Below are 72,089 nucleotides of genomic sequence, written 5' to 3' on the forward strand. Positions count from 1 at the left end.
TCATTTCTGTCAACAGAGATGATGTGGCCTAAGAACGTAACTGATGATTTGCCCATAGTCTGACTTCCACAGATTGACTGTAATATCCTGGCGTGAGCATGTATCCAGCTTTGCATTCATAGTACTGTCTTGTTTATGCGAATAAATTTATCATCGAGATATGTTGTGATTCTTTCTTTTAAATCAATGGAAGAATAGTATTCAAGCAGCGAACAAACGCTGCTGATGATATGGTAAGGCCAAAAGGTTATTTGCAGAATTTTAAACACTTACTGAAATATAAGAAGGCAGTGTATTTACAAGAATTGGGGTGAAGCTCTACTGCCAAAATCCCGACATAAAATAAAATACTATTACTTTATGAAAATTCTGTAGCAATTCAAAAATTCTCTAGCTATGTCAGTAAACTGTTTTGAATCTAACTCAAGCCTCAGCCCTCAGTGATCCGTTTTTTTTGGGGGGTGTGTGGGGGGGGGGGGGGGTATGTTGAATGGGCTGATAAACGGACTTGCAGCTGGTTCAACAATGCTTTCTGTGAGCATGGATTCTAATTCTTGTTTCACTTTGTCTCTAGGTGTGAAAGATAAGGAGTCATGTTTTGAAACAAAAGTCTTATAAGGCTTTACTTGGAATTCATACACATATCCTCACATAGTACGCGGTACTGTTGTCTGTCACCATCTGTCGCTGCTTCATAATTGTCTACCTTGGCTTGGATTGCCTGCGAAACGTCCAAATTTGATTCTTCATCTGCATTTTCGGTAGCAATAGACATGTCAGCGAAAAATGATGAATACTATTGTGTATTATATGTGTATGGAGTACACTCTAATCTGTTAATTTTCTGTTCCTCCATTTAAATGCTCTGTTGAAGCAGTAACGCCGATTCCACTTAATTGTTACGTAGTAGAATATAAGAGGCTTTACAGTCAAAAATCGCTTTATGTTCTGTCAAGAAATCTATACTAAGCTTAATTTAAGTGGTTAAAAACGGGATTACCCAAACATCCGCATAAGATGTGTGGCCAGAAACAGAAAATTTTAGGAATGTCTGTAGTTTTACATCTACCACTTTTCCAGAAACTGCTCCTCTAACTTTAGTCTTTTGTAATGGGAATGTAGATGAAAAATTATTCGCATTCCAATTGTTAAATTCTGCATCACTAATCACTGTAACTGGACATCCAGAGTCAATAACTGGGGTGAATTTATGTGAATCAATTTGTATGTTGATAATGGGATTGTACACATTTTTTGTGGCTGTTCTTTTTCCTCCAATAAAATGTCTCTTATGTGTTCCAAAGTGATAAAGAGCTCTGTTACTGGGTTCATATAGTCCGTAGATGACGTTTTGCTGTGGACACATGCAGTACGCTGAGCTTCTAGTCAGTGTTTTTCAGGAGGATGGAAGCGATTATTTGGTTCATTTAATACACAGCGTTGTTGCTGTCCATAACTATCATTTTGCTTGTTGTCATTGCGGTTATTGTGTCTGTAATTCTGATTTTGGTTGTGTTGTTTGTTGCCGTACCTTCTGCTGTATGGTACGTGACGGATGGAATGTAACTCATTATTTCCATTAACTTAATGGTTTCCCTGGTTATTATTATTGTAATTCTGCTGTGATCTGTAATTTTTCTGGGACAAATTGTGATTGCTGTTGTCATGGTGCTGAAATGTTGGTTGCTGTCAGTAAAATTTTGGTTTTGTTGCTGACTATGCTGAGGCTGCCAGTTAAAATTGTTTCGCCTTTTGTAATTATTCTGATACCGCTGACTATTGCTCTATCGGTCTGTTATTAAATGATTTGTTATAACCTTCAGTCCTCTTGACATTGTACCCTCTGTTGTTTTGAGTGAAATTTTTGCTAACGAAAAATAGTTATATTGCTGGATTTCAAGCAATTGAAGTTTGTCGAGGAATGCATTAATACTTTTTGCTCTCGTATGAGTAAAGAAACACGTAGTGAACGAGGAAGTTTTCAGATACAAAGCTGAATGAGAGCTGATTCATTGCATGATTCTGTTAAATGCAGGTTCTGTTGCACCATGTACCCAAACGATTGGGTAATTGCGAATTCCGAATATTCAAAGTTGGGTAGGCTGATTAATCGATCTTTGACAACTCACTGAGTCATTTCCGAACAATACGCCGCTAAAAATGCGTTCTGGAATTCTTCAACAGAATAGCCTTGTCTGGCTACTAGGCGATTTCGCATCGAGGGTTCACCTTCTAGAAAGCTACAAATTAACCCTAATTTGTGAGTTAATGGCCAAGTTGGAGGTAGAGAAAAAGGGACCAGCTGGATGTAGTCTAATAACCGTAAGTCAGTATTTTTTTTTTAATTTGAATTTTCGCACACAAGGAAAATGTTTGAAGTCGAATCCGTCGTGTCTTTGAGAATTTTGTAGATCGTTTCTACTGCAAAACGTTTATAACTGTCGCTGTTCTGTTTCAAAGTCCCTGATTCTTCTCATTCTGTCTAATTTTTTCGTGTGTACAATCAACTGATTATCAATTAAAAGCATCTGGATAATCCCAAGTGTTTTGTTCATATGACGTAGGTTTTGCAATGCTGGCCAAATTACTTGTAAATCTGTTGATCTCCTGTTCGTTTATGTTGTTCACTGTTTGCTGGACGTGCTGAAAACGCTGTAATAAAAAAAACTTCCTGTTTGTGTAGAAGGTGTTGGAAGTGTTTCTGCAGAGTCTGCGTTGAGCTCTAATTGGTCAACTTTCTGAGAAATGTCTTTTATTTGTGCTGTTAGAGACTGCAATTGTGTACTAGTGTGACTGTGACTTTATTAACAATTTGTGATTCCAGCTGATTGATCTGTTCCAAATGTTTGAGGTTTTTGCGTTTTAGTCTTTCAACAGCAACTCTGGGAACTACTTTATATATTTTCTTGCGAAGTAAATCTTTCCCTTACTGCATTATTTCCGTCAGTGTGGTTTGTAAGCTGATTCTTAAGGGTTTCACTGTACTTTCGTAATTTGTGGTCAGTTTGACTTGATAGCTGACCACCTAGAATTTTGTTAATTTCTTTCTGTTTTTGTCAACGGGTGTCCCTGACATTTTATTACTTTTCTGTTGCTGAGTCGCTAGAATGTTATTAATTTCCTACTGTTTTTTGTCATGATATGTAGCCAAAATTTTGTTGTTTTCTGGGAGAAAAAACTGAACCATAGTCCCAAGATCATTGGTCTGTAAATATGTGCCGTTAATCGTTGTATGATGAGTGGATTGTTCATTAGTTTTATCATTGTCGACTTCTGTTGTCACCTGACTTTGCAATGTCTGTGTTGTGGTCGATTCCGCCTGTTTGGAATCTAAAACTTGTGAAGTTGAAGTTGGAGCATCATTGACGAGAGAAATATTGAGAATTGCAAACAGAATGCTATGCGAATTTGATCCCATTTTTCAGCAAGACATTGCACGACCACATGTAGCTGCATGAACACGTGCATTCTTGGTGTCACAGGCTGCCAGCCTTTGGCCCTGGCACGCAGATAACCCACTTGTCACCAATCGAAAACGTGTGGGATATGGTGAAACAACGGGCGCAGTGCTGTGACCCAATACCAACAATCACAGATGAACTTTGGAACCAGGTGACTGCAGCATAGATGGCTATACCACAGCACGCCTTCATGCCTTATGCACATCGATGCCATCACCCTTGGAACAAATTAACAGGGTTCACAGCGGATCCTGTGCCTACTAGCAATAGGACAAGTGCTAAACCGAGGTGACTGAAATGGTAATCATTTCTGCGGAATATATTAATATACACGTCCTGTGTATATCAAAGTCCTATTTCTAATAGTTCAAGGAGCTCTAGTTCTGTTTTTTTCTGAACTTGAGTATATGTGAACTTTATTTCAGTGCTAAGTGTTGTTCGTAATAACTTTAGGTATCCGACCTTGTCATTGTTCTCCGTCATTGTCGCCTACTTAGGGCCCTACTCCTTTTCATTCAATGAATAACGATGTCTCATTGTTTAAATAGCTAAAGGGAACGTAATAAAATACTACCAAGGGCTGAACGTCCAAACGCAGTGAAACATGTACTTTTGTTTTATTTGCAACTGACAAGTGAAAAACACTAATTTTCAATGATGTAGTTTTGAAATTACTTTAATAGTTCTTTAATAATGATTTATTAAACAAAGTTTACGCGCTGTTTCACGCCAATAGGGTTTAAATTTCCAAAAATTCTGGACACATTTTTTAATTTCTGCCCAAGAAACCTATTACCAATTTTCGTAGAGCTAGCTTAAAAATTAATAGCGACATATTTTCAGAACAAATTTAAACACTAATTACACCCTCTTAGTGATGAAATATCGGAAAATCTCTTCCTAAGCAATGCCTACGGTATAAAAGCAACACACACTGGAAATTTCAAGTTTCTCTTCTTAATTTTGTGGAGTGAGTCAGTGAATGAATTAGTGAGTGAGGCCGTTAGTCATTCAGTAGAGCGACATTGCCTTTTAAAAACTAATGCCAGAACATAATGGCCGCCTGAACAATAGCCACTATACCCAATTTTGGCAATGATAACAGTGGCGCAGCGTCGTGACGTGGAAGCAATGAGGCCTTGGTCGACCGTTGGAGGGCACCACATTTGCAAGTACAAGTCACCTACTTCCAGTAAATTTTGGGAGGAAAGGGATGAGATCTCTGACGTCACGTTCCATCACACCATAGATGTGTTCCATCGGGTTCAGATCTGTCGAGTTGGGAGGCCAAGACATCGACTGGAACTTTGTTCCTCGAATCATTCGATGATACTCCTGGCCTTGTGACATAGCCCAGTATCTTCTAGAAAAAAAGATACTGCCACCGAGAAATATGTTCGTCATGAATGAGTGTACGTGGTCGGCACCCAGTGTAAGATACTCCTTGGCCGTCGTTGTGCTTTGCAAGAGTTCCAGTGAACCCATGGATGTCCTCGTGACTCTGCCCCAGAGTATAATGGAGGCGCTGCCAGCTTGTCTCAACCTGCAGTACAGGTGTCAAGGAGGTGTTCCCCTGGAAGACGACTGATTCGCGCCGTCTCATCGGTATGGTGAAGACAGTATCGAGATTCACCAGACCATGCAACGCTCTGCTACAGCACCAGGCTCCAGTGCAGATGGTCACTTGCCCATTTCAGTAGTAGTTGCCGATCTCGTGATGTTAACATTGGCACATGCGTGGTTCGTCGGATGCGGAGGCACGTCGTCAGGAGTGTTCTGTGCACTAAATATTCAGAGACACTTTTGCTCTTCCTACACTACCGGACATTAAAATTGCTACACCACCAAGATGACGTGCTACAGACGCGAAATTCAACCGACAGGAAGAAGATGCTGTGGTATGCAACTGATTAACTTTTCAAAGCAATCACACAAGGTTGGCTCCGGTGACGACACCTACAACTTGCTGACATGAGGAAAGTTTCCAACCGATCTCTCATACACAAACAGCAGTTGACTGGCGTTGCCTGGTGGAACATTATTGTGATGCCTCGTGTATGGAGGTGAAATGAGTACCATCACGTTTCCGATTGTTTCGGATCGTAGTGTATCGCGATCGTGGTTTATCGTATCGGGACACTGATGCTCGCGTTGGACGAGTTTCAATGACTGTTAGCAGAATATGGAATCGGTGGGATCAGGAAGGTAATACGGAACGCCGTGCCGGATTCCAACGGCCTTGTATCACTAGCACTCGAGATGACAGGCATCTGATCCGCATGGCTGTAACGGATTGTGCAGCCACGGCTCGATCCCTCAGTCAACCGATGGGGACTTATGCAAGACAACAACCATCTGGACGAACAGTCTGAAGACGTTTGCAGCAGCATGGACTATCAGCTCGGAGAACATGGCTGCGGTTACCCTTGACGCTGCATCACAGACAGGAGCGCCTGCGATGGTCTACTCAACGACGAACCTGGGTGCAGAAATAGCAAAACGTCATTTTTTCGGATGAATCCAGGTTCTGTTCACAGATTCATGATGGTCGTATCCGTGGTTGACGACATCGCGGTGAACGCACATTGGAAACGTGTATTCGTCATCGCCAAACTAGCGTATCACCCAACGTGATAGTATGGGGTGTCATTGGTTACACGTCTGGGTTATCTCTTGTTCGTATTGACCGCACTTTGAGCAGTGTACGTTACATTTCAGATGTGTAACGACCCGTGGCCCTACGATTTCTGCGAAACCGTACATTTCAGCAGGATAATGCACTACCGCATGTTGCGGGTCCTGTACGGGCCTTTATGGATACACAAAATGTTCGACTGCTGCCTTGGCCAGCACATTCTCCAGATCTCTCGCCAATTGAAAACGTCTGGTCAATTGTGGCCGAGCAACTGGCTCGTCACGATACGCCAATCACTACTCTTGATGAACTGTGGTATCGTGTTGACGCTGCATGGGCAGCTGTACCTGTACACGCCATCCAAGCTCTGTTTTGCTCAATGTCCAGGCGTATCAAGGCCGTTATTACTGCCATAGGTGGTTGTTCTGGCTACTGATTTCTCAGGATCTATTCACCCAAATTGCGTGAAAATGTAATCACATGTCAGTGCTACTATAATATATTTGTCCAATGAATACCAGTTTATCATCTACATTTCTTCTTGGTGTAGCAATTTTAATGGCCAGTAGTGTAACTTTAAACTGTGATATTAGTTCCGCCACAGTTCGCCGCCGGTCCGGTTTAGCAGTCTTCCCAAACTACGACGTGAGACATCTGTAGCGGGTAGCAGCCCAATCCCACGACGTCTGGACGTGGTTTCGCCTTGGTTTCGCCACTCCTAGAACATCGAACAAGTCGTGCAGTTTCTAAAATGCTCGTATTGAGCCTCGGTGCCATCACAAACTTCCCTTTGTCAAATTCAAATAGATCGTGCGCCTCCTCTATTCTAGAAATTGACAGCACGCTCTCTGATACAACACGGACCTTGCTTGTGTCTGACTGGCAGTCTTTCCAGTCCAGGTGACGCTACTACCGCCTGGAAGAGTTCATATCGATAGAAGGTCGGCGGTCTTAATGTTCTCGCTGATGAGTGTAGAAATTAACCGATTAGTGAGGTGTGGAGGCTACAAGAAGAAGTGTGTGTGGGTGTGTGTGTGTGTAGAGGGAGAGAGTAAAATTTGTGGAGGGATACTAAGAAAGTGCACATACAGCAAACACGTGCAGCTGGAAGTAGATATCTGGGGTTATGCAGAGATAAAAAGGCTTGCACAGAATAGAATAAGATGGAGAGTTGCATCAAACTGAAGAGCACTTGCCGCTTTCAATGCGCCACGGCGCTCTGCGTCGCGACTAGCAGCCGGCGCCGTACCGCCGCCGGCGTCCACGCCTCTAGCTCACGCGGACGCCTCCCCCCCCCCCCCCCCCCCCCCCCCCCCGGTTGCGCTCTCTCGCGCCCTCTGGCAGCAGCAGCGGCAGCATCAGGCCGCTGATCGCCCAGCCCATTACGCAGCGCGCCATTAACGGCATACGCTTTCCGCAAGCGGCCAACTTGCCGGAGCGCGCGGTACCTGTTGGAGCGTTATCGACGTCGCCGCCCACGAGCACTTTGGCAAACAGCGGGCGCGCACGCGACGCCGCCCCCCTGCCGCCCCAGCTAACCCCAGCCGGCTGCTGCGCCACTGATTTATCGCGCCCACCGGAAATGTTGCCACTGCCCTTCCCCCCAGCCCCACACCCTCTCCCTCCACCAATGACACGCACTGTCGCCGGTGGCTCAGTGAAAGAATGGGTTCGCTGTACGTCCCCGAAACGTAGATAAAAAAAAAAAAGAAATACGTGTCTGTCTTGTCTATGATTATTCACTACTTTGCCACCCGGAACGAGCAAGGTGATACTGAAACGACAATAACGTTCTCGCATTTGGGCGAATTAGCTTCGAGCCACAGTCTGACCTGCCCCGAATATTAGATTCCGTCACTGGGGTATGTACATGAAAATATGTAAAACCGTTGCTGCTAGTGGTAACGTAATGACTAGATCAGTTGGCTAGGGGGTCCTGGCATATAAATTTCTCAGTTCACTTGCCGCGTCAGATCCGGATAAAATCTCAAGATTCCGATGATACCTTCTCCGTCAGGGACTAACTCTATCTACAACTCTCAAGGTTCCCTCATTTGTATCCACAAAACGGCATCCGATTTCAACTGGACCAGTTGATATGTATAATTTATAATCGGAAAGAAATACCACCAGCTTTCCAGATGAATATCAAATACACAATCGCTAGTTGGAGAAGCAGTCATTAAAACAAAGCTGATTTTCGTTGCGGCGACACCTTTTCACAGAATTGCAATCACCAAATGTCTTTGTAAATAGGCTGTTTAGGTTTTTATGTTGGTAACGCCACGTAGCGCTCTGCATGAAAATCACTGACTGTGCTGTGTGCAGTCTGTGGCTGATTTGCATTGTTGGAATATTTGCTATTGTAGTGTTAGGCAATTGGATGTGAACAGCGCGTAGCGTTGCGCAGTTGGAGGTGAGCCACCAGCAGTGGTGGATGTGGGGATAGAGATGGCAGAGTTTTGAGAGCGGACGATCTGGACGTTTGTCCGTCAGAAAAAGGAAATTTGTAAGACTGGATGTCACGAACTGATATATAGGGTGTCCCAGGTATCGTGTCCACCCAAAATATCTCTGGAATAATAACAGCTATTGGAAAACGGCTGTCACCGGTATCAATGTAGGGCTGGAGCCAATGAATGTACATATTTGGAAACATTCTAAAACGAAAGCATATGTGTTTTTTAACACAAACTTAGGTTTTTTTTAAATGGACCTCCTAAATGTTTTCTTCAGCAATCCATAGCATGACAAAGCACATACACAATGGCGTTGATTGCATCGCAATATTCCCATTACATCCCGAGATATTAAGACGCGAAGTTGACGCTTGAAACACCCGACATGTGCTGCAAGAGCACGACCTGAGGCTCAGGCGTGAAGCCCATGCTGTCCGTAATCGCGATGTGATTTACATGCGTAATCACACTTCCATACTTATCAAGAGGTCCGGAACGAATAATATGGTCTGCTGCCATCCTGCATCAACGTAGTACATTCCGGCAGGTATTTATCCCATAGGTTAGGGGTGATGCGGTTCTATAACATATCTGTGTCCGCAACGTTAGTCACAAAGTTAACTTCGCCTATCGTTAATCCTTTACTAAAAAGGTAATGCCGTTCAACGTTTAAGCTTTACTTTATTGTAGATCTAGCGCAAGTGACAGTTAATCATTCACTCGTACTAGTAAAATTCACGTTGATGGTTTTAGTGAAACGGGCAAGTGGACTACAAGTTTTACCGTTGTTTCCGACCTGTTGATAAGTATGGAGGTGTGATTACACATGTCACTCACATCGTGATTACGGGCAGCATGGGATTCACGTCTGAGCCTAAGGACGTGCGCAGGCAGCGCATGTCGGGTGTTTGAAGCGTCAGCTTCGCGTCTCAATATCTCGGGATGTAATGGGAATATTGCAATGCAATGAACTCCATTGAGTATGTGCTTTGTCATGCTATGGATTGCTAAAGAAAAAATATAGGTCAATTTAAAAAAAACATAAGTTTGTGTTAAAAAACACATATACTTTCGTTTTAGAATGTTTCCAAATATGTACATTCATGGGCCCCAGCCCTTAACTGATACCGGTGAAAGTCGTTTTCCAATAGCTGTTATTGTTCCAGAGATATTTTGGGTGGACAAGATAGTTGGGACACCCTGTATATATAATGACTTTAGAAGACTATTCATGTAAATAAATTTCTCCATCAAGATCTTTCATTTGGTAACCCTGCCTATCAGTATTTAGTGCCTTCAGTAGTTAGAATCTTTTATTTAGCTGGAATTATTGGCGCTCGCTGTAGTTCGAGTAATGAAGATTTTTGTGAGGAAAGTGATTCATGAAAGGTATAGATTATTGTTAGTCAAGGCCATTCGTTTGTAGGGGTTATTGAAAGTCAGATTGCGTTGAGCTAAGAATAGTGTGTGTCAGTTTAATGTTGATCATAATAAGTAAAGAGAGACATGTCTGAGTACGTTCAGTTTTGCTCAGCTGTTTGAAAATCAAATAACGTAGAGATTTTCCAGCACTGTCATTTATTAATTTTTCTAAGGGGATGTTTCATATGAGTAGAATCCAGAATCATGATGAACTGAGGGGGAAAGAAATACCACCAGCTTTCCAGATGAATATCAAATACACAATCCCGAGTTGGAGAAGCAGTCTTTAAGACAAAGCTGATTTTCGTTGCGGCAACACATTTTCACACAATTTCGATCACCAAATGTCAATATTCTATTGACGAACACCTACACAAGCAGAAATGATTATCTTAATAAAATAAAATAGAAGATCAGAGCTCACACAGAAAGATTTAAGTATTCATCTTCCGCACGCTGTTCGAGAATGAAACAGTAGGGAAAAGATGTGAAAGTAGTTCGATGAAGCCTCTGGCAGGTACTGGAATGTGAATTGCAGAGTAGTCATGTACATTGAGATACTGATGCAGACAGCAAGGGCGTACTCACGAGAGAATTATCAATGTTTCTGACAAGAATATTACACATAACGGCCGCAAAGAGCTCTGTTAGACTAAGATCATTTCAGCTGAAGAAATGGTGAAGCCGCCAGAGAGCCGTTGTGCTTGATAATGGAAGTGGAATCTTAAGAAAATGAAGATACATTGACGTCTTCTTACGATATGTCGATGTAGAGAAAGTGAATCAAATAAACGAGCTCCTCGTCCAGGTCATGAAGTTCCTAGGGATGTCAATCGCCGCCGTGTCTGCTTTGTGGCTTCACGTAGATGCGGTACGGAGGGGCATGTCGCCAGCATGCCACTCTCCCGGCCGTCTTTACTTTTCAGACAGTGAAGCCACTACTTTTCAGCGAGCCAGTTGATCAATTGGCATCACGGGGCTGAGTGCATCCCGTACGAGTCCGCCCACCAACTAAAATTCCTTAGCAGTACCAGGAAACGAATCCGGGTCCTCTGCATGGCAGCCATCTAGACTGACGCTTCCATTAAGGAGGCAGACTACAAAAGTACTTCACAAAGTAAACAGGTGCAAGATGTTCGAAATTCTTAGGAGAACCAGCTCAAAACTTGTAGGTACAAACGTATAAAAGAGAACACGTACAGAAACTTCACAAAAGTTTGGGAACACCGCGAGAAATTCACGCTTGAACAAAAACGCAAATGCTAACGAAGCCTATAACCAGCGCTGTAGTAACTGACGACGAACGGCACCTGTGCTACGTTCTCAACAAGATGCCAATGTAAATCGTGCTCAGGAGAGCGTTCCGTGTAGTTGTGAGCTGAATATGTCAGAGCTACGTGAATTCGAACATGGGCAAATTGTTGGTGTTCTTATGGTGGTTATTTCAGTAACCAAGAGAGCCCAAGAGTTTGATGTATCAACAGCCACCGTATTGAATATTTATACCGCATACAGGGAGAAGGAAGGACTTCATGATGTAAGTGACAACGAGGACGAAAGTTTTTGAGACAGATGGTCACTGAAGAGAATTCTTGCCAAATACAAAAGTTACTGTAAAACTAAATTTTGCACTCGCTATCCTTGTCAGCACCAAAACTACTGGAAACGAGTTGCAAAAGCAGGGAATTGCAGTCCGTACTGGGGTTCCAGAGCTACTCATACGCAATGTAAATGCCTGTAAAATGAAAGAGAGGCGGAGAATCCGTAAATTGTGGGCTACGGAGCAATGGGACAAATTTATTTGGACGGAAGAGTCTTCTTCCAAACCGAAACCAGCTTCTCATCGAGGTTAGGTCCCAAGGATGAAACATGTTAGGTGTTTCAGCGACGATTTTGGCAGCCAAATGGGTGGAGGTGCCCACGAGAAAAATGTGGAATAACCAACTAAAGGACAACGTCCTACGATTTGGGACGTGGAATGTCAGAAGCTTGAACGTGATAGGGAAGCTGTAAGATCTCAAAAGGGAATGCAGAGGCCCAATCTTGATATTGTAGTAACCTTTGTTATGAATAGGGAGGTAGGGCAAGAGAGTGTGTTACTGTGAACAGCTCAGTGGTAGGGTAGTTCTTATGAGAATCGACAGCAAACTAACGCCCATGACGATAGTTCACGTATACTTGCCGACGTCGTAAGGTAAAGACCAAGAAATAGAGAAAGTATATGAGGATATTGAAAGGGTAATACAGTACCTAAAGGAAGATGAAAATCTAACAAATATCGAGGACGGGAATACAGTTATAGGGGAAGGAATAGGTTACAGGAGAACAAGGGCTTGGCATAAGGAATGAGACAGGAGAAAGTCATATTGAGGTCCGTAATAAATTTCAGCTAGTAATAGAGAGTACTTGGTTCAACAATAACAAGGTGAGGATATATATTCGGAAAAGGACGGATGATACGGGAAGAATTCAGTTAGATTACATCATGGTCACATGGTCAGACAGGTATTCCGAAATCAGATACTGGATTGAGGGACGTACCCCGGAGCAGATGTAGACTAAGATCATTATGTAACGGTTATGAATATTAGGCTGGAGTTTATGAGATTATTCAGGAAGAATCAACACGCAAGAAAGTGGGATACAGAAGCAGTAAGGCTCTAGATACAGCAACAAGGAATAGCTTAGGCCTACTAAGTACAATTGAAGAGGAATGCAAATCTCTAAAAAGGGCAATCACAGATGCTGGAAAGAGAAACGTAGATAAAATAAGGTAGCTGTGAACAAACCATGGATATCACAAGAGATACTTCATTTCATCGATGAAAGAAGGAAGCACAAAAATCTTTAGAGAAATTCGGGAATACAGAAATACTAGCCACTTACGAATGAAATAAGTGGGATGTGCAGGGAAACTAAGGCGAAACAGCAACATGAAAAATCTGAAGAAATCGAAAATGTGACGATTGTTTGAAAGACAGACTCAGCATACGGTAAAGCAAAGGTGGTAACATTAAGAGTGCAATTGGATTCCCACTGTTTAATACAAAGAAGAGCGGGGATAGGTGGAAAAAGTACATTGAAGGCCTCTATGAGGGGGAAGATTTGTCTAGTGAGCTAGATGAAGAAACAGGAATCGATTTAGAAGAAATGTTGGATGCAGTATTAGAATCAGAAATTAGGGAAGCTTTTGACAACTTAAAATCAAATAAGGCAAAAGGTACACATAACACTTCATCAGAATTTCTAAATTCGTTGGTGGAAGTGGCAACAAAACGACTATTCACGTTGGTGTGTACAATGTGTGAATCTAGCCACATACAATCTGACTTTTGAAAAAATATCATCCACACCATTCCGAAGATAGTAAGAGCTGACAAGTGAGAGAATAAAGGAACAATCAGATTAACAGCTAATGCATCCAAGTTTCTAAAGAGAATAATATACAGTAGAATGGAAAAGGAGTTTGGGGATGCCTTAGATGAAGGTCAGTCTGGTTTAGGAAAGGTAAAATCATGAGAGAGGCAGTTCTGCCGTTGCGGTTCATAACGGAAGCATGACTAAACAAATATCAAGACACGTTCGTAGGATTTGTCGACCTGTAAAGGCATTCGACCCCTCATAAATCTACTAGTTTCGAACGTAGGCCTTTGTTGGAGGAAATTCTAATACAGAAATTCTGGAACGCTGGGAATCCGGAATACAGGACTATCGAAGCATTGCTTGTATGGTGCTGCAAAAGGATGTTGAAAATTAAGGTGGAGTGATGAAGCAAGAAATCGGCGAGGAAAGGAGTGTGTGGAAAGTAGTGGCAAGAAGGGGGACGGAAAAATAGAACGTGTGTTAAAATATTATGAAATAACACGTCGAACAAATAATGGAGTATGTCAGTTTCCAGTGCTACATGTTGGTAGGTCGCATCACAATAGCCAGAAGTCCGATAAGGAAAATAATAAGTTAACACATGGCTACATGCCATGAGCGCTGCTATTGCCAGAGTCATCCCGTGGACGTTGCTTCTCCCGTTACAGATGCATTGTGTTGTGAACTACGAGAGGAAGAAATCCCAGTATCCTGATTTCTAGACAAGTATTTTTTTTCTCTCATTGGATTTGTTTTCTTGTGCTCTTGAATAGGTCGTCGCGTTTTAACAGCTGTTATTATTTGAGGTCTAAATAACAACTGAATCGATCGGTCAAGAAAGAAGCGATGTCACTTTTTTCTTATTCTTAAGGAGAGACAGTCTTATTGTTAAACCATTCAGAAGAATGTATTCAAATTTTCCACTTCGTTGCACACTAATAATAAATACTGTGAATGAAATAATTTCATATATTCTAAAAAGAAACTCAGAAAAAAAGATGAAATATTGCAACATAGTTTCTTTCCTCACTTGACAAAGGAATTTAGGAATTTTCCTGTGAATAACACGTTAAAGTTAAAGTTAGATGTAGTGGGAATTAGTGTAGTTCTGTGGCAGGAGGAGCAAGACTTTTGGTTAGGTGAATAAAGGGTTATAAATACAAAATCAAATAGGGGTAATGCAGGAGTAGGTTTAATAATGAACAGGAAAATAGAAATGCGGGTAATCTACTTAAAACAGCATAGTACACGCATTATTGTGGTCATGATAGATACGAGGCCCACGCCTACCACAGTAGTACAAATTTATAAGCCAACTAGCTCTGCAGATGACGAAGATATTGATGAAAAGTATGATGAGATAAAAGAAATTATTCAGATAGTGAATAGAGACGAAAATTTAATAGTTATGGGTAACTTTAACTCGAAAGAAGGGAAAGGAAGAGAAGGAAACGTAATAGGTGAATATGGAGTGGGATTAAGGAATGAAAGTGGAATCCGCCTAGTAGAATTTTGCACAGAGCATAAATTAATCACAGCTAACACTTGGTTCAACGATCATAAAAGAAGGTTATATACATTGAAGAAGCCTGGAGGTACTGGAAGGTCTCAGATAGATTATATAATAGTAAAACAGAGATTCAGGAACAAGGTATTAAATTGTAAGACATTTCCAATGGCAGATGTGGACTCTGACAACAATTTATTGATTATGAACTGTAGATTAAAACTGAAGAAACTACAAGGAGGGGGAATTTGAGGAGTTGGGACCTGGATACATTGAAAGAACCAGAGGCTGTAGAGAGCTTCAGGGAAAGTATTAGGGAACCATTGACAATAAAGGGGGATAGAAATACACTAGAAGAAGAATGAGTAGCTTTGAGAGATGAAATAGTGAAGGTAGCAGAGGAACAAGTAAGTAAAAAGACGAGGGCTAATAGAAATCCTTGGGTAACAGAAGAGATATTGATTTTAATTGATGAAAGGAGAAAATATAAACACGCAGTAAATGAAGCAGGCGAAAAGTAATACAAAGGTCTCAAAAATGGGATCGACAGGAAGTGCAAAATGGCTAAGCAGCGATGGCTAGTGGACAAATGTAAGGATGTAGAGGCGCATATCACTAGCTGTAAGACAGATACTGCCTACAGGAAAATTAAAGAGACCTTTGCTGAAAAGAGAAACACTTGACTGAATATCAACTGGAAATCCAGTTCGAAGCAAAGAAGGGAAAGCAGAAAGATGGAAGGAGTATATAGAGGGTCAATACAAGGGCGATGATCTTGAGGACAGAATTATAGAAATGGATGAGAATGTAGATGAAGATGAAATAGGAGATATGATGCTGCGTGAAGAGTTTGACAGAGCACTGAAAGACCTAAGTCGAAACAAGGCCCAGGGAATAGACAACATTGCATTAGAAATACTGACAGCCTTGGGAGAGCCAGTCCTGAGAAAACTTTACCATCTTGTGAGCAAGAGGTATGAGACAGGCGAAATACCCTCAGACTTCAAGAAGAATATAATAATTCCAATCCCAAAGAAAGCAGGTGTTGATAGATGTGAAAATTACCGAACTATCAGTTTAATAAGTCACAGCTACAAAATACTAACACGGATTCTTTACAGACGAATGGAAAAACTGGTAGTAGCCGACCTCGGGGAAGATGACTTTGGATTCCGTAGAAATATTGGAATACGTGAGGCAATACTGACCCTACGACGTATCTGAGGAAATAGATTAAGGAAAGGCAAAGTTATGTTTCTAGAATTTGTAGACATAGGGAAAGGTTTTGACAACGTTGACTTAAATACTCGGTCAAAATCTGAAGGTGGCAGGGGTAAAATACAGGGAGCGAAAGGCTATTTACAATTTGTACAGAAACCAGATGGCAGTTATAATAGTCGAGGGGCATCAAAGCGAAGCAGCGGTTGGGAAGGGAGCGCGACAGGGTTGTAGTCTCTCCCCGATGTTATTCAATCTGTATATTGAGCAGGCAGTGAAGCAAAGAATAGAAAAATTCGGAGTAGTAATTAAAATCCATCGACAAGAAATAAAAACTTTGAGGTTCGCCGATGACGTTGTAATTCTGTCAGAGACACCAAAGTTCCAGGAAGAGCAGCTGAACGGAAGGGACAGTGTCCTCAAAGGCCGAACATCAACAAACGCGAAACGGGGATAATGGAATGTAGTCGAATTAAATCGGGTGATGCTCAGGGAATTAAATGAGGAAGTGAGACACTTAAAGTAATTAATGAGTTTTGCTATTTTAAGAGCAAAATAAGTGATATAAAATGTAGACTGGCAACGGAAACGTTTCTGAAGAAGGGAAATTTGTTAACAATGAGTATAAAGTGTCAGGAAGTCGTTTCTAAAAGTATTTGTGTGGAGTGTAGCCTTGTATGGAAGTGAAACGTGGACAGTAAATAGTTTAAACTATAAGAGAATAAAAGCTTTCGAAATGTGGTGCTACAGAAGATTGCTGAAGATTGGATGGGTAGATCACATAACTAATGAGAAACTACTGAACAGAATTGGAGAGGAGTTTGTGGCGCAACTTGACTAGAAGAAGGGATCAGTTGACAGGACATATTTTGGGACATCAAGGGATCAATAATTTAGTATTGGAGGGGATAAATCGCAGAGGGAGACGAAGAGATGAATACACTAAACATATTCAGAAGGATGTAGGTGGCACTACGTACTGGGAGATGAAGAAGCTTTCACAGGATAGAATAGCATGGAGAGCTGCGTCAAACCACTCTCTGGACTGAAGACTACAACAACAACACGTTCAAAATTACATATTTCTGGTCTAGATCTAAAATTTATTGGTTAACTAAAGGAAAATATTCTTAAACTCAAGGAATAACAGTTAATTAATGAAATTCATCGTTCTGGATAATTCGTATCACAATGAGTCACCGGATGTTGCCGGCCATTTCAGTCTCTCCTTACAAAAGCATTCAGCGTATTGTCCGTAGATGTATTTACCCAGTTTCTGAATATCGTCGATTTTCCTGTTATTCTTTCTAACCTTTCTTCCATTGCACAGCCTTTCCAACATAATTCGAAACGAAGGAAATTTAGTTTTTCCCTGCTTAAAGAGGTGACTTGCACAGTTATTTATGTAATAGTAGGCAGTCAAGCAGAAAAATTTGTTTTCCTTTCCGAGTTAGCCCGATACATGGCGATTCCCTAGTCTGTACATTTCTGTGTGGAACAACAAAGCCACATGGGTCACAATCCATTATGTTTTCACTTTACATCGTATTTACGGTAATTTGAACTATGTCGTTCGTTGTGATTTCAACATATACTTTGGGTGTGTAAATCCGATCACGTGCCGGTACTTCTTTTTCTTCAATGTTCGAAACACGCGATCACTAGGGAGAAATGAGTGATCTATTTGGGGAAACCTGTGAAGGAATTTTTACTAATTTTTAATTATATGACAGTGCAATGACATCCTTATTATGGTGCTATTTTTATTTTTACCATGTGTTTCTTCAGGGAACAAGAGTACTTCTGTAACATCCTTCGATGTATAGTTTACAATATAGTGAAACAATATAGGGCTCAGTTTTTTTAATATACCTACAGAAGTGACTACTGCGGCAGTTGTGCATATCCTATTCAAGTTATGCAATATGCAGTAGTAAGCCACATATACGTGGACTTCTTAGCTTAACCTCTAGTTCTTCACGTTTGTTAAGTGCATCTTTCAATTTCGGGACAACCGAAAGAAAATTTGAAATTTTCACGATAATGTTTCCAATAAAAATATTGCGCTAGTGAGATTCTTCGGGTAGGTAAGATCTCATGTCGATATTATCAAATTTATTACATTTTTAGAAATTCTGGTAAGGCAGGGCCGGCCCTTTGAGGCTGAGCGGTTCTAGGCGCATCAGTCTGGAACCGCGCGACCACTACGGTCGCAGGTTCGAATCCTGCCTCTGGCATGGGTGCGTGTGACGTCCTTAGGTTAGTTAAGTTTAAGTAATCCTAAGTTCTCGGGGGCTGATGACCTCAGATGTTAAGTTCCATAGTGCTCAGAGCCATTTGAACCATTTTCTGGTAGGGCCCCTATTCCTCGCTTATCCATTGTAACTCGAACTTTAACAATTAACTGGCGTATACGAAATACACATTTCCGTGATAATGCATGGAGACTGATGAGAAAAGTACGGTTACAGTGAGTAACTATTCTACCAATTGATACAGCATAGTACGCAAAGGTATGTTGCTTCTTGATGCAATCCATTTCTGCGACAACTTTTCTTGGCCTTCTTTTCCAGTGACATCTACAAAAACTAACCGTTGTTGATAGCTATCCTGACTTCTTTAGTTGCCAATATTTAATATCGTTACAGGTACGTTGGAACATTCCATCATGCATTTGGAATGAAATAATCGTAAAGCATAGAGCAAGTGCTTTGGATTTTATATTACATTGAGTGGGTAAATGACAGTACTACTAAGTTACCTGCAGCCAGAGTACATTTTCTGGGCAATGCTTTCCCACTATAGTCATTATACAGCCCGCGACCTCTTCCCTCCTAATTCACTTCCTGTTGTGCTCACTACCATTTCGTCTGGGAGACATTTCGAAATACGGCACTGAAAAATTTCTAGCAATCATCAACAATAACAATGTCGCTTCGAGCAGTTAGTGCCAGTTTACTGGTGTGTTACACCTGCCGTGGGCTACATATTCATTGACAATAAGATCTCTTGGCGGTGCGTGACGAACGGCAGAGAAAGGAGCTAAGTCACCGACTTGATTACTTTCTCCTCATTACGTAAGAAAACGACTTCGTGTTTCTTCCACAGGGAGATGTTGAAAATAGTTAGTTTCATGACAGTAAGGAGTAACTTCGTCTTTTATAATTTATTTAGTAAACACTGTTGTGCTCGCAAGTGAGTTCCTACTTTTTATTTTAATGACCGGTTACTACAGAGATCGTCATCAGATGTACATTCCTAGGTGAAAGAAGGAATCGATGGCTTGGAGCTGTCACAGAGATCAGTCATTTTACATAAAGAATTAAAAATGGCCAAAAAGTTACTGAGTTACGTGCTCCGCCGACCGGTTCGGCTATATTCCACTGCTGAATTTCTTCATAAAGTCTGGTGGAACAGTGAGGTTTGGGGCAACTTATCGTCGTATCTTGGCTTGTTGACACAGAAATTATGATTTATGCGAACGTAGCCTCACTCACGCTTCTCTAACTCATACTCGCCGTCTTTTGTGCCTAGGTATGTGCTACCACATTCGTTTAAATTAGTTCCACGGGCATCACTGAAGGAAATCAGAAAGAACAAAGCATTATCTTCAGATGTCGTGATTGATCCCCTATCCTACCACCATAGACGTATCCTTAGGACACAAAAATCAAGGTGAACTGTTACATCAGAAGGTATTCTGTCTTTCCAACAGCATGCTACCGTAGAGGCGAAATGAGGCATACAGTGATTTTCACAGACACCCATATAGAAGCGGCACTGTCAGTAGAAAGATCTATAAGAGAGTAACATTTAGTAGTCTTGTTTTGGGGCCGAAAAACATAAGCACTTCACGTTTTTAGGAACAAGTAGAGCAAATTAGAATCTGATACAACAAAATTGAAGCTCCAAGATAGATAAGGCATCAGTCACATGAAAACACCAAAATTTTACAGGGATACATAAGCCTTTTACTAGATTTAACTAAAGCTTCCCAAGTACAGTTTTCAGTCAGAAACGACCTCCAGGTAGAGGCCTTCCGACGATCATCTACCAGTTAAGTGCACACGCAGTATGTCGTCCGACTCATCAGCAAAATCCGAAATAACTTCTTCATAGCAGCACCAGTATACACTTGCAAATGATTGGCCGGCCAAAGCGGCCGGGGGGTACTAGGAAATTCAGTCCGGGACAGCGCGACCGCTACGGTCCCAGGTTAGAATCCTGCCTCGGGCATGGATGTGTTTGATGTTAGGGTTAAATAGTTCTAAGTTCTATGGGACTGATGGCCTCAGATATTAAGTCCCGTAGTGCTCAGAGACATTTGAACCATTTTTTGCAAAATATTGTCAGTTTTCCATAGCTGAGATTAGCTTTATAGATTATTGTTGACCACTAAATTGTAACATCAACCAGTAACACTAGAGGGTCTCCAGCTTACATCCAATTTCTAGGATGCTTGCTTAAACGTTACCGCGGTTTTGTTCTTTTTTTGTTTAACTGATCTTGAAAGTGGTCGAGTATAGTTAAAAGATTGTTCGTTTCTGAATGTATTTGGTGATATATTTTGCTCAAGTTCTGAGTGCTACTTTTCAAAAACCAGCGTAAACTTTAGCGTCATTTTGAAGATTTACGTTTAACGAAATTACTAGAAATGTGAGGGATGGGAGTTCTATGTTTCTAAGATCATACAATAAATGTTACTTCACTTTTCTTCTTTCCTTCGTATTCTTTCTGCTATCTGAGCTTGTAGTAATAATTCGTAAGTATAAACCATCTGTATTTGCCAGTTTAAATAGATTATTTTTATATTTCTCTCTATAATTATTTAAAAGCGTTTATCATCCCATCGCCTTGATGTAGAAAAGAACTTCTATTGTCTCCTAGATTCATAATCTGCCACCACCAATAAACTCTAGAAGTACGTTAAATTTGGAGGCCTTTCAACCGATCATTCGTGTGGTGATGAATCAGGGTCCATCGATTCCTATTCTACGACCCAAAAGGACCAGAAATGGATCGTTATACGTTGTCTGTGCGCTGTCTCGGACCACGTGGAGGTGGTGAAAGTTGGAGGAGATCGTTCTTTGGTTTTATCTGTTAATGTCCTTTAAGACGAGATGTCTACTCTACAATGAATGCTTTTGGCTGATATTCAGTACCCTTATAGACATACTAATTCACATTCATTTTTATTCAGTTTTTTGTTAAATTATGAATTGCGTCTCTTTCCTAGCTTTCATGTAAGCGGTGTCACCTGGAAGCGGAGCCATCTACCGTTTCATCTTCCCCACCTCACCAGTTGTGGGATGGCGAGGAGTTTTAATTGCTAAAGTTGTTGTAATACGCCGTCTTTCTCCTGTGAGCCTGGCAACTAATTTTGTGGTCAGCCAGAAAGCGGAAGGAAACATACTGACCTTAGTTTACAGTCTGCACGGCAACATTCTGGTCCATAAAAGTTTCTAGTCTCCTTCTACTTAGCGGCAGCAGGATATGATTTTAAATGAAACTATAATGTTCTGTTTAATACTTACAACGAGTAAAGGTTCTCACGTACAATTTCCAACTGAAAGTAGATCTTTCCATTTTAACGGCACAACTAACAATTCAGAGGCAACCTCTACAGTACGTTACTACCAGATTGCCTTTCGCATTAACGAGTAATCCTCAAATGAATGTTTGCAATAAATGTTCAAAATTAATGGTCACCATCAAAGTGGAAATAACAGTTACTACTTCCCACAAGGATTTAGAATTCTCTCGGATGCCACAAAATCAGTTATTCTGGCGAATCCTAAGCCATCCAGGACGGTGTACAGTCCTCGCGAGTTCACTATCCGTTTTTACCGCAAACAAGCGATCCGTCACAGTCCGGCTCTGACTTCATCCCAGGCAGAGCGCGATCCGACGTGTAAGAGACGTGGATCTTAACAGTGGCTAAGTGCGAAGTGAACCTTATCGCTGCCTCTCGGACTGTATTTGTATAAGTGCCGGTTCGGACGACCGAAGGCATACTGCCGCAGTCTCTTGAGCGACCGCTTTCTCGGACGCATAATCTTTAATATCAGAGTGATGAATTGATTCAGAAACATCTTTATTCTTACATGTATTCAGATACGTTTTTTGAAAGCACAGAAAAATTTTCAGCTCAATTGTATGACAACTTTGCCTTTTAGAATTTTTATACTGGAACTGACGGTAGATCGTTACCTCTGAACCATACCTTTACTAGACCACATATCGACTGTTATTAATACTACAACTCTATGACTTAATAGATCTCTATTAATTGGTAGGTTTTATCGTCTACCTTGACCAAAATTCTCCAGTCTTAAAATTACAGGTACTTAATCGACTACAAATGGGTACATTTTGATTACAAAATTAGTTTTTACTTAATTACTCAAAAACTATGAGGTAGCTTAACGTGGTGTCTCAATTATGATTTTTAGGGTGAACCGAAGCATAAACAAAATTTTTACGTTTCTAAGTCCAATATTTAGCGCTTTTGATTTTTTCTAAAAAGTTTGATTCAGGTGTTAATTTTTGTTCTATGGTTTTGAAACTTGTACCACTTATTTATGAGTTCTAAAGGCACATTCTGACCCAATTCTGGCTCTCTAGCTTTATTATTTAACGCCACTTACTTTTCTCTTAAAACGGCAATTTTACGTCAACAATGAAGCCTAGGTACGTAAAACTTGATATTTGTAAAATTATTACACTAAATTATATTCTAACAAAGTTCTTCAATGTACATTTTGATTTTTAATTTCATTCTTAGTTGTGGCGTTATACTTGCAGTGTACGCGCAGAAGCGTTAAGGTGATGTGGCGCTACTAGCAGTGAACTGGGCAAAGTATCTTACACACTATACAGACCTTCTTTTGCTTTATCACTACCTATTTATTTTTGTGAAAAAAGATATTATTGAACAAAATTAAATATCCAAAGAAACAAGCGATGTAATTATTTAGTTTATCTCCATTAAACAAAATTGATTTTTAGAAATTTCCTTATTACTACACATACAAAATAATCATGCTTCTATACACTTAGAAAATACGACACAAAAGACTTTTACAAGATCATTTACAAAATTAACATCGAAACATTACATAACTTTTTCAATAGTTACAAAATATTATTATTATTTGTTTTCATTCTTAAATTTTTCAGTTCTTACTGGACAAGAAACATATATAAAATTTTCACTTTTACAGTACTCACATTTTTCACTACAATCGTAGGCACTAAGACAGGTGTCTGTACTGCACATTTCCCTACTGATCAGAAATGTGCCTGAGAATCAGACAACATAGCCTAAACTTATGTTCTCAACTTTCATCTGAGAGAGGAGAAATCACAATTTTACAATCTATATTCTGGCAATAGTTCTAATAATTGTCAGAAGGAAAATTATCAATAAGTTATATCTGAGAAACCGATTCATTTTACTTCATAATTTACCAAAATCACAAACTTTGAATTCAAGTCTTCGTTTTACCTAAATGATTTATTTTATGTAGTCAAGTTACTTTTATATACTTAAATAGAGATCTTTTGACAATTTTGCATGGTATTTTATTACGTGGGGTGATGCTTTAACTTAGAAGGTTGAGTAATCTTGGCATGTTTCCCTTTAATTTGGCTCAACTGTAATATTGATTAGTATATTACAGAATTCACTGATCTGGCCTTGTAACACTTACCAAGATGGCCTTGCTATGCTGGCACTGCGAACGGCTGAAAGCGAGGGGAAATTACAGCCATAATTCTTCCCGAGGGCATTCAGCTTTACTGTATGGTTAAATGATGATGGCGTCCTCTTGGGTAAAATATTCCGGAGGTAAAATAGTCCCGATTCGGATCTCCGTGCGGGGACTACGCAAGAGGACGACGTCATCAGGAGAAAGAAACTGGCGTTCTGCGGATCGGAGCGTGGAATGTCAGATCCCTTAATCGGGAAAGTAGTTTAGAAAACTTAAAAAGAGAAATGGATAGGTTAAAGTTAGATATAGTGGGAATTAGTGAAGTTCGATGCAGGAGGAACAAGACTTTTGGTCCGGTAAATACAGGGTTATAAATACAAAATCAAATAGGGGTGAAGCAGGAGTAGTTTTAATAATGAATAAAAATAGAAGTGCGGGTAACCTACTTCAAACAGCATAGTGAACGCATTATTGTGGCCATGATAGACACGAAGCCCACACCTACTACAGTAGTACAAGTTTATATGCCAACAGCTCTGCAGATGATGAAGAAATTGATGAAATGTATGATGAGATAAAAGAAATTATTCAGGTAGTGAACGGAGAAGAAAATTTAATAGTCATGGGTGAATGGGATTCGAGAGTAGGAAAAGGGAGAGAAGTAAACACAATAGGTTCATAAGGATTGGGGGTACGAAATGAAAGAGGAAGCCGTCTGGTAGAATTTTGCACAGAGCATAACTTAATCATAGCTAGCACTTCATTAAAGATTCATAAAACAAAGTTGTACACATGGTAGAATCCTGGAAATACTAGAAGGTATCAGATAGATTATATAATGGTAAGACAGAGATTTAGGGACCAGATATTAAATTATAAGACGTTTCCAGATGCAGATGTGAACTCTGACCACAATCTATATGTTATGAACTGTAGACCGAAACTGCAGAAACGTGGGAATTTAAGGAGATGGGACCTGGACAAACTGATTAAACCAGTGGTTGTACAGACTTTCAGGGACGAAAGAAATACAGTAGAAGAAGAATGGGTAGTTCTGTGGGATGAAGTAGTGAAGACAGCAGAGGATCAATAGGTAAGAAGACGAGGGTTAATAGAAATTACATATTATTATAAGAATTCGAGTCCCAAAGAAAGCAGGTGTTGACAAATGTGAAAATTAGCGAACTATCAGTTTAATAAGTCACAGCTGCAAAATACTAACGCGAATTCTGTTTATACGAATGGAAAACTAGTAGAAGCCGACCTTCGGGAAGATCAGTTTGGATTCCGTACAAACGTTGGAACACGTGAGACGATACTGACCCTACGACTTATCTTTGAAGAAAGATTAAGGAAAGGCAAAACTACGTTTCCAGCATTTGTAGAGTTAGATAAAGCTTTTGGCAATGTTGACTGGAATACTATCTTTCAATTTCTGAATGTGGAGGGGGGGGGGGGCGGTAAAATACAGGGAGCGAAAGGCTATTTACAATTTGTACAGAAACCAGAGTCGAGGAACATGAAAGGGAAGCAGTGGTTGGGAAGGGATTGAGACAGGTTTGTAGCCTCTCCCCGATGTTATTCAATCTGTATATTGAGCAATCAGTAAAGGAAACAAAAGAAATATTCGGAGTAGGTATTAAAATCCATGAAGAAGAAATAAAAGCTTTGAGGTTCGTCGATGACATTGTATTTCTGTCAGAGACAGCAAAAGACTTGGAAGAGAAGTTGAACGGAATTGTCAGTGTCTTCAAAGGAGGCTATAAGATGAACATCAACAAAAGCAAACGAGGGTAATGGAAAGTAGTCAAATTAGGTCGGGTGATGCTGAGGAAATTAGATTGAGAAATGAGAAACTTAAAGTAGTAAAGGAGTGTTGCTATTTGGGGAGCAAGATAACTGATGATGGTCGAAGTAGGGAGAATATAAAATGTAGGCTGGTAACGGCAAGGAGAGAGTTTCTGAAGAAGAGAAATTTGTGAACATCGAGTATAGATTTAAGTGTCGGGAAGTCGTTTCTGAAAGTACTTGTATGGAGTGTAGCCATGTATGGAAGTGAAACATGGACGATAAGTAGTTTGGAAAAGAAGAGAATAGAAGCGTTCGAAATGTGGTGCTACAGAAGAATGCTGAACGTTAGATGGGTAGCTCACATAACTAATGAGGCGGTATTGAATAGAATTGGGGAGAAGAGGAGGTTATCGCACAACTTGACAAGAAGAAGGGACCGGTTGGTAGGACATGTTCCGAGGCATCAAGGCGCAACAAATTTAGTATTGAAGGGCAGCGTGGAGGGTAAAAATCGTAGAGGGAGACCACGAGATGAATACACTAAGCAGATTCAGGAGGACGTAGGTTGTAGTAAGTTGTTGGAGATGAAGGAGCTTCCACAGGATAGAGTAGCATGGAGAGCTGCATCAAAGCAGTCTCAGGACTGAAAACAACAGCAACAGCAACAACATATTTTAGAATACATTTGCTCAACAGCACTTTCTTTCCCTTGCTGTATGCTTTATTAAAAAGTGTTGTTATTTTCAGCATATCAATTTTTCTGATCTGCATATCCCTACATTTGTAGTATTCTGTTGTCTGTTTTTACCAAATAGACCTACCATCTGCCTTAAGCAGGGTTAAGCGTTTTCCACCTTTTTATGAGATGTGAGGGAAATTATTCATTAATTCTCCATCATTTATTTATATATCTCAGTCTGCTTACTTAGTTTCTCCATTTTCAACTGATTTATACTTCGCCACTTCTTTCTCTCTATTTCTCTTTGTCAACTTGCTGACCTCGTTATTTATTTATATGGTTCAAATGATTCTGAGCACTGTGGGACATAACATCTGAGGTCATCCGTCTCCTAGAACTTAGAACTAATTAAACCTAACTAACCGAAGGGCAGCACACACATCCATGCCCGAGACAGGATTCGAAACTACGACCATAGGGTCGCGCGGTTTCAGGCTGAAGCGCCTAGAGCCGCATGCCCTCTCAGGCCACCTATTTATTTATATAATTTGTGTGATCCTCACACTACTTCCGCATCTCCCTCCCATTAATATTGAAACGCTATTTCCTGCCTCTAGGGGTACTACATTCTTATCCTTACTCCCACTGAAATTATTACTCGATGGTGATTCTGGTAGATCAGATTTAAGCATTCGTAGCTTCAATAATTTCTCGTAATGCGAAGTGTCTCTCTACTTCCTGCAAAATGTCATTCAATGACAAAATAATATATAATGCAGAGAATAAAGGCAAAGCAGTCTGGGATGTAGTAAAAAAGCAAATGGGGCGAGGCAAACTAACGCAGAATAACAAACTGCCAATGGGGAGGGGGGGAATAAGGTAATAAATGATCCATAACACCTATCGAACTATGTAAAGGAACATTTTTCAAGTATTGCAGAGAAGTTACAGCAAAAATTTACCAAAACAAATATAACAGCGATAATAATGTTGCACTAAATACAATGATGTTACTTCCAACCACGGAGAATGAAGTCAACAAAACTGTTAAAAAACTAAAAAATGAAAAATCAGTAGGCTTGGGTGAAGTACCATTGAATGTACTAAAACAATGTGTAATGAAAATACAAGGGCCCTTAACAAATTTAGTAACTGAATATTCACATCACGGCATTTCCAGACCAGTTACAACAGGCAAGAGTTGTACCTTTGCTTAAGAAATGTAATGTACGAGACTTAGAAAATTACGACCCATTCCCCTGTTGTCACCATTCTCAAAAATAATAGAAGCAATTACGAAAGACAGATTAATTATATATCTGAATAAATACAATCTTTTAAGCGAATCACTGTTTGGTTTCAGAAGTGGTCAAAATACGTAGTTTGCCATAGTAGAATTCAAAAAAGTTGTACTTGATACTCTTGTTAGGACTAATACCATTCCTGATGTACATCAGTGACTTTCCCAGTAGTGTTACTCATGGTGAAAAAATTCTCTTTGCTGATGACAGAAATATTATAGTCATTGAGAAAGCAAGAGGACTCCTTGCTGAGAAAGAAAATGAAACTCTCAATGAAGTTTATGATTGCTCAATAAGCAATAAAGTGATATTGAACATAAAGAAAACTGATACCATGAATTTCAGTTTCAAGAGGAAAAATGACAATGTTAAATTAAATGTTGATGGCACAACTACAGACAGTGTAACAAATGTAAAATTTGTAGGAATGAATATTGATTCTCAGTTGAAGTGGTGTGAACACACAGAGGTACTTGCAAACGGAATGTCATCAGCATGTTATGCCCTTAGAATAGTATACTCAACGTGTAACACGCAGTGTCCTTTAGTTACATATTATTCATATGTACACTCAGTTTTTAGTTATGGCATTCTTTTTTGGGGAACAAATGCACAAAATATGAACACAATTTTCCAACTCCAGAAAAGAGCCATAAGAATAATAACCAAAAATACTCGTCTAGCTCATTGTAAAGATCTGTTCAAAACACATGATTTCAACTGCTCCATGTGAATACATTTACCAGTCAGTTGTACACATAAAAAATAACATGGGTAATTAGTGCACAAACAGTTCTGTCCATGACCATGCAACAAGAGATGGACTCAATTTACATTTACCAAGAAAAAATAAAAATAAATCTCAAAATTGAATTTTCTACCAAAGAATAAAACTTTACAACAAATAACTAAAAGTGATTTAAAAATTGCAAAAATACACTTATTTAAAAAGGTAGCTATAAAAGTACCTGTTATGCAACACATTTTATACATTGAAGGATTACTTAGATAAAACGGCGTAGGGGTTTGATAAAAACTGTTATAAAAATAAATAATAATAATAAAGATTATAAAACATCCAACATTCTACATAACACCTTCACATTATGTTTTCTTCCTCATTTTTTCCTTTGTAGAAATACTTACCCCCAAGCTATGCATAGCACAATCATAACATTTCCTCCGCTTTCGGAGAGTAACATCTCACTCATTATGGAGTGATGCTGACTCGGTTTTTCAGGATACACATGGGAAGTTGTGGTACAGAAAATGGCCCAGAGATCACCAGTGAGGGTGTGTGTGTGCATGTGTGTGTGTGTGTGTGTGTGTGTGTGTGTGTGTGTGTGTGTGTGTGTGCGTGTGTATTCTTTCTGACAACCTCCCTTCCAAAAGTTCATCTGCATCTTGGAAATCTGTGCAAACACTGTCAATTTCACATTTAACAGTACTATGCATTTTACTTAACTGTTGCCCTACTTTAACTTGTATATCAAGGTGGATAGCATCAGATTTGTAATTTTCTCCTTGAATTTCTTATTACTAGACTCACTCCTATTCACTAGTTTCTGTTACCGTCCCTCAGTTCTTTACTACTCGATTCAATTTTATTGTTCAGTTCATTATTATTAAAAACAATTTTGTTCCCAGTCTTACTTTCCAAATCTCTATTACTATCCTTTAGTTCCTTTTGATTTGACAACAGTTTAACAAACAACAATTGCATCCAATTCGGAGCCTGTACCTTGCCACTTGGCATTTTCACTCATTTCAAAGGAGTCTCTTTCATTTCCTGACCTGGCGGAATTTGAGACCTATTGAGCTCAGTGTCATTATCTGACTAAGTCATAAATTCTATTTTCTCCTTTTTAACCTCTACCTCAATGACGTCCTCGACAGAGACTAGTTCTAACCTGACAATTTCATTAAAATCCAAATTAGATTTTAATTTTAAGAAACGACACTCCTATTTTGTATTTTTTGGATCGACAGATAAATCCTCATTAAATGTAGTTTTTGATTCTGAGGATTCATGGTCAGAGACCGGTTCCTTCTTAATATTCCCTTAAGTATACATTTCTAGTAGCCTGTTAGCAGCAGTTAAGAAATACTTTAAATATCCTATACTTAATTGCTCGTCCTCGACGACCGCGATGCGACGCGTCACTACGGAGTGCAGGCAGCACCAGCAGCTGTGGCGGTGAAGATGGCTTCGGGTATCGCCTACTGCAGTAGATACAAGAAGGGGGGAGGGGCGGGTGGTCACTAGGTACCATGAGCGATTGTGTACCAGTTTCAATTCCTCCGATTACAGCGCCATCTGTGGCGAAACGAAGAAAATGCTTCAGACAAAATGTACGTAGACTTAGCCGTAGAAGTTTTTAGACTGAGTCACAGGTATGGAGGTAGTCTCATAATGGATAAATAGCACACGGGATCGCACGAAGAACGCCACTGCAACCAGTCCTGTTCTTGACCTAAATACATGAACGTGCTGTGATTTCAAGCGATAGCTCAAGACTTTTAAAACTAGGGATGATAACGGTAGCGGTAACTCATAAATTAGGGGTAATTGGAGGATGTGGTGCCACACAACGTGACACTGCGTGGGCACATAAGGAACACACGCGACACAGATCTGTAAGTCCGCGGTATTGGTGATAAGTTGAGAAAACCGCCCCGAAACACATGTACTACAAAACGTCACTGTTTCCTGCACCTGTACCTCAACATCAATGTGGGATATGATGACCACGTACGCGTACACAGGCCACACAACGGGTTGGCATACTCTGGATCAGGTGGTCGAGCAGCTGCGGGGGCATAGCCTCTCATTCTTTCACCAGTGCCTGTCGGAACTCCTGATGTGACCCAGCGGTTCGAAGACTTGCAGCGGTACGTCGACCGTGAGTATTCCAGACTTGCTCGATGGGTCTTGGGTCTGGAGAATAGGCAGGCCACTCCATTTGTCTGATATCTTCTGTTTCAAGGTAGTCCTCCACGATGGCAGCTCGAAGGAGGGGCGGGGGTGGGGGGGGGGGCGTCCATTATCGTCCATCAGGAGGAAGGTGAGACCCACTGAACCCCTGGCGTAAAATGACGTCCTGATACACATGACCTGTTACAGTTCCTCTGTCCAAGACATGCAGGGATGTGGGTGTACGTGCACCAATCATAATCACACCCCACACCTCCTAACAGGTCCCTTTCAAGGACATTAACGGATTTGGTATATGGTTCCTGGTACACGCCAGATGAAAACCCGGCGATAATCACTGTTCAGACTGTACCTGGACTCGTCCGTGAACATAACCAGGGACCACTGTTCCAATGACCATCTACTGTGTTCTTGACAACAGGTTTTACGTGCTCTCCTGTGACCAGGGATCAATGAAATGCACCTTGCAGGTCTCCAGCGAATAAACCATGTCTGTTCAGTCGTCTGTAGACTGTATCACTGGAGACAACTGTTCCAGTGGGTGCGGTAGGGTCCCAAGCAAGGCTACCAGCAAAACTCCGTGGCCGTCTGCGGGCACTGATGGTGAGATATCGGTCATCTTGTGGTGTTGTACAGTGTGGACGTCCCGTACTGTAGCACTTGGACGCGTTTCCTTTCTGCTGGAATCGTCGCCATAATCTTCAGATCACATTTTGAGGCACATGGAGGGCCCATGCTACAACCTCATGTTTTGACCAGCCTCCAGTCGCCCTAGCATTCCACCCCTCATAACATCAGTGTGTGTTCTTTGAGCCATTTTCAACACACAGTCACCATTAGCACGTCTGAAAACTTCTGCAAACTTACTCGCTTCACTGTACTCTGACATGCACCAACACACCTCTGCATATGTGGACTGCTGACAGCGCCACCGTGCGACGACCCCAGGTCAAATGCACCGCATGGTAATACCCCGAGGTAGTTTAAACCAGCAAACCGCCCACCAGACCGTTGTTTCACCATGTATCAGCATTATCCTTAATTTATTAGTATGAGTGTACTTACTTGATGTCAAAGCAACGCAGTTTTCCCACAAAAACGCTCAGGTTATGACTGAACATTTTTAAAAGCTTATTAAGGTTTTCTTTTTGTGTCGTAACCTAGCACAAGCATCGTGGATGGCTGCCCAGACGACCTAGCGTTTGGAAACCAATAAAATCTTATTCGACGGTCTAAGCCACCATCTAAACTGAAAGACACCAATACAAAAACGTAAGTTGAAATCAGTAACAGCCCAAAATCAAAGTTATAAAATTTAGGACCATAGTACTTGTTAACACACGGTATTTGGGAATTCGCTACTGCAGATTTCACTGCAATAAGCAAATAGCAGATCCAGCTGCAGGGTTGAGTATATAAACGGCTATTCAAAGAGATGCAACAGATTTCAAACATTTTTTGCTTTCAAACTACGAAAGATAGAAACACAGTTCGAACGTCCCTGAAAAGAGGAAAGTTCAATTTCTTATGCATTAAAAGTGAGGACCGTGTGTTACACGAGAAACGTGAAAACGGCGCCTCATTTTCCGCCACACGCAAAGCATTGGTCTGTCGTCAACAAATTGACAGTTTCATCAATGTGATATCGCAGACTTGCAAGATTGTGAAGTATAGAGGGCATAGAAATGCGGTATTTTGCGTAATCCCAAAAATAAAAGTCCCAAGATGTGAGGTCTACGAGGCCATCGCCGATTAAGTTAATCTTTTGTTCCTCCTCTCTTAACCTAATGTCCTGGAATGGGGTCATTCAGGTAATAGAATGACTAACCCTATCTGGCAACATAGAATATGACGTAATGGCCTCTTACAGTATCCAGCAGTTTACACGATTGCGGGGCAATATGTTGTACTGACTATTCTATTACTACTGCCTCCGTCCTTCCCGCCAGCAGCTTTTCATCCACCTGTCAAACCTGTCTGACCTTTCCTCTAGTGCACTGCGTTTCAAAAATGTGAAAATTTGGGGTATTTGAATAAGCTACGAATGAAGAGAAACCGATAAGAGAAACTTATTCTGGCAGACGTGAACTGTATCGTAGAACCCCATAGTCCTCAAAGCTAGTGTTTGCACATTCGCAGCTACATCGAAATTAAGTCAGAGATGGCGCTAATCAGAATTCACACAACTTGCTCAAAGGCGAGTGTGCCGAAACCAGTGGTGGAAAGGCCATTCACAAAAGTCTCCCACTTCAGTGTTTAAGATTTATAAATGCCACCACACGAATAGTCTATGGTGAATGGACGCTATTAACGTTCTTGACCTAGTGGGACTTGTGAAAACTCTCCGGTAAATAATATGATAATATCTAAGTCAACAATTTACACAACGTACGAATCACGACCAAAGGGTCATCAGCAAATGCAATATCAAAACATCTGAGTTGTAAGTAGTGAGCAATTATAACAGAGAGAGACTCGGCATATATTCATGCAGTTCAACCGCAGAGTTACGTCTGTGGAACAATGGCGCGTCACCTTACTGCTCACGATTCTAGGTTTCAATCGTGTCGGTCACTACAGTTTATGAAACTTTAATTTTGCTTGTATTTATATATTTCTCTACGATATCCTGTCCTGGAGGAAAATTCTAATAATTGCTTAACAAATATTGCGAATTCGTTAGTGTCTACTCAAGAAAATATAAGATTACTTTCCCTTTGGGCTGGACCGACTGACGGACTCGTCCATCGGAACTGAAGTGAAGGGCACTCCGCATTCGACAACTACATCTTAACATTTCTCTTATTAGTTCCTCTTCATTCGTATTTATATGCAGATTCCGCAAGTTGCGGTTGTGATGAAAGCTTAATTGGGAGGAATTCATATTTTTGAACCGCAGTGCACTGATAATTGCACTATAGGTAGGATCAGATAGGCTTGACGTGTGGATGAAGTTTTGGTGGCAGGAAAGGGCGCAGTACTGAGAGGATAGACAGGACAGACATATTGCCCCGCATTTGTGTGAACTGCGCCTATGGTAACAGGCCGTTATGTTCGACAATATGTTGTCAGATTGGATTTGTCAATCGACATTCTCTGAGAGTCAACGGATGTATTTGTGTTAAGCTTGGCATCAATAAAATGGTTAGGTTCATCGAAAAATTAATCTGCCAGCGAGTGAGTATTGGAAATTTTACAAGCCGTTTTGCCAGTCCATCAGTCCTCCTCAAGTAGAACAAGGAAATACCCCTATAGCGGGCCAGAAGCGTGTTGAAATCCAGGTCACCTTGGCTAAACCTGCTTCCGTGTTCTCGCAGTGTCAGCAGTGTTACTACTCCCGTAGTGATACTTACTGGGCTGGCAGTCCGCTTGTAGCTTATTGCGAAAATACGCCTGGCTGCCTTCCTCCTTATTCCCTTCTTTGGAGCTTCTTGCGTCATCACGTGAAAGCGTCTTTTCTGACCTGGCCGTGGAGTTTCGACTGTCGAGAGAAGCCGTGACGCACCACTGTATTAAAAATGCAGCCAATGAAAATAAACTAACCTTCTTGCTCACTTCACCAAATCTTCCACTTAGCAGTAACGATTGTGTTGACCTAAAGACTAATGGGTTGGCTTGATTTGAGAATTTTCCCTCCCTCATATATTATGGAGCACTCTTGTATAGCGTGTAACGAATGAGGTCTACGTCGAATATTAATCTAACGAGAAATGAGCGTGCTCTTTTATTGAAAGTGAAGGAATTCTGATTGGTGTAATTTAATACGTCGCGTCCATAATGTGGAGGTAATTGTAACCATGACTCTTCAGCTTTACCTAGGATTAACTAAATATTAAGCCCACACACGTAAACAAGTTACATACAGCTGTAGCACGATGACAACTCAGGCAACTGTCAAAATCGAAATTTTCCGCTACCCAAGTACTCCTTTTAACAGGCTGGGAAAGCCATGTCTGGCTGCTATCTGCTGACTTAATGGCGGACACTGCACAAACCGCGTATTTGGTCAACGGTGACAATAATTCACGCCAGAATTGGTGCAAAAATAAGACAACCTGCAAATGCAGATAAAAAAGAATGTAAATATAAATATATATACATAAAGAAGTATGAGGAATGGGGTAGCACCGCGCATCACGCCTCTTCAAATGAGACTCTACTCTGTGCAGTAAGACTCTCGCCGAAACAGATCTTTTATATATAAAGTTTTTTTCTATACAGTGCAGTGATTGGTTGCGTGAGGAATGTTCGAGTATGACGTGTGAGTTAGTCATTCGTACCGGGGAATTTTTTACAAACTACACTCACGTTCGTAAATTAAGGATAATGCTGATACATGGTGAAACAACGCTCTGGTGGGCAGTTTGAGGATTTAAATCACCTTGGAGTATGACTATGCCATGCATTTGACCTGTGGTCGTCGTACGGTGGCGCTGGCAGCACTCCACGTACGCAGTGGTGTGATGGTGTATGTCAGAGTATGGTGCCGTGAGTAAGTGTGCAGATGTTTTCAGAAGTGCTAATGGTGACTGTGTGTTGAAAATGGCTCAAAGAACACATATTGCTGACGTTATGAGCGATAGAATACTAGGGCGATTGGGGGCTGGTAAAACACAGCAGATCGTAGTACGAGTCCTCTGTGTGCCACCAAATGTGATCTCAAGATTATGGCGACGATTCCAGCTGATAGGAGACGTGTCTAGAGACTACAATACGGGGCGTCCACAGTGTGTGCATCACAAGAAGACCGATATCTCAGCATCAGTGCCCACAGACAGCCACGGAATATTGCAGGTAGCCTTGATCGAGACCTTACCGCAGCCACTGGAACATTTGTCTCCAGACACTGTCTACAGACGACTGAACAGACATGGTATATTCGCCCGGAGACCTGTATGGTGCATTCCACTGACCCTAGTCACAAGAGAGCCAATAAAGCCTGGTGTCAAGAACTCAGTACATGGTCATTAGAACAGTGGTCCCTGGTTATGTTCACGGACGAGTCCAGGTACAGTCTGAACAGTGATTCTCGCCGGTTTTCATCTGGCATGAACCAGGAACCAGATACAAACCCCTTAATGCCTTTGAAACGGATCTGTATGGAGATCGTGGTTTGATGGTGTGGGGTGGGATTATGATTGGTGCACGTACACCCCTGTGTGTCTTTGACAGGGGAACTGTAACATGTCAGGTGTATCGGGACGTCATTTTGCACCAGTATGTCCACCTTTGCAGGGGTTCAGGGGGTCCCACCTTCCTGCTGATGGATGATAACGCACTGCCCCACCGAGATGCCATCGTGTAGGAGTACCCTGAAACAGAAGATATCAGGCGAATGGAGTGGCCTGCCTGTTTTCCAGACTGAAATCCATCGAGCACGTCTGGGATTCTCTCTGTCGACGCATCGCTGCATGTGTTCAAACCCCTACGACACTTCAGGAGCTTCGACAGGCACTGGTGCAAGAATCCGAGGCTATACCCCAGCAGTTGCTCGACCACCTGATCCAGAGTATGCCAACCCGTTGTGCGGCCTGTGTACGTGTGCATCCTGATCATATCCCATATTGACTTCCAGGTACATGCCAAGGACATGTGCTTCGAGACGGTTTTCCCATACTTAACACCAATACCGTGGACTTACAGATCTGTATCGTGTGTGTTCGCTATGTGCCTATGTTATTAGTGCTAGTTTTGTGTAGTGCCACTTTGTGTGGTTCCACGTTCTGCAATTATCCTTAATTTATGAGCACGAGTGTATTTCGTGAGTTTATGGTACTGGGGAAATGAGGTAATATAGTTTTTATAGAAAGATACTTACCGTTTCATGTATCGATTTTCATGATTTGTAATAATATATGGTTTTGATTCAGGAACGAATTTTGATTGGTTCTGTATATATGCGCGAGATTGTGCAGGTTTGATGTTGCTTTCATGTTGGCTGTGATGTTTCTCTGCCACTCAGAAATTAACATATTCGCACGTATTTTGGGAACTACATATTTCTTTTGTTTTAAGAAATAAATAGATTCGTAGTGATAAAACCTATTGAGATGTGCTCCGTTGAAAATTATTAATATTGTGTTGTTCCCGTTCCAAAATGTTTGAGAGGTGTTGTAAAGTGTGGAAAGGAGTTCAATTTAAAGCAGCGTGGGTAATTCGGAACATTCAGTGGCATTTAAGTAACTGTATTCAACGTAGTGTGTTGCTTCATCCCGAACTTGATAATTATGTTACGCGAGGCTGATATTAGCAACGTTTGAGCGACCAATTCAAAGCAAAGCAATCTGTGTGTAAGCTTTCTGTGAAGGACAGCTCATAATTACCATAAACTGGCTACAGTTATGAATCCGATGTGCATGTGGACTTCAAACTTTGTACACATTAAAGTACAGTTAGTAGTAAATGGTGTATGCAAGCTTATCAACCAGTGTGAAATATTACGCACATAAATACTTTCGTTTAACAATTCCTTCCACCGACAAAACAGTTGTATTGAGACATGAGGTTACAGCGTTTACAGCTTTTCTTTCTATAGCACTTTCCTGCTGAGGACTGCATGTCAACAACTTCAAGGATGCGTGCGTGCAAGGAGAAACTCGCAGCCAGGTGAGTGGAACTTCGTAATGCCCTGAGGCGCCGCAAGTAGTAAGTGTGGACTGTGGTGTCTTTACTAATAACTGCAGTAATGAGAACACTATAGGTAGGAACCAGGGAAGACACCAGGCTTCCAAAGGAATGGAATCTGTGAAAACAGAGGATTCACCGAACAAATATGATTTTAATCCTTAATTTTGCAAGATACTCAGAAAAACGCACTTCACCACTGAGTGAATATTGAAAAAGGACGTATCTTTAACACGAATATTAAACCGAGTACAATGTCCTTTACAGTAATAGTTCGTGGGGTTGAGCTTTTATATGGTAAGTCAGCCGAAACCTAGCTGGTGCACTCGGCGAGTCGTCGACATCCGCGTTGTTGGTACATAATCGTTGAGCGTGCAGCCTAATTATTATCGGCGCTTGCTGGTTCTATTGATTGTAGGCGACCCCAGCATGAACGTTTGATGTTTGTAGAATCCTCTTAATTAGCGCATGCTCAAGCAGCGAGGACACTAGGACACGCTTCATTCAACTAACACGTGACACACCTGACCTCATAGCGTTTCTCTGCCGTCTAATCACTCTTTTAAATTGATTGTTCCCCGTTCAATCGCAACTCAGCGTATTTCACAGTACTTCCATCCTCGTTAGGAAAGAATATTAATGTATTCTTAATTTGATTTAACTGTCCACGGTAAGCGCCGAACGGCCTGTATTCTCTACTTTAATGATCTCTTTACCACTTGACCGCAAAAAAAAGAACAAAAAAATCATACTCCAGTTTTAGTTTTATTTAATACTTCGGTGTATTCAATAAAGAGTCCTTGCTGTCTGCAGTCAAAACTTTCAACACAGCTTACACGCAATTTGGCGGTCTGCGTACAGACGTTTTCATAAATCATGTGCTGAATGGCAGTTTAGACGAATAAGCAACGCGACATGTTTGGATATTAGTTCCGTATACATTGCAAACGCCGAAATCACGAAATAATATCACTGACCATGTATTTTGCATCGGTCACGACACACAGTGCACAGTAGCACCCTATGATGATGCTTTCCCCTGGCTACCGGTCGACATCTTTATATACTGCTCAACACGTATCGCTCAGAATTAGCTCTTTATTTGGTTAAGCTGCTGTCAAGCAACAGGTTCTTTCTTATTGTCTTATGGGTGGGCTTCACGATTACGGGACATTTCTTGTCAGTGTTGCGGTCTGTTAACACTCCCTGAACATGATTTAGCACTTTGTAATTCTAACTGTTGGCAGAGAGGCGCGTAGAAATCGTTTGTTTAAGTTTATGTGACGGTTAGCTGTGACTAAGCTGTGTATATTTTCAATTCTTACGTGGTTTTAGTGGTAGAACTTTGAAAAGGTAGGTGTATCTGCAGTTTATTTGTACGAAAATGGCTGTCATAGGAATATGATGTGTTAATTGTGGTTTATAAGCAAATCTTAAAGACAGAAAAAAGGCAAACTATACATGTTGTCTTAGAGCAACATTGGCAGTAAAAGTAATTGAAAAATAACATCAAGGCTAATAGGTTCGTTTGTTTGCAGCTAAAACGAAGATGAATCCAGTGAATTTTTATGGAAAAAGGAAGTGTAAAGCCACTACATTACCTCCCGTGGACCCTTTGCTTCACGACTGCGACAGCCCATGATCGGAATTAAGTAGTCTAGCGGACAATTCTGATGAAGATCCGGATTACCAGCCTCTAATTTCAAGAAATGAACAGTTGATAATCGTAGCAGAAACTAATTCTAAGGATGGTGAAGTAACAACAGACGAAGTATTACCACATCACCGATGAGACGTAAGTGGCACATGGGAACCCTCCACCTTCACCAAGAAAGGAGCTCCCCCAGCAAGGCATTTCAGATGGGTGAAATAAGATCTTATGCGTGTGTACTCAAATCAGTCTCATGAATTACGCGAATCTGAAATATTTCAGAAAACTATTTGACTCTGAGATAATAACACTGATTGTTGATGAGACAAGCCTATATTCTCTGCAGCAGACATTGTCATCACTGAATACAAATGTAAATGAATTGGAGCAATTCATTGGCAGGCTAATTACCATGGGCATAACAAATTTGCCTTCATACCCTGATAACTGGGCTCATTCTTGTGAGGTAACGGGCGAGTTGTGGCGCCCTGGAAATATTATATGTTCGGAACTGGTGCGGCCGCACAAGACGCTCGTTGAAGTCGGGGCCCGGCAGCATACACGTGCTGGTAAACGTTAGCCGGAATAGAGGGATATCCCCAGCGCACGTTCCAGCCGCGTGGCTGGGAATTCCGCTGTGACGAGGACTGTGCTTTGTGTAGATGAAGGAGACACGCCAGGAGTGCCAAAGATGGCGGACTATGTGAAACCTCAATAGCAGACATTTCGCAGTTCGTATATAAATTATTAGTACGGTAGACAGATGAATCATGATACCTAAAAGAGAACACTACATTACCCTTATTTTCACGACGATTCTGATGATGTAATCAGATTTTAAATATCTTTATTATTTTAAGTTTGGTATCTGTCGGTAAATTATACAAGTAGTACTCAGCAACGAATTCCCCACACAAAAACGCTTCATCCGATTTTGTCGATCGCCATGTCTTTAGAAAGCTATTAGTATAAAACCTAAATTGGTGTCAATTACAGGCACGTAACTTAAATAGTACACGAATTATTGGAGGTGAAACTAGCCGATTACTATAGATAGCGTCAGGCATAAGTACTCCAAAGTTACACGAAAAAACGGCAGCAGCATGCTTATAAATACACTCCTGGAAATGGAAAAAAGAACACATTGACACCGGTGTGTCAGACCCACCATACTTGCTCCGGAAACTGCGAGAGGGCTGTACAAGCAATGATCACACGCACGGAACAGCGGACACACCAGGAACCGCGGTGTTGGCCGTCGAATGGCGCTAGCTGCGCAGCATTTGTGCACCGCCGCCGTCAGTGTCAGCCAGTTTGCCGTGGCATTCGGAGCTCCATCGCAGTCTTTAACACTGGTAGCATGCCGCGACAGCGTGGACGTGAACCGTATGTGCAGTTGACGGACTTTGGGCGAGGGCGTATAGTGGGCATGCGGGAGGCCGGGTGGACGTACCGCCGAATTATTCAACACGTGGGGCGTGAGGTCTCCACAGTACATCGATGTTGTCGCCAGTGGTCGACGGAAGGTGCACGTGCCCGTCGACCTGGGACCGGACCGCAGCGACGCACAGATGCACGCCAAGACCGTAGGATCCTACGCAGTGCCGTAGGGGACCGCACCGCCACTTCCCAGCAAATTAGGGACACTGTTGCTCCTGGGGTATCGGCGAGGACCATTCGCAACCTCCTCCATGATGCTGGGCTACGGTCCCGCACACCGTTAGGCCGTCTTCCGCTCACGACCCAACATCGTGCAGCCCGCCTCCATGCTGTTTCGACAGGCGTGAATGGAGGGACGAATGGAGACGTGTCGTCTTCAGCGATGAGAGTCGCTTCTGCCTTGGTGCCAATGATGATCGTATGCGTGTTTGGCGCCGTGCAGGTGAGCGCCACAGTCAGGACTGCATACGACCGAGGCACACAGGGCCAACACCCGGCATCATGGTGTGGGGAGCGATCTCCTACACTGGCCGTACACCTGTGGTGATCATCGAGGGGACACTGAATAGTGCACGGTACATCCAAACCATCATCGAACCCATCGTTCTACCATTCCTAGACCGGCAAGGGAACTTGCTGTTTCAACAGGACAATGCAAGTCCGCATGTATCCCGTGCCACCCAACGTGCTCTAGAAGGTGTAAGTCAACTACCCTGGCCAGCAAGATCTCCGGATCTGTCCCCCATTGAGCATATTTGGGACTGGATGAAGTGTCGTCTCACGCGGTCTGCACGTCCAGCACGAACGCTGGTCCAACTGAGGCGCCAGGTGGAAATGGCATGGCAAGCCGTTCCACAGGACTACATCCAGCATCTCTACGATCGTCTCCATGGGAGAATAGCAGCCTGCATTGCTGCGAAAGGTACCTACATTGTGCATGCTCTGTTGCCTGTGTCTATGTGCCTGTGGTTCTGTCAGTATGATCATGTGATGTATCTGACCCCAGGAATGTGTCAATAAAGTTTCCCCTTCCTGGGACAATGAATTCACGGTGTTCTTATTTCAATTTCCAGGAGTGTATATTGTGAAAAGCAATGGTCCCATAACGCTCCCCTGTGGGACGACAGAGGTTACTTTAACGTCAGTAGACGTCCCTCCATTGATAACAACATGCTGTGTTCTGTTTATTTTAAACTCTTCAATCCAGCCACACAGTTGGTCTGATATTCAGTAGGCTCATACTTTGTTTATCAGGCGACAAAGCGGAACTGTATCGAACGCCTTCCGGAAGTCAAGAAAAATATCATCTACCTGGGAGCCTGTATCTATTATTTTCTACGTCTCATGAACAAATAACGCGAGTTGGGTCTCACACGACCGCTGTTTCCGGAATCCATGTTGATTCCCACAGAGTAGATTCTGGGTTTCCAAAAACGACATGATACTCGAGCAAAAAACATGTTCTAAAATTCTACAACAGATCGACGTCAGAGATATAGGTCTATAGTTTTGCGCATCTGCTAGACGACCCTTCTTGCAGACTGGGACTACCTGTGCTCTTTTCCAATCATTTGGAACCTTCGGTTCCTCTAGAGACTTTCGGTACACGGCTGTTAGAAGGGGGGCAAGTTCTTTTGCGTACTCGGTGTATATTGATTAACCTATGTCTTTTTTAATATCCGATATATGCTGTACATGAAGAAAGTGGTCAACTTTTTACTGTGCTGTAGAAAGCACAGAGACATTAGGCTCCTGGCCTACCTTTTGCATCCATTCTTTTGATGTATGTTTATTTAATGCTTTATGTATTTAATAATTTGTGTTAGAGCGTGTTTATGGTCCAGACGTGGGAACATTTATTTATTTTCACTATTTAAATGTATATACAGTATTTGGTATGTGCTTAAATATGTGCATGCATGCGTTGGCTTGACGACATAGCGCGAGCGCTCTAGCCAATCATAGCGCTAATGAATGGGGAGACTGGATGGAAGCAAGCTTCCGGAGAGGACACAGGGGTAGTCCTGAGAGTACGGTACTGGACACAGGGAGTGCTGGACTGGAGGGAAGAGGAAACGGAAAGTACGGCACGGAGCGGCGGGCGCTCGGTCGCGGTAAAGACATGAAAAATGGCTCTGAGCACTATGGGACTTAACATCTATGGTCGTCAGTCCCCTACAACTTAGAACTACTTAAAACTAACTAACCTAAGGACAAGACACAACACCCAGTCATCACGAGGCAGAGAAAATCCCTGACCCCGCTGGGAATCGAACCCGGGAACCTGGGCGCGGGAAGCGAGAACGCTATTGCAAGACCACGAGCTGCGCACTAAAGACTTCAACTGAAGCAGTATGCTTGTGTTCGTGAGAGCGTGCCGACTTCTACCATTGTGTGATTTCCGTGTATTCTGCAGTGAAGACGTAGTGTGCGTTTAGAAGTGAATGTCTCGCGAGCTATGTTGTTGTTCATAACTAATTACGTGCTGTAGGAATCTATTGTTTCACTTTTATTCAACTTATATTTTATTTAATTGGTGGACCATCGACACCAATAAGTGTTTTGCACAAATATACCACATTCTCAAAAATACTACTCCCTTACTCATCATGTAAAGTCGTTAAGATAGCACCTGAAGATTTTACTTAACTGCAATCTTTCATTTATAAATTTATACGTTACATTCTTAATTCGGAATTGCCGAGTCATAGAAACCTTCGACCATTCGATTCATGTGTGTATTCTTATCGTATACTGTAGACTCAGCAGAACTGGGCCTGTAATGCGTCAAGTACATATCGCTGTCCATAGGCAACAAAACCAGCCAAAACTTTTGATATTGCAACGTAGAGGCGGAGGGTGCGTTGTTATTTGAAAGCCCGCAGTCTACTTATATAGAAAAAAATCTCCACTGTTATGAGTTTGAAAAGATTTCAGAAACTCCGCAGATACAGGTACCTTCACTTCACGAATAAAGGGAATTGTGCCAGTTATGGTTGGTGGAAATTAGACCTGTTGTGGATGCTGTAGTAAACAAGTGTCGAAACCGTGACGCAGAAAATGAATATTAAGTCGATAACATTGTAGTTTCGTAGAAAAGTAACAGGGTTGGCAATCTATGTCAGTTTATTCAGAACAAACACCGCATATGGGGCTTCAAGATTTTTGTACGAGCAGGAGTGTCTGAAATTGTATACAATTATATTCCATATACCGGTAAAGGTATGATAACGGAGTTATCAGAAAATGAAATGAAATTTGGAGTTGTTGAGAAAGTTGTAATTCTGCTATGTATGACAATAGCTCAGCCGTCCAACGCAAGAGTGTACTCTGACAACTTCTTTTCCACACAGGAACTATCTACTTTCCTGAAGAATAAAATTAACATAGATTTTGTGGGAACAGTACGTAGGAGTCGTATAAAACATTGCCTACTTGAACCAGAGAAGTTACTATTGAAGTGAGGTTGTGGAAGCTATGATCATAGGTTGGACGAAAATTCAGCAATCATCGTACTTAGTTCGACAGGTAACATGGTAGTGTGTTTATCAAGTTCATTCTGTGGAGCAGAACCAGTGAATGCTGTGAAAAGTTTGTAATATTGTTCAAAAATGAAAGACCAATGTGTCATGCCTGAACATTAACAGTTTCTACAACATGCATATGGATGGTGTAGACTTGGTGGGAATGCTTATCGATTTATACAGAGTGCCTCTCAAGTCAAAATGCTGGTACCTGAGAATTTTTGGCTGGTTGTTGGACCTGCGTGACGTGAATGCATGTCCTTTTTCGTCATGACTATTGTGGTATGAAAATTTCATTTAAATATTTTCGCGTAGACATTGCTAAGGCTTTGATGGGAGCAAACAAGAAGAAAGCAGGAAGACCTAGTAAGGTATCACCACCTCCCAAGAAGAGAGTAAAGTTTCCAGTGCCTGTACAAGGCGTGTGGTTCGATGGCCTTGACCACTGGCCTATTCATGGATCAAAGGTTCGATGTCGTTACTGCACAAGAGGCTACTCAATAATCACTTATTCTAAGTGTAATATAGTTCTGTTTTTTGTGTCTGGAATAAATTGTTTCAGAGGTTTTCATGCAAAATGTAATTGATATGTGAAATTATCCAGCGTTGGAAATCTTCGTTTTCAGTTGTTGTGTGTATCAGGAGACTGATATTCTCATGTATAAAGGCAATAATTTGTTTATGAACACATTTATACAAATGAATTGAAGTGAAGTGGAAAGTAGATTACCTTCAAATTGCAGTATATTACTGTCACTGTTTGTCAATGTTGCTCTTAAGCAACAGACTGTATTTTTATATAATGAAAAAATATTACAACTAAAACATTTATTATCATTATTCTAAGACTATATAATTAGGATAAACAAGGAAAAACTTTTTTCTCTACACATTTTATATTTGTCAAATAAAGGGCATCTGGGTCGGACAGTTTACAGTTTCATACAAATTACATCCCATTATTATGTTCGTGGAGAACGTATTTATTCAACACATTAATAAATGTCTAGCGCACAGCATCAGAATAATGAAAATAGAAATTTCATTCGTAACAACTGTATAACATAAACAGAAACAAAATTGCACAAAAAAGTTAAGTTGCAAAGCTCATTCTATTAAATAAATTTTCCAACGTATCTAAAAAACTAAGCAGAAAGTCAACTGAGGGTACTGCAAAAAAGCAAAGATAAATATCTAATGTTTTAGTGTTAACTTCACTAGCAGTTCATATCAGTTAACACAGTGTTTTCTTAACAGTACTGAAGTTAACAATATTGTCTAGACGAGATAAGGCGCATCTTACATCCACATATTACGAAGACTTGACATATTCCACTCACTTTTTAGTTCATTTTTCTTTATTAATTCTTTTTGTTTCTCTCTTGACAGAAAAGTAATTTTCCTTTCCTTCCGGTCATACTGGAGTTACCCACGTTGTCATACTAGTACTGAATAAGGCCTGTGAAGAAATAAAGTTTTAATTAAAATAAATAAAAAATAATTACAAACATAACTTATTTGGTCTCCCTTTTAGAGGTTTTCCCTGTCCCTAGACTTCGGATCTTCAGTGTTCTAGAGTTCTCTTAGCTACGTGGCGGGTAGCAGTGTTTCTTATAAAGCTGCATAACATAATAAATGTATTTTAAATTGGACTCTGCACCAGAGGATATAATATAATAGTTTTCAATGTGTAACACCAGTCTAGTTCAATAAATATTAAGCTAATAATAAGAGCTCTTCTCTATAATGGAGAAACTAACAGGTTCTTGCAAAATATTAACCTCGTTTTAAATTCACTAACTCGCTTCATTAAATTTATTTGGCCTAATCAAATATGTCCTTAAGAATTAACGTGAAAATTTATTGTTAACACCAGATGAATTCATTCTCCCGCTGCTTCCTAATTTAATATCTTCATAATTAGAACCGAATACGACTATACTTCGTATATTCTATACTACTGATTTAATTCGTTTGGTATTTTTTGGCTGACAAGACAATCATCGAATTTTAGGTGACTATCGTTGTTACATATGTACAATACTAGTGAACAACATTAAAATAGAAATTACTCACTGATCAAATACCTTTGACACTACGGTTGTAACGCAATTAAAATGTTAACGTGTACCAACAGATAAGTATAAATGGAACGAACTACATCTACATCTACATCTACATGACTACTCTGCAATTCACAATTAAGTGCTTGGCAGAGGGTTCATCGAACCACAATCATACTATCTCTCTACTATTCTACTCCCGAACAGCGAGCGGGAAAAACGAACACCTAAACCTTTCTGTTCGAGCTCTGATTTCTCTTATTTTATTTTGATGATCATTCCTACCTATGTAGGTTGGGCTCAACAAAACATTTTCGCATTCGGAAGAGAAAGTTGGTGACTGAAATTTCGTAAAAAGCTCTCGCCGCGACGAAAAACGTCTATGCTGTAATGACTTCCATCCCAACTCGTGTATCATATCTGCCACACTCTCTCCCCTATAACGCGATAATACAAAACGAGCTGCCCTTCTTTGCACCCTCTCGATGTCCTCCGTCAATCACACCTGGTAAGGATCCCACACCGCGCAGCAATATTCTAACAGAGGACGAACGAGTGTAGTGTAAGCTGTCTCTTTAGTGGACTTGTTGCATCTTCTAAGTGTCCTGCCAATGAAACGCAACCTTTGGCTCGCCTTCCCGACAATATTATCTATGTGGTCCTTCCAACTGAAGTTGTTCGTAATTTTAACACCCAGGTACTTAGTTGAATTGACAGCCTTGAGAATTGTACTATTTATCGAGTAATCGAATTCCAACGGATTTCTTTTCGAAGTCATGTGGATCATCTCACACTTTTCGTTATTTAGCGTCAACTGCCACCTGACACACCATACAGCAATCTTTTCTAAATCGCTTTGCAGCTGATACTGGTCTTCGGATGACCTTACTAGACGGTAAATTACAGCATCATCTGCGAACAACCTAAGAGAACTGCTCAGATTGTCACCCAGGTCATTTATATAGATCAGGAACAGTAGAGGTCCCAGGACGCTTCCCTGGGGAACACCTGATATCACTTCAGTTTTACTCGATGATTTGCCGTCTATTACTACGAACTGCGACCTTCCTGACAGGAAATCACGAATCCAGTCGCTCAACTGAGACGATACCCCATAGCTCCGCAGCTTGATTAGAAGTCGCTTGTGAGGAACGGTGTCAAAAGCTTTCCGGAAATCTAGAAATACGGAATCAACTTGAGATCCCCTGTCGATAGCGGCCATTACTTCGTGCGAATAAAGAGCTAGCTGCGTTGCACAAGAGCGATGTTTTCTGAAGCCATGCTGATTACGTGTCAATAGATCGTTCCCTTCGAGGTGATTCATAATGTTTGAATACAGTATATGCTCCAAAACCCTACTGCAAACCGACGTCAATGATATAGGCCTGTAGTTAAATGGATTACTCCTACTACCCTTCTTGAACACTGGTGCGACCTGCGCAATTTTCCAATCTGTAGGTACAGATCTATCAGTGAGCGAGCGGTTGTATATGAGTGCTAAGTAGGGAGCTATAGTATCAGCGTAATCTGAAAGGAACCTAATCGGTATACAATCTGGACCTGAAGACTTGCCCGTATCAAGCGATTTGAGTTGCTTCGCAACCCCTAAGGTATCTAGTTCTAAGAAACTCATGCTAGCAGATGTTCGTGTTTCAAATTCTGGAATATTCCATTCGTCTTCCCTGGTGAAGGAATTTCGGAAAACTGCGTTCAATAACTCCGCTTTAGCGGCACAGTCGTCGATAACAGTACCATCGGCACTGCGCAGCGAAGGTATTGACTGCGTCTTGCCGCTTGTGTACTTTACATACGACCAGAATTTCTTCGGATTTTCTACCAAATTTCGAGACAATGTTTCGTTGTGGAACCTATTAAAGGCATCTCGCATCGAAGTACGTGCCAAATTTCGCGCGTCTGTAAATTTTAGCACATCTTCAGGATTTCGCGTTCTTCTGAACTTCGCATGCTTTTTCCGTTGCCTCTGCAACAGCGTTCGGACCTTTTTTGTGTACCACGGGGGATCCGTTCCATCTCTTACCTATTTATGAGGTATGAATATCTCAATTGCTGTTGCTACTATATCTTTGAATTTGAGCCACATCTCGTCTACATTCGCATAGTCAGTTCGGAAGGAATGGAAATTGTCTTTTAGGAAGGCTTCTAGTGGCACTTTATCCGCTTTTTGAAATAAAATTATTTTGCGTTTGTTTCTGATGGATTTGGAAGAAATGGTATTGAGCCTAGCTACAATGACCTTGTGATCACTAATCCCTGTATCAGTCATGATGCTCTCTATCAGCTCTGGATTGTTTGTGGCCAAGAGGTCAAGTGTGTTTTCGCAACCATTTACAATTCGCGTGGGTTCGTGGACTAACTGCTCTAAATAATTTTCGGAGAATGCATTTAGGACAATCTCGGAAGACGTTTTCTGCCTACCACCCGTTTTGAACAAGTATTTTTGCCAACATACCGAGGGTAGGTTGAAGTCCCCACCAACTATAACCGTATGAGTGGGGTATTTATTTGTTACGAGACTCAAACTTTCTCTGAACTGTTCCGCAACTGTATCATCGGAGTCTGGGGGTCGGTAGAAGGAGCCAATTATTAACTTAATTCAGCTGTTAAGTATAACCTCCACCCACACCAATTCGCACGGAGTATCTACTTCGACTTCACTACAAGATAAACCACTACTGACAGACACCAACACTCCACCACCAATTCTGCCTAATCTATCTTTCCTGAACACCTTCTGAGACTTCGTAAAAATTTCTGCAGAACTTATTTCAGGCTTTAGCCAGCTTTCTGTACCTATAACGATATCAGCTTCTGTGCTTCCTATTAGCGCTTGAAGCTCAGGGACTTTTCCAGCGCAACTACAACAGTTTACAACTATAATTCCGACTGTTCCTTGATCCAAGCACGTCCTGTAATTGCCAAGCACCCTTTGACATTGCAGCCCATCCCGCAATTTCCCGAGGCCTTCTAACCTAAAAAACCGCCCAGTCCATGCCACACAGCCTCCGCTACCCGTGTAGCCGCCAGCTGAGTGTAGTGAACTCCTGACCTATTCAGCGGAACCCGAAACCCCACCACCCTATGGCGCAAGTCAAGGAATCTGCAGCCAATACGGTCGCAAAACCGTCTGAGCCTCTGATTCAGACCCTCCACCCGGCTCTGCACCAAAGGTCCGCAGTCGGTTCTGTCAACGATGCTGCAGATGGTGAGCTCTGCCTTCATCTCGTAAGCAAGACCGGCAGCCTTCACCAAATCAGATTGCCGCTGGAATCCAGAGAGAATTTCCTCAGATCCAAAGCGACACACGTCATTAGTGCCGACATGTGCCACCACCTGCAGCTGGCTGCACCCTGTGCTCTTCATGGCATCCGGAAGGACCCTTTCCACATCAGGAATGACTCCTCCCGTAATGCACACGGAGTGCACACTGGATTTCTTCCCCTCCTTAGCCGCCATATCCCTAAGGGGCCCCATTACGCATCTAACATTGGAGCTCCCAACTACCAATAAGCCCACCCTCTGCGATTGCCCGGACCTTGAAGGCTGAGAATGATCCTCTGAAACAGGGCAGGCAGCTGCATCTGGCTCAGCCAGAGACAGTGCCTGAAACCGGTTTGTCAGACGCACCGGGGAGGCTTTCTGATCAGCCTCCGGGGACGCCTTTCGCTGCCTGCCACGCCTTGGAACGACAGAAGAACATTAATACCAATCTGGAAGAAACAATGGCTTTATAACAATTTAAATTAAATTAACAGTAACAGTAAAAGAAAATAAATGCTTGAACATAGTACTGGAGAACAGCATGAAGGATAAATAGATGTTGAAGGAGATACAGGAACACACCAGAAGATAGAATACATAACTATAATAACAGAGTGTGTTAAGTACACAAGACAATAAATATGTGTGAAATGGAAAAATTGAATGTGACACACAATGCAAGGAAATTTTGGAAAACTGTGAGCATTATGTGAAGTTTAGATGAGGGAACGAATTAGTTGTACTTGGTCATTTAATCTGCTCAATGGTGATTAAATTTCAGCACATCTAACAGATTGAGGATAAGGTTTGATAAGGAGGGCATGGAACTGTGGCTGTTGTCGTGTGGTTTTAAAACGTGCTCAGTAAATGTGGAGTCAAAGTTCTCTTACCTCCAGCTACATTTACGTTTAGTCAACCTACTTGCCATACCCTGACCTAAGAGACCGACATAAAACTTACGATAGGACAACTGTATCTTTTTAATCCCCATGTTGGGATGCTAATTGCGTTTTGACTTTATTACAGAAAATACATTTGGTTGGATTGTTCCTCACGTAGCAGATCACGGAAGTTGAGATTCAATGTTTTGTCTAACCTCTGTGACACCTGTCCTAGATATGTAACTGTACAGAACTTCCGGCAAACATTATAAGGATCAGCACAGGGAGAAAAGAGCAACGGTGTATATTTCAATTACTGTTTCTATGAGAGACTTGATCACACAATATAACTTGCTTTGGGAGAAGAAAATTTATGGTGTGTAACTGTGGTTTGAAATCATCTTTGTACAAATTTCATTGACTGGAAGGTTGTCCAAGGAAAATTGAGGGCAAAAACTGCAAAAAGATGGGAATTTGTGGAGATGGGACCTTCATAAACTGACTAAACCAGAGGTTGTACAGAGTTCCAGGGAGAGCAAAAGGGATCAATTGACAGGAATGGGGGAAAGAAATACAGTAGAAGAAGAATGGGTAGCAATGAGAGATGAAGTAGTGAAAGTGGCAGAGGATCAAGTGGGTAAAAAGAAAAGGGCTAGAACGAATCCTTGGGTAACAGAAGAAACACTGAATTTACTCGATGAAAGGAGAAAATATAAAAACGCAGTAAATGAAGCAGGCAAAAAGGAATACAAACGTCTCAAAAATGATATCGACAGGAAGTGAAAAATGGCTAAGAGGCGATGGCTAAAGAGCAAATGTAAGGATGTAGAGGCTTATCGCACTAGGGGTAAGATAGATATGGCCTAAAGGAAAATTAAAGAGACCTTTGGAGAAAAGAGAGCCACTTGTATGAATATCAAGAACTCAGATGGAAACCCAATTCTAAGCATAGAGGGGAAAGCAGAAAGGTGGAAGGAGTAAAAATGGTTCTAGCTAATCACAGCGCTCATGAATGGGGAGACTGGATGGAAGCGAGCTTCTGGAGAGGACACAGGGGTAGTCCTGAGAGTACGGTAATGGACACAGGGAGTGCTGGACTGGAGGGAAGAGGAAACGGAAAGTACGGCACGGAGCGGCGGACGCTCGGTCGCGGTAAATACTTGAAAAATGGATCTGAGCACTATGGGACTTAACATCTATGGTCATCAGTCCCCTAGAACTTAGAACTACTTAAACCTAAGTAACCTAAGGACAACACACAACACCCAGTCATCACGAGGCAGAGAAAATCCCTGACCCCGCCGGGAATCGAACCCGGAAACACGGGCGCGGCAAGTGAGAACGCTACCGCACGACCAAGAGATGCGGGCTGGGAAGAGACATTTGGAGAAAGTATAATCACTAGCATTAATATCAAGAGCTTTGAAGGAAACCCAGTTCAAAGGTAAGAAGGGAAAGCAGAAAGGTGGAAGCAGTGTATAGTGGGTCTATACAAGGGCGATATACTTGAGGACAATGTTATGGAAATGGAGTATCTAGATGAAGATGAAATGGGAGATATAATACTGCGTGAAGAGTTTGACAGAGCACTGAAAGACCTGAGTAGAAACAAGGCCCCGGGAGTAGACCACATTTCATTAGAACTACTGACGGCCTTGGGAGAGCCAGTCCTGAAAAAATTGTACCTTCTGGTGAACAAGATGTATGAGACAGGCTAAATACCCTCACACTTCAAGAAGAATACAATAACTCCAATTTCAAAGAAATCAGTTATTGACAGATGTGAAAATTACCGAACTACCAGTTTAATAAGACCCAGCTGCAAAATACTAACGCGAATTCCTTACAGACGAATGGAAAAAAATGATAGAAGCCGACCTCGGGGAAGATCAGTTTAGATTCCTTAGAACTGCTGGAACACGTAAGGCAATACTGAACCAGCGACATATCTTAGAAGAAAGATTAAGGAAAGGCAAACCTACATTTCTATCATTTGTAGACTCAGAGAAATCTTTTGACAATGTTGATTAGAATACTCTCTTTCAAATTCTGAAGGTGACAGGGGTAAAATACAGGGAGCGAAAGGCTATTTACAATTTGTACAGAAACCAGATGGCAGTTATAAATGTCGAGGGGTGTGAAAGGGAAGCAGTGGTTGGTAAGGTAGTGAGACCGGGTTATAGTCTTCCCGATATTATTAAATCTGTATATTGAGCGAGAAGTAGAGGAAAGAAAAGAAAAATTCGGAGTAGGTATTAAAATTTATGCAGAAGAAACAAAAACTTTGAGGTTCGCCGATGACATTGTATTGGTGTCAGAGGCAGTAAAGCACTTGGAAGAGCAGTTGAACGGAATGGACAGTGTCTTGAAAGGAGGGTATATTACGAACATCAACAAAAGCAAAATGAGGATAATGGAATGTAGCCGAATTAAGTCAGGTGATGTTGAGGGAGTTAGATTAGGAAATGAGACATTTAAAGTAGTAAAGGAGTTTCGCTAATTGAGGAGCAATATAACTGATGCTGGTCGAAGTAGAGAGGATACAAAATGTAGACTGGCAATGATAAGGAAAGTGTTTCTGAAGAAGAAAAATTTGTTAACCTCGCGTACAGATCTAAATGTCAGGAAGTCGTTTTTGAAAGTATATGTATGGAGAGATGTCATGTATGGAATTGAAACGTGGACGATAAATAGTTTCGACAAGAAGAGAATAGAAGCTTTTGTAATGTGGTGCTACAGAAGAATGCTGAAGATTAGATGGGTAGATCACAATACTAATGAGGGGGTATTGAATAGAATTTGGGAGAAGAGAAGTTTTTGACACAACTTGACAAGTTGAAGGGACCGGTTGGTAGGACATGTTCTGATACATCGAGGGATCACCAATTTAGTATTGGAGGGCAGCGTGGAGGGTAAAAATCGTAGAGGGAGAACAAGAGATGAATACACTGAACAGATTCAGAAGGATGTAGGCTGCAGTAGGTACTGTGAGATGTCGAAGCCTGCACAGGACACAGTAGCATGGAGAGCAGCAACAAACCAGTCTCAAGACTGAAGACCATAAGAACAACAACAATGTAGAACTTCAAAGAACATATGTTCTAATGGACAGTCTAAAAAGTATGTACCAGTCGTATATTTACAAAGGATGGGTGATGCACGTCATCCTGAGTACAGAGTCATCAACAGAAACCGAAAATAGTGGTTGGTGTGCCCACTGAGAGTGAAACAGAATCGCTGTTGCCAGTGTTATACGTTAATAGATTACCAGAGAGCATTAGGTGCGATATCACGTGTTTTGAAACTGAAACTTCTCTCTAAGAGAAAATTTTACCGGAATAAAATTATAGCAATGTCACACTGGACCTTGACAAAATGAGTATCTTTTATTTTAACGATATGTTGTTCATCTTCCTTGATGTTAACGCATTGTCTCCTGGTATTTTGAACTACATCATTTGTGAGTCAGAACTAAAGTCAGCATTTCTTACAAGATGAAAATAATTTTCACATGATGTGTCACTGCCAAGTAACATACACACATCAAAAATGTTTAGCGTCACCTGGGTTCCGTGAGTTCCGGAACTTGTACGGAAATTGGAATAGAGACCCACATAAACATCATTTCCGCCGTTTTTATTGCTCATGAAAACTTTGCCTGTTGTACCACCATACAGTGAGACCTTCAGAGGGGGTGGTCCAGATTTCTGTACACTCCGGTACGTCTAATATCCAGTAGCACGTCCTCTTGCATTGATGCATGCCTGTATTCGTCGTGTAATACTATCAAATGTTAATCAAAGCAATGTTGGTCCAGATTGTCCCACTCCTCAACGCCGATACGGCGTAGATCCCCCAGAGTGTTTGGTGGGTCACGTCGCCCATATACAGCCCTTTTCAGTCTATTCCAGGCATGTTCGAAAGGGTTCATTAATCGAGCACATGCTGGTCACTATAGTCGAGAGATGTAGTTATCCTGAAGGATGTCATGCACAAGGTGTGCACGATGGGGGCTCAAATTGTCTTCCATGAAGCTGAATGCCTCGCCAATATGCTGCCGATATGGTTGCACTATCAATCGGAGGATAGCTTTCACGTATCGTACAGCCGTTACAGCGCCTTCCATGACCTCCAGCGAAGTGCGTCAGCCCTACATAATGCCACCTTAAAACAGCAGGGAACCTCCACATTACTGCACTCGCTGGACAGTGTGTCTAAGGCGTTCAGCCTGATCGGGTTGCCTCCAGACACGTCTCCGACGATTGTCTTGTTGAAGGCATCTGTGACACTCATCGGTGAAGTGAACGTGATGCCAGTCCTGAGCGGTCCATTCGGCATGATGTTGGGCCCGTCTCCACCGCGCTGCATGGTGTCGTGGTTGCAAAGATGGACTTCGCCATGGACGTCGGGAGTGAAGTTGCGCATCATGCAGCCCACTGCGCCCACTTTGAGTAGTAACACGACGTTCTGTGGCTGCATGAAAAGCGTTATTCAACATGGTGGCGTTGCTGTCAGGCTTCCTCCGAGCCATAATCCTTAGTGGTCACCCACAGCAGTAATAGCCCTTGTATGGCCTGAGCGACGAATGTCATCGACAGTTCTTGTCTATCTGTATCTCCTCCATGTCCGAAAAAACATCGCTTTTGTTCACTCCGAGACGCCTGGACACTTCCCTTGTTCAGAGCCCATCCTGGCACAAGGTAAGAATGTGGACGTGATTGACCAGCGTTAACGAACTGATCGGCTATCGCCCCCCCCCCCCCCCCACCATGTCTGATAGGTGCTGCTCTTGCATGGTTGTTAACACCTTAGGGCGGGTTTAGTTACATCGATGAACAGTCAAATGGACTGTGTCTGGGATAAAATATCCATAGTCAACGTCTACCTTCAGTAGTTTTGAGAACCGGGGTGATAGAAAACGTTTTTAAAAGTGTGTAGATCGATGACGCATTACGTCTTCCCACCTTCGTCACATGGCGGTGCGTAATTCACCGAGAAACGTTATCGAATATTATCGTGTCCACGTAACAGGTATTATGGTATGGGGAAGCACAGTTTTCCATGAGCGTGCTGATCTCCAACCAAGTCTCTGAATACATTATACTCACCGATCAACATTATTAAGGTAATTTTTCCTTCCCTGTGCGACTTTTTTCAGCGGTGCATGCGACCCTGACTTCATTTTTATGTATGACAATCCACGACCGCATCAAACTCTGTGGGTGGAAGAGCTCGTGGAAGGAAAGAATATCCGGCGCCTGTTTAGGTCTGCCACTTATGTACTACTCCGTAGCAGTTCATTCTATGTGTCGTCTTACTTTGGCCGAGAGATGTTATTTGGCATCGACTATTCAGATGAAACTTACTTTTGTTCTCATGTTTTGCAATACCTGGTATTAGAGAGCTAAAGCGCGAATTTCACATTACTATCTAGGCACCGATATCGATCACCTTCTTTTTAACAAACCGAAAAATGTGTTCCCCCGTCTTTTGCTTTGCTTTGATAAGAACTTCAACATGTAATTTAGGGAAAGGATAAAACATGAAGTGGAGTGATCATGTAAGGTCACTTACAGGTAAAGTAAAATGGTTAGGTTCGATTCATTGGTAGAATTTCAGGTAACTCAACCTTGCCCAGAGAAGATATAACATGAAAAAGCTTGCAGAGGATATAGTTTAACGCTTCTGAAGAGATTATGCCAACAGAAGGTCGGATTTATAAGAGTCATCACCCGTATAGAGAAATCTTGTGAGTGTTGCTGTCTTATATGAATGACGACAATGTGTAACCGTAATGTACGTGTTATGCTATCCTCTCTTTACACACTCAGGGCCTATTCTAAATAACGCAAACGATAAAGAAAGAGTGTGCTCCCTGCTGCCGTTGGATAAGCAGCTGCCACCAGCAAGTCGTATACCCCTAGCTTACTTATTTTTTACATAGTGTAATTAATTTCTTTGCGTGTTTTTGGGTACTTGCATTGTTTAATTCATATTTCGGGCGTATTATAGTCTTTGACAGTTGTAGCATCGTGCTTTAGTGTTTACTTGCTAGATTCTTACTTAAATTGCGAGTGAGTTTCGTATAGGAGGTGCAATTTTGAGTTTTAGTTACTGTAATCGTAAATTCAGCAGATTGCAGCGCAGTCGTTAGGCATTTGTACAGGTTAGTTGATACATTCTTTGCGTGTTTCGCTTGCGTTATCTAGGCACGGACTCGTGTTTCAGTAACTGTTGTTCAACATCGATTAGAATGGATAGGGACTGCGATTGCTGTGTTCGGATGAGGGCTGACTTTGCATCCCTTCGCTCACAGCTGCAATCGGCGCTGACTTCGGTGGCGCAGCTTGAGGCTGTTGCCAATGGGCACCACTGTGGGGACCCGGACTTGGGTATCACGGGGATGTCAACCTCGTCCCGTCTGTCCCCAGATTGGTCTGCCGCTGTGATTCCCCGGTTGCTGCCCGCAGTGGGGCTGAGCCCTCGCCTGTGGTTGATTGGGAGGTCGTTCCAAGGCGTGGCAGGCAGCGAAAGGCGTCCCCAGAGGCTGATCAGAAAGCCTCCCCGGTGCGTCTGACAAACCGGTTTCAGGCACTGTCTCTGGCTGAGCCAGATGCAGCCGCCTGCCCTGTTTCAGAGGATCATTCTCAGCCTTCAAGGTCCGGGCAATCGCAGAGGGTGGGCTTACTGGTAGTTGGGAGCTCCAATGTTAGATGCGTAATGGGGCCCCTTAGGGATACGGCGGCTAAGAAGGGGAAGAAATCCAGTGTGCACTCCGTGTGCATTCCGGGAGGAGTCATTCCTGATGTGGGAAGGGTCCTTCCGAATGCCATGAAGAGCACAGGGTGCAGCCAGCTGCAGGTGGTGGCACATGTCGGCACTGATGACGTGTGTCGCTTTGGATCTCAGGAAATTCTCTGTGGATTCCAGCGGCTACCTGATTTGGTGAAGACTGCCGGTCTTGCTTACGAGATGAAGGCAGAGCTCACCATCTGCAGCATCGTTGACAGAACCGACTGTGGACCTTTGGTGCACAGCCGGGTGGAGGGTCTGAATCAGAGGCTCAGACGGTTTTGCGACCGTGTTGGCTGCAGATTCCTTGACTTGCGCCATAGGGTGGTGGGGTTTCGGGTTCCGCTGAATAGGTCAGGAGTTCACTACACTCAGCTGGCAGATACGCGGGTAATAGAGGCTGTGTGGCGTGGACTGGGCGGTTTTTTAGGTTAGAAGGCCTCGGGTAAGTACGGGGTGGGGTGCAATGTCAAGGGGTGCATGGCAAATACAGGACGTGCTTGGATCAAGGAACAGTCGGAATTATAGTTGTAAATTGTTGTAGTGGCGCTGGAAAAGTCCCTGAGCTTCAAGCGCTAATAGAAAGCACAGAAGCTGATATCGTTATAGGTACAGAAAGCTGGCTAAAGCCTGAAATAAGTTCTGCAGAAATTTTTATGAAGTCTCAGACGGTGTTCAAGAAAGATAGATTAGGCAGAATTGGTGGTGGAGTGTTTGTGTCTGTCAGTAGTGGTTTATCTTGTAGTGAAGTCGAAGTAGATACTCCGTGCGAATTGGTGTGGGTGGAGGTTATACTTAACAGCTGAATTAAGTTAATAATTGGCTCCTTCTACCGACCCCCAGACTCCGATGATACAGTTGCAGAACAGTTCAGAGAAAGTTTGAATCTCGTAACAAATAAATACCCCACTCATACGGTTACAGTTGGTGGGGACTTCAACCTACCCTCGGTGTGTTGGCAAAAATACTTGTTCAAAACCGGTGGTAGGCAGAAAACATCTTCCGAGATTGTCCTAAATGCTTTCTCCGAAAATTATTTCGAGCAGTTAGTCGATGAACCCACGTGAATTGTAAATGGTTGCGAAAACACACTTGACCTCTTAGCCACAAACAATCCAGAGCTGATAGAGAGCATCATAACTGATACAGGGATTAGTGATCACAAGGTCGTTGTAGCTAGGTTCAATACAGTGTCTTCCAAATCCATCAGAAACAAACGCAAAATAATTTTATTTAAAGAAGCGGATAAAGTGTCACTAGAAGCCTTCCTAAAAGACAATTTCCATTCCTTCCGAACTGACTATGCAAATGTAGACGAGATGTGGCTCCAATTCAAAGATATAGTAGCAACAGCAATTGAAAGATTCATACCTCATAAGTTGGTAAGAGATGGAACGGACCCCCGTGGTACACAAAAAAGGTCCGAACACTGTTGCAGCGGCAACGGAAAAAGCATGCGAAATCCCGAAGATGGGCTAAAATTTACAGACGCGCGAAATTTGGCACGTACTTCGATGCGAGATGCCTTTAATAGGTTCCACAACGAAACATTGTCTCGAAATTTGGTAGAAAATAAGAAGAAATTCTGGTCGTATGTAAAGTACACAAGCGGCAATACGCAGTCAATACCTTCACTGCGCAGTGCCGATGGTACTGTTACCGACGACTGTGCCGCTAAAGCGGAGTTATTGAACGCAGTTTTCCGAAATTCCTTCACCAGGGAAGACGAATGGAATATTCCAGAATTTGAAACACGAACATCTGCTAGCATAAGTTTCTTGGAAGTAGACACCTTAGGGGTTGCGAAGCAGCTCAAATCGCTTGATACGGGCAAGTCTTCAGGTCCAGATTGTATACCGATTAGGTTCCTTTCAGATTACGCTGATACTATAGCTCCCTACTTAGCACTCATATACAACCGCTCGCTCACTGATAGATCTGTACCTACAGATTGGAAAATTGCGCAGGTCTCACCAGTGTTTAAGAAGGGTAGTAGGAGTAATCCATTTAACTACAGACCTATATCATTGACGTCGGTTTGCAGTAGGGTTATGGAGCATATACTGTATTCAAACATTATGAATCACCTCGAAGGGAGCGATCTATTGACACGTAATCATCATGGCTACAGAAAACATCGCTCTTGTGCGACGCAGCTAGCTCTTTATTCACACGAAGTAATGCCCGCTATCGACAGGGGATCTCAAGTTGTTTCCGTATTTCTAGATTTACGGAAAGCTTTTGACACCGTTCCTCACAAGCGACTTCTAATGAAGCTGCAGACCTATGGGGTATCGTCTCAGTTGTGTGACTGGATTCGTGATTTCCTGTCAGGAATGTCGCAGTTCGTAGTAATAGATGGCAAAACATCGAGTAAAACTGAAGTGACATCAGGTGTTCCCCAGGGAAGCGTCCTGGGACCTCTGCTGTTCCTGATCTATATAAATGACCTGGGTGACAATCTGAGCAGTTCTCTTAGATTGTTCGCTGATGATGCTGTAATTTACCGTCTAGTAAGGTCATCTGAAAACCAGTATCAGTTGCTAAGCGATTTGGAAATGATTGCTGTATGGTGTGTCAAGTGGCAGTTGACGCTAAATAACGAAAAGTGTGAGATGATCCACATGAGTTCCAAAAGAAATCCGTTGGAATTCGATTACTCGATAAATAGTACAATTCTCAAGGCTGTCAATTCAACTAAGTACCTGGGTGTTAAAATTACGAACAACTTCAGTTGGAAGGACCACATAGATAATATTGTGGGGAAGGCGAGCCGAAGGTTGCGTTTCATTGGCAGAACACTTAGAAGATGCAACAAGTCCCGTAAAGAGACAGCTTACACTACACTCGTTCGTCCTCTGTTAGAATATTGCTGCGCGATGTGGGATCCTTACCAGGTGGGATTGACGGAGGACATCGAAAGGGTGCAAAAAAGGGCAGCTCGTTTTGTATTATCACGTAATAGGGGAGAGAGTGTGGCAGATATGATACACGAGTTGGGATGGAAGTCATTACAGCATAGACGTTTTTCTTCGCGGCGAGACCTTTTTACGAAATTTCAGTCACCAACTTTCTCTTCCGAATGCGAAAATATTTTGTCGAGCCCAAACTACATAGGTAGGAATGATCATCAAAATAAAATAAGAGAAATCAGAGATCGAACTGAAAGGTTTAGGTGTTGGTTTTTCCCGCGAGCTGTTAAGGAGTGTAATAGTAGAGAGATAGTATGATTGTGGTTCGATGAAGCCTCTGCCAAGCACTTAAATGTGAATTGCAGAGTAGTCATTTATATGTAGATGAAGACATTCGTGACCTTACTGAAAAGAAGTAGCCGCAACAGGTAATCCATATCGACGCTTATGAAGTGGTGCTATGTTGTCAGTGTGTTCCCGTAACTTAGCACTGAGGTTGCAAAACAGATTTAATTTGAAGGTTAAGGATAGAAAAAAAAATCTGACGCTTGTAAACGTAAACATTCAAGGAAGTCAGTTTCAGTTAAATTCGTGTACTTTGGGTTCGCGTCATGCTGTTAAAAATAATTTTATTTCACGTTGCATTTACACAACTAATTTTTTTTTAAATTTAATGGAACACCTTTCAATTAACTATTGAACATACACAGTGATTTTCTTTTTTGTATGAGACTCATTTATCAGTCTAAAGGAAAAAGTATTTAGCCACTGAGGCAGTATTTTAAACAGACTACATCATTGTATGAAACTGCTGTGTCTATTTTCCAGTGACTGATCTTCTATATGAGGTATTACCCGCTGAAACCGCTCAAAAATCTATACAATCTATTGTACACCGCTGTATATACACCTCACTACTGCAACTGCAACAAAATTACTTATATCGTTATGACATAGTGTATGCTGCAACAGTAATTTGTTACTAATATTTTATTAGCACCACGGGTTTTGGCAGCATGCTGCCATCATCGCGTGCATCTACAGTTACTTTTACATTGTAACTGAAATGAAGTGAGGTTAGTTTCCTTTGCTGTGTATGCTAGTGAGGTGAAAAAGTTATTTTACTCGATATACCCCGAAATCACCTAGAAAGGTAATCTTGTGGTCATCCTACTATGCTGTATTCAAGCAATGATTAAAATTTCATTACTTGATAGTTTTACTGGCGTAATAATTTTGCTGTGTGTGCTAGTGAGGTGAAAAAGTTATTTTACTCGATATACCCCGAAATCAACTAGAAAGGTAATCTTGTGGTCATCCTACTATGCTATATTCAAGCAATGATTAAAATTTCATTACTTGATAATTTTACTGGCGTAATAATTATAGTCGCCAGAACTATACAGTGATCCTTACCATAGAATTCGTAATGAGATCCGAATGAAAGCCACCAACGTGGACGTCTCATACAGTATTCATTCACGGCTTCGTACAGCCTGAGCCATTCATTTCCGTCCATAGGTTCCATATGTGTAAATAGGTAAGAGTCCTTCACCGTTCACACAATTTTCAACACCAAAACTTGTGAAATCTTGTAAGCGCATTGCAAATATACAAAGAAGGGCATGTAAATCCGTTGATAAATTATCGGACTCACGATAGAATTGACAGTCTCTGTCATCCACATTTAAATTTCCAAATATAGATGGTACCATATAATGTGTAATTACAACATGTATTGATATAGGTGCTTAGAACGAATGTCGTAGTGATCTTCTGAGGGGCTCTTGTTGTTGCATTTATGTAGTTGCTTTAACAAAATACACTTCTGTCACCGTATTGCAAAAATGTAAAGACCCGCAGACTTTGAAGAATAAGAATCCTAGTAGCAGCTTCCATACATGAAGCTCCAAAAATGTCCATTTCCCTAAACTTACGGAGACCGAAATCATTTACTGTGCACCAAGTTAAGATCATACCTCTGTTTCATAAACTATTAATTTTTCGAATGGTAGTCTTTTCTTTCTCCTTTTCTTTTTACGTATTACTGATGTCTGTGAAATGTGTTAAGTCCAAAAATTATGTTCAGCCATAATGCCTTCCATCCCTCAAGTGTTATTAGTGCACGAAATTTGCCATTGAAAAAATCAGATTTCCCCATTTACTGCGTATGTAATTTTAATAAATGAGGTATCATCATACAGTTTAATGGAAATTTGCTGCTCCCTAATTGTGCTATTACCTGATGCGAATGAAAATTTAATATCATATTTTCTCGTTATCTGTAATTTTGTAAATAAATAAATGAAATATATTTCAGCAAGGTTACTAATAGCCCTCGTCAGTTCGTTTTATCAAATGACCAATACACTGTGAAATTGCCTAATACCTTTAAATTCTGATTCTTTCTTTTAAATGGAAATCCACGAGAAACAAATGCATGATCTCTCGTGTTCAAGTTTCATTTATAATATTCTGGGCCACTGCAGTTGTGTGTATGATAGCTAATGTCTACCCATGTAACATAGAAAAGAAACAAACAGCGTTTATATTTGTAGATATATAATCGTCTTTATACTGCTGTTGTCCCAAAATAAAAGTCACCATTCTGCAAATATGTCGTTGTTTAGTGTCGTTCTACTCATGCGCGAAATTTTTTGCTGTGTACAATATGAAATTTTTCCCTGAATATGTAGTACGACAGTGTTATCTGTAACAAACGTGGATGGGGGATGAGTTAAAGTAAAGTATATAAAAGAAACCTTAGCACCAGAACAAATAGGATAAATGTAGACATCTGTGTGTTCTATTGAGTTTTTTTAACAGTACAGTGTGGTGATGGAAAATGACATACAGACAGACCATATTTTGGGAAAGATGAAAATAAAACCTGTATCTCTGCCAGATGGTTTTCCATCATGGGCCCCCCTATCTGTGTCGAAGCGCGGCCGTCTGCCATTCCTCGTACATCCAGGGTTTTTCCTTGTTGGGAGGACTCTTACGTCGTACACACAGCCGTGTAAGGCCATCTGAAAAAGACACGGCGGTCAGTCGGGCCCTACTGACTTGTCAGGGACGGAATGAGGAACATTGTGCTTTGAATCCACATACTTTCATTTTTCATTCACCTATACATGGCGTTATTAAAAACATAACACAAAATTGACTTTGACTGACCTGTACTACCACACGTACGTGGGATAACGTAACATGATCACTTGCTGGAGATGGCAGTAAACACGTGAAAACATAAGGAAAATGCACACATTTAATTAATTCAACAATCTTCAGTAGAAAGTTTGTGTGAGTAAATAGGAGGTGGAAATACTAGTCATGTGTGGAGAATGTCAGGACAGTATTTAGAAAAAAATATTTTCTTATTTTCAATACTGGTACGTGTAGTAAAGTATTGTACCATATTTAAACGACATGTTGTGCACAGTGCAGGCAGTCTTTGATTAAAAAGTGCATTACCATTACTTTGTATTTTATTGTGGCTGAATGTGGGGTAATTCTACTCAGACTAAAGACACGTGCGTAGAGCGATGTCCAGGCGAGAAGTCTCATCCCAGACGCGTGTTTTCTCATTTGGTTGTGATGCTTCACAAAAAAAGCAAGCTTCAAAAAATGACTCTGAGCACTATGGGACTTAACTTCTGAGATGATCAGTCCCCTAGAACTTAGAAGTACTTAACCCTAACTAACCTAATGACATCACACACATCCATGCCCGATGCAGGATTCGAATCTGCGACCGCAGCGGTCGTGCGGTTCCAGACTGTAACACCTAGAACCTCTCGGACACCAAGGCCGGTGGCAAGCTTCAACCCAGAGACAACACTATCGTCGTAGACCTGACACAAACGAAGCCGACGATGTTACTTTACTTGCTTATGCTGCAGTTATTCCAAGGAGGCTGCTTCTGCATCCAGAAATGCATGCGAGAAGACATGCGAGGTGGGTCCTCCACTGCCACGCCATGCGCCAAGTCAATAATGAGTAATCAACAAAACAGAGTCGTGCCAGTTATCAGAGAGCCTTACCACGAGTGCGCTGAGGAGCTTGTAATCTGTGGCTGGTGCGGTCTCCCAGTCTGGAGTTGGTCTACGAACGGCGCCTTGGGAAACAGGCCGTTTGTGTACTGGAGTTGTGGCTCTCGACCGTGAGCGATGAGGGAAGCCCTCAGTCGTGCCCGCCAAGTATTTGTCTACAATTTGTCGGTGGTGTACGTGTTGTCGCGTACCCAGCATTGGATGTAGGCTGCCCACCTGTCATTACCTCGGAATCAAGGACCAAACATAACGTGAGGGGTGGTTTATGCATAGTGTAAACTGCCAGCTTGTCACTTTCTCGATCGGCCGGTGTGGCCGAGCGGTTCAAGGCGCTTTAGTCTGGAACCGCGCGACCGCTACGGTCGCAGGTTCGAGTCCTGCCTCGGGCGTGGATGTGTGTGATGTCCTTAGGTAGTTAGGCTTAAGTAGGTCATCAGTCCCCTAGAACTTAGAACTACTTAAACCTAATTAACCTAAAGACATCACCAACACCCATGCATGAGGCAGGATTCGAACCTGCGACGGTAGCGATCGCGCGGTTCCGGACTGAAGTGCCTAGAACCTCTCGGCCACCGCAGCCGGCTTCTCGTTGTAGTGTTTGGAGGTATGGCGTCCGAGCACATGCTATGCATTCCGCGTGCCTGTTGTGTATGCTAAAGTAGCAGCATCAGATTAGAATGGCGTCCAGCTGCAGCTACTAGAGTTCGAGTAAGTGTGTAAGAAGTTTTCTTTTAGACCATTTGTACGTCGTTGTGTTTTGTTTTTCTGGCCTCTTTGACGTCGTGTTAGTCTAGTTCATTGAGTTGCCTGCAGTGCCTGAACTGGTGTTCTTGCTAAACTGTGTATCTCTGTGGGGCTTTCGTACAATTGAGAGGTCTGCTTTATAATATGTAACTTCTCTCGCTTTTGCCCCTGTTGGTTGAAGTTGGTTTCTTAGCTATGACTGTCGTTTGTCTACCTGTGTCTGTAACGATGTGTATTACGTGCTGCAAGAGATGGCTACGATTTATTGATAGGTTAGATTGTGAAAATAATGTACCACCATTGCGATGCATTTGTGAAGGTTGGTTTTAAGATATTGGAAAGCTTTAAACAAGCAGAGGATTAGGACAATTATGTCATATGTCAACAGCATTATTCAATATTTGTTCAGAAGCTGATAACTGGAATAGACAGAGCATAAGTTTAGATTTCACAGTATAACATCATAGTTTACATTCAGTACCGACTATCAAGAACTGACAACTCTGGATAAGGATGACGGCATACATCAAATGAGAAAGTTAATGGATACTTATGGACAGTGGGAACTAAGAGTTAGTATGTTAGAAGTGAGCAGGGCTAGGATTTGGAATTTGAGTTTGGCCGGGTGAGAAATGTGGAAGTGTTCAATTATCTGGGTTCAATAATCGATAAGACTATAGACAGTGTGACGTCAACAGTGTGACAGTGTGCGATAAGCCGAGCGTGGGTAGTTATTAGATCAATGAAAGGTATCGTCTGTCTTTTCAAGTTGGCACGAAGAAAGTCATTCTATATACTGTTGTAGAAAGCGTTCTGACATATAGTTCAATGTATTGGACATTGTACGTGAGACAAAGGGGAACACTGAGGCTGTCGAAATGAATAGTTTGTAGCGGAGCTTGAGAGCGATCCACTTGGACCATCTGAGGAACGAATATGTAAAAATGGAGTTGGATTCAGTCACAGATAGGATTAGTGCTCGAGACTGAGATGGTATGTACACCTACGACGGTTGTAAGAACAACGATGGCCACAGTATTTGTTCAACTGGCCTCCGCCAGAGAGAAGTAGCCCAGGACAGTGTGGAGGGAAACATAGACGAAGCCATGGAAAGGAGGGATCTGTCGGAAGAACTTTGTAGAATCTGAGAACAGGCCATCACTGGTAAGTGGAATAGTCTGCTAAACTGTAAAGCTCCCGCCATTCCAATACCGTTAAAAATTTATTGCGGTGGTAGTGCTGATATTGTCTGTTAGAGGGGGCCAAATATAAGAATCTGTCTGTCTCCAGTTGGTCCGGCTCGATTTTGTAAGTTTCCGTACGTCAGTTGGGCCAAGATTGTGCGAAGACTTCGATGTGTGTTGGGATAATTGATGACGTGACATATATTTTTTTCTTTTTTTGACAAAGCTTTGGGTTGGATATTTATTTTAAAGAATTTCTTAGCTACTTCTAAATGTGTGAACACTTGATGCTGTAAAACGTACTGCGACAGTTGCTCTAAGATGAATGTAACTCTCGTACATCAGTGTATGTTTCCTTTTTCTCTAAAGTTTGTTTATACCTGAAGATATTTTAAAGAATATGATGACTGCTTGCAAATACCTTTCACAATTCACTAGCAGAAAGTATTATTGGATGCGAAGTTGCAGTAACTATAAACTTAAATATTTGTGATAACAGTCTTTGTTTCACAGTGATCATTTGCATTCAGATTGATCATCACATTTGGTGAACTATTGTGCCTTAATAGAAATCATGTCTGAGTTTTGTTATGATGTTACATAGCCGGCTGGAGTGGCCGTGCGGTTCTAGGCGCTACAGTCTGGAACCGAGCAAGCGCTACGGTCGCAGGTTCGAATCCTGCCTCGCGCATGGATGTGTGTGATGTCTTTAGGTTAGTTAGGTTTAAGTAGTTCTAAGTTCTAGGCGACTGATGACCTCAGAAGTTAATTCGCATAGTGCTCAGAGCCATTTGAACCATTTTTGATGTTGCATACTGTGCATGAGATATTGCAGCCATACATGTTTTACCACCAGTTGAAAGGCTAAATATTCATTTTCTTGTGGTTAAATGTTGTTAAGAATATTTATACTTGATGCTGTGTTGTTGATTTCTTGACTTATCGCCAAATGTGGTAAAGTGCAGTTTGAGTTAATCTGTTGTAATCAGCCAGGGTAAAGTCGGTGTTGCCGCTATGTTTGATGTTTAGATTCGTTGTTTTATTAAGAAATAATGAATTGAAATGTGTCCATTAAAATGATCCGCACCATCCATTTCCCCACTCTCACTATCCCTGCCATTTCAAAAACATTGTTTATTATTTGAGCCTCCCATTCAGTGCGTCGATGGCAGCGATCAGGTGTCGATTATAGTTAGTGGGCGACGAATGACCTATGCTGATCCAGTGGTGGCTGTCGAAAGACAGTGCCAATGGTGAGGATAGCCGGCTGTGTTGGTGTGAACCTCCAGTTGTCCATGACGACTGGCAGAAATCGCGCAGGCCCCCACTTTGAACGTAGGATTTCTGGAGACTAGCTGAGGAGATGACACCCGCTGAGTTGCTTCTCCTCCATGGATCCGATTCGATGCGTGGGACTATTAGAGTCACGCGACGGCTCATACATTAGCGGCTCTGCCTAGTAGTTGATGCTACTCGTTGTGACAGGTGTGTATTGGCTGTGCGTTCGGCAAATGACTGGCGTTGGGGCTGTGTCAGTCGAATGCACAGAGCTGGAGAAGTGCTGTCGGAGCTGAACTGGAACATTTACATTCGCTGAGACCAGAGGTATTACGGCAGGAGTTAGCCTCCCGTCACGTTGTTGGCGTGCAAACGCACCACTGTGCAATAGCACGTAGCTACGCAGTCCACGCCTTAAGGGGGTTTGCAGCCATGCAGTGTGTCGCGCTGGAAATATCGCAACGCCAGGCTGCAGAATTACGTTGTGCCCTTCCCTGCATATCCCTTAGTACGTTGTGAAGGTGTGCCTGAAGCACGTGATGCAGTCAATTCACACGTGAGCAGATGACGGATTGAGTAGAACACTGGCCTTCCGAAAACCAGAGTACATCGTTTTTTAACATGTCACCAGTTCCACCCTCATCTTGTATGCTTACACCAATAATAGCTCGGGAATGCTCATGTTAATCATATACACTTTTGCCCGTGGCTACGGAAACAAATCCTAACCAATCAGAAATTTTACTCCATTGAGTATTTCTGTGCACTTCACACATATGTAGATTTTGTCTTCAATTCTAAGAATGGTTTGGTAAAATTCACCACGCTAATCTGTCTTATGCAGACCTGTTCCCTTCCTAACTACTACATCCACCCGCATCCATTTGGACATGCTTACTGCACCCATTTGTTCGGCTGCCTGTGTGATTTTAACGCAGTGGAGTTTCCTGCAGTATTAAGCTGAGGATTCCTTGATGTTTCAGAATGTGTGCTGTCAACTAGCTCCTTGTTTTAGTTAGAGACTACTTCTCTCCCTAATTCTATCCTGCACGTCCTCATTAGCTACAATTCCTACCCATGCAATCTTCAGCAGTCTCCTGTAGCATTACATTTCAAAAGCTTCTATCCTCTTCTTGTCTAAAATGGACGTTTAACTTCCGTACAAGGCTGCACTCCAGAGTAAGCAATGTTAAAAGATTTCTCTTCTTAAAATACTCAAATGTTGCCACAGACAATTTGTCTCTTATATGCTCTCTACGTCGCCCATAATCACTTATTTTACTGCCAAAATAACAAAACTCATCTACCTCTCTCAGTGTCTCATTTCTTAATCGAGACCCGTATTCAATGATTTAATTCGAGTGCGTTTCATTACTCTTATTTGTGTTTTGTTAATTTTCATCTTTCGTTATACTTTCATGACACTGTTCATTCCGTTGAGCTGCTCTTCCAATTCCCTCGCTGTCTCTGAGAGAATTAAATACAATGTCATCGGCAATTCTCAAGGTTTCTGTTATATTTCACTGCACTTTGATTCCTTCTCCTAACTTTTCTTTGGTTTTCTTTAGTGATTGTTCATTGTACAGATTGAATAACATTGGGAGTAGGCTCCAACCCTGTCTCACTCCCTTCTCAACCAATGCTTCCCTTTCAAAGACTTAGATTTTTATAACTGGCGATTGGTTTCTGTAGAAGTTCATTCTATATAACCATTCGCAGCTTGTATTTTACCTCTACTACTTAAGAATTTCAAAGCATGTTTCTCAGCACATGTCAAAAGCTTCCTCCGAGTGAATAAAACCTATAAATGCAGATTTGTCTGTCTTTAACTTATCTTCTATAATCAGTCGTATGGTCAGTGTTGCCTCTCGTTTTCCAACAGTTCTCCAGAACCCAATCTATCCTCGCCTGTTTTTCCATTTCTCTGCAAATACCTTGTGTCAGTTTTTTGCAACCATGACTTGTTTGACCGGTAGTCCTGTAATATTCACACCTGTCGTTATCTTCTTTCTTTAGAACTGTTACATTCTTCTGGCCGTCTGAGGGATTTCCTCGCCTCATACATCTTGCAAACCAGGTGGATCAGTGTTGTCACTGATGACTCTCTTTTTACGACCTAGTATTCCTCCTGAAAGATAAGAAAAGGTAATTAAAAAAAAATGCCCAACGAAAACACATGGTGGCTTATACTGGTGGAACGTAGCACATTTCTCACATGAATTCTTCCTTGTCTTCTGGATGAATTGCGGCAACAAAACCAGAATCCTTACATAGGTATGAGAACAATAGTTGTCCAGCACCTGATGCGCGCACAGGAACATATATTGCCTGCCCGTAATTCACTTCAGTATTCAACACAGGAAGCATCGACGAGCTCTCCATCCATCACGTTGCCCGGTGTATTACACTCCACCATCATTCCTTTCCGCACGTTTCGGTATTCTTTCCTTTTTTGCCTTGAACTGATAACCACACTGCAAAGTGTTTGTTTTTTATTTTTTTAAAAGTCTTGAAGAGAGCAAGTGGATTATGAAATAATAAATATAGGGTGTTGTTTGAAAAAGACTTCTTAATGAAAACAAAAGCAACATTGGAAATAATGTTTGTTAATCTACACGAACAACTTTTTTCATACATTCTTTTTATCATCCTTCTGGGTAAAAAATTATTTTCATTGGTCAAGGTAAAACGGACACCCTGTAATTAGGAGGACTGCAATTGTAACTCATTGAAGCTTAATATGTGACGCTACATCTGCGTTTGACCTTAAGGAAGAAAATATATAAACCTGTATTCACGTTAGTAATCTAGTTCACACGTGAATTCGTGTGGAAAGTTGCTTTAATAACGTCTTATTCTCTTTCGGAGTTATCTCCAGATATTTCTCCTTTCGCAACTTTCGTTGATGTGAGATTGTTCCCTTTCTGATTTAGCTTCCCTTCTTGCCCTGCTACAGTAGGGAATTTGTTTCAATAAGTTTCCACGTTTTGTTGTATAATAACAAGAAACAAAGCCAGCAGAGACATTAAACTTGCCATACATACACGAGTACTTCATTCAAGTTATGATGGGAATTAAATTCGAAATACATACGGAAAATTATGTTTCCGAGAAACACATCACACACGCCCTGACCATTTTCCTTGTGTTGCGCATTTCATACTGCAACACACATCAGTTTTAGAATCGACCCCGTTATATAAAATGTCTCTGCCAACCGCAGTTTACAAATTTTGCAATCCGGGTCTGTGTTCTTAAAATTCGACAATCGCGTATACCACATTAGCTTACTTTCTGTCGTCTAAGTATGACGTTTCCCCAAGGAATACCAAAAATTTGTTCCTGTCAAATGGCAGGACGAAGTATGAGGTCTGCTCGACCACTCACTGCCCTGTTAACTATTTGGCGTTCTGTCCACTGCTGGAAATAAGTTCTGAACGGCTACAGGTACATGGCTAAAACTATGTCAGGCCGCACATGAGCATTTTAGATTTAATATCTATTTATTCCGAAATATGCATATTAACTGCCAGCTACATATGGTGAAGCAGTAACAGGAAATAAAACAGATCAGCGTACTAGGTCATTAGCGAATGATCGGTATAAAATAATAATGACTTCATTTAGATTGAATTTCACCAGTTTCGGTGCCAGGGTGATTTTACTAAAATACCATAAATTGTTATGAAGTCCTCGCATGGTTACATGCAACTGTTGATTTTAAAATTAAAGTCATCTCTACTTAAACTGATATAATGTCCTAAAATGTAACTGCTAATACAGCTCATGTTCAAAGCCCAAAAAGTAAACCGCCCACGGAAATAATGTCACCGAATTACAGTCAAATTACGTCAGACTTTACATTGCTCATTAATCAGATCGGTAGGTCCCAAAAATATTATTTTTCTGTGACTATGTTTTGCGGTGTATATGGAATCTGAAGTAACAGACACTGCTACTATCTACAGCTATATGAAATAGAAGAAATGTGTTAGCAATTACGAATAAGACTATCCTTCAGCCACACAGTTTTCTGGTGAAATAATGGAAATCTCTGTTAGACCGGGACCGGAACCCGGAAATCCCACGTAACGCCAGCAGTAAAGTTAAGCACTTCGGCTTTCCGAGTACACTTCCCAGAGCCACATATGTTACAGTGTGTTTACGTCCCGCATTCGCAAGTTGCTGTATTTCCGCACAGGGACAGACACATTTACTACAGTCGCGACCTGTCTACACGGGTAGTACTATTTTGCAGTGCCGGTGTTTTCCGGTGTACCATGCAACGCCTTCAGACAATCATAGACGTCTTAATGAACAATCAGTTTCGACATTGTTCTACTGTGCATTACGTGTTCCCACCTCTTGCAGCATTGTCGAACATGATCATTTTGTTCCTTCAAGTGATGCGGTGCAAGGAGGCATATGTTGCATGGATATGCTGACCTCCAAATCTTTGAACAAGCTAATTTCACTATTCAACATTATTGAGACGCTTTACTCCTTCCAGTGATGCATACTTCTCTGACTTAACTTTTGCTGACGATAATGCACAGCCACATCCAACTGATCAGGTAGAGGAGATCTCGGAACTAGATGGCATTCGACGAATGGACTGGCCTGCCGAGCCCCATACTTAGCTTCAAGCACGTGTGTGAGGCTTTTGGGGAGACGTACAACAGGGCGTCCACATGACGAACGATCGTCCTGCATTTGTTAACCGCGCTGGTGGAGGAATGGTACGCCCTACCGCAGTATCTCCCTACTACACTTACGGCCAGTATGCGAGTTTGTTGCAAAGCATGCGTTTCCATTCGTGGTGTTGACACATGCTGCACTACTGGCCATTAAAACTGCTACAACAAGAAGAAATGCAAATGACAATCGGGTATTCATTGGACAAATATATTTTACTAGAACTGACATGTGATTAGATTTTCACGCCATTTGGGTGCATAGATCCTGAGATATCAGTATCCAGAACAACCACCTCCGGCCGTGATAAAAGCCTTGATACGCGTGCGCATTGAATCAAACAGAGCTTGGATGGCGTGTATAGGTACAGTTGCCAATGCAGCTTCAACACGATACCACAGTTCATCAAGAGTAGTGACTGGCGTATTGTGACGAAGCCAGTTGCTCGCCCACCATTGACAATACGTTTTCAATTGGTGGGAGATCT

Source organism: Schistocerca gregaria, chromosome 4 (genome assembly GCF_023897955.1).
Source record: "Schistocerca gregaria isolate iqSchGreg1 chromosome 4, iqSchGreg1.2, whole genome shotgun sequence".
Taxonomy (NCBI): Eukaryota; Metazoa; Arthropoda; class Insecta; order Orthoptera; family Acrididae; genus Schistocerca; species Schistocerca gregaria.